General features: G+C 38.4%; 3 protein-coding genes and 1 long non-coding RNA gene across 5 annotated transcripts; 2 read left to right on the top strand and 2 right to left on the bottom strand.

The window, feature by feature from the left end:
• Positions 1–16,258: 16,258 nt before the first annotated feature.
• On the bottom strand, positions 16,259–20,943 carry LOC113323039 (YTH domain-containing family protein 2-like). Of its 2 annotated transcripts, none has more exons than XM_026571276.1 (9): positions 20,683–20,943; positions 20,155–20,243; positions 19,905–20,046; positions 19,509–19,591; positions 18,762–19,343; positions 18,069–18,653; positions 17,769–17,981; positions 17,544–17,687; positions 16,259–17,317 (listed from the first exon to the last, which is right to left on the bottom strand). In XM_026571276.1, the coding sequence occupies exons 1-9, from the start codon at positions 20,708–20,710 to the stop codon at positions 17,030–17,032; spliced, it is 2,154 nt and encodes a 717-aa protein (XP_026427061.1). In that variant the 5' UTR covers positions 20,711–20,943; the 3' UTR covers positions 16,259–17,029. The 2 variants fall into 2 exon arrangements, with proteins under 2 accessions (XP_026427061.1, XP_026427062.1); XM_026571277.1 differs by having other exon boundaries at positions 20,155–20,234.
• A 19,967-nt stretch (positions 20,944–40,910) lies between these two features.
• On the top strand, positions 40,911–42,411 carry LOC113324300. The gene is made up of 3 exons (XM_026572618.1): positions 40,911–41,478; positions 41,561–41,914; positions 42,023–42,411. The coding sequence occupies exons 1-3, from the start codon at positions 40,911–40,913 to the stop codon at positions 42,409–42,411; spliced, it is 1,311 nt and encodes a 436-aa protein (XP_026428403.1).
• A 267-nt stretch (positions 42,412–42,678) lies between these two features.
• On the top strand, positions 42,679–43,290 carry LOC113324298. The gene has a single exon (XM_026572617.1). The coding sequence runs from the start codon at positions 42,679–42,681 to the stop codon at positions 43,288–43,290; it is 612 nt and encodes a 203-aa protein (XP_026428402.1).
• Positions 43,291–48,048: 4,758 nt separating this feature from the next.
• LOC113321514 lies at positions 48,049–50,509 on the bottom strand. Its single transcript, XR_003346716.1, has 5 exons — positions 50,275–50,509; positions 50,026–50,153; positions 48,841–48,928; positions 48,667–48,752; positions 48,049–48,271 (listed from the first exon to the last, which is right to left on the bottom strand). It is a non-coding gene; the product is annotated as an uncharacterized LOC113321514 (long non-coding RNA).
• Between the last annotated feature and the right edge of the window lie 21,580 nt (positions 50,510–72,089).

Genomic DNA, 72,089 nt, shown 5'->3' with positions numbered 1-72,089 from the left:
AGCTGATTCACGAACGACTCAAGTATTTGTACTTTGTGCATTTACAACTTATGTCGATTGTGTTCAAATGCAATTGAATTATTTCTTCGAGATGATTTGCATTTGATCAATTCTCCAATTAACACTAGACTTATTTGATCACATGATTGTGACTCAAGATCAATGTCTTTGTGTTCATGGAAATGAGTGTTAAGCTTTTTAAGTTCAAACATGTTGAACATAGTCTTTGTACATGGTTCGGTTATGTTTTACCTAACCAGAGTGTATATCTTTTTTATGTGAATAAGATTCAAAATTTTCATATAACGGTGAATATTTTTTGCTTGGTTCCAAATCTATCTTAGCTTAAACCTAAAGAAACCTATGCTTTGAAGTCTATATAAGGGGAACTCTTGGCAGCTGGGATCTTTGAATCCTGACACTACTTTTTGGTGTGTCCTGGTTGTATCTAGAGTCGTCCTCTTCAGAAACCCTTTTAGGGTTTAGTGACTATCAAAGACTTCATTAGGATTCGTGAAGCCATGTCTAGTTATCTTTGGAAGCTTTTATCTTTATCTAAGTTCATTGTATACTTGACGAGTTTAGTTGGAAATTGTTGGAAACTAAATATTAAGTCAAACATGATCATGTAAAAATTATCTTGAACATCTTATATGATTTGTATGAGACAATCATTCGATGTCAACTAGGGAAGTTTCATATTGATCGATTAATCAGTTGAAACTTATTTGAAGCTAGTGGTATGTGTAAGATTAACATTGTTGTCTTCCAAGGATGTTTCAACGATTAAATGGGAGCTTTAGAACGACTACCATGTCTAGATATAATACGGGTTGTATGCTTTGTATGCTAACTATATAAGTCCAGTTGAGGTCCGTAACTATTTTTTGACAACTATGCTTGTGAACTAGTTTACCTGTGAAAAGGCCCGGAACTATTGTTCGCGTACCATGTTTGCAAATGGATAGACAAAGCCAGGTATGGAGCTGTTTTTCGTGTACCCTGTTTGTGAACGGCTGGACAAAGCCAAAATCCGGAACTGTTGTTCGCGTATTCAGTTTGTTAACACAGTGGTCAAGTTCTAAAATTGGAAAGTATGGTTTTTCATACTCATGAACTCAGGTTCGTTTGCGAACTAAAGTCCCTGGAAATTTAATGTAATAAGGTATGTGACCTAGTTTTAAAAACTGTGGCATTATGCTCATGGATTGGTTCTTGTATAAGTACTTTGTACAATTACAAACCAAACCGATTTTGTTTCAAATGGTTCATAAATATATTTCTATGAGATGATGAATATTTGAACAACTTAGATTCATTTGATTATCTATCATGATTGATTGATCATCACATTTGATGTAGAAGTGTTAGATGAATATGGCTAAGTTACTATGGCCAACTTCGGTTAACCAACAAGGTATACACGTTTGGGTACGGTTCATCCATATATAAATATAGGTATTTTCATTTGTGTGTATCAAGCTAATACCATCCTACAGTGGAGATTGGTTGCTTAGTTTCTAAGCAGACTTGGCTTGAATCTTAAATCAGGAGTTCATCTAACGGTGAATATCAATTGCTTTGTTACTAAGCTATCTTAGATTTGATTGTAAGCAACCCTGATTTGAAAGACTATATAAGTAAGAACTCTAGCATCTAGGAAACCTAATTCCGACACTTCTGTGTGTCCTAGTTGCAAACTAGAGTTCATTATCCTTTAACCTAGATTTTTCCAAAATCATTATTAGGTTAACGACTTGGAGACTTCATTTGGGATGCGTGAAGCCAGATCCAACTTTTTTTTTTGTAGTTGTCTATTCTGATCTTACTTGTTCTATCCTATTGAGTTTTATCTTCTCTAAGATTTACTCGAGAGTTATTAATGATAGGTAAGATATAAAAAGTAATCACAACAGTTCTTCGTCTCAGACTCTTGTGATTCCGCAATAACTTTTTCTTTTAATCAGTTGGGTTATTGTGAGGTGACTGATATTTCTAGGTTGTTCTTCCGGAGTATAAGACCGGATTATTAGTTGGTTTCTGTTTACCTTGATCTTTGTATCAAAAGACGGAATAAAAAGAATAAAGGATAGACTTATGTGTGGGAGACAGATTTGTTTATAAGGCTCCGACTTTGGGTCATAGCAACTTTTAGTTTTGCGAGAAATTTTTTGATGGGGGCAATTTTGGATGGGGGTAATTTTGGATGGGGGTACGGGCGGGGGGGGGGGGGGCAATAGAAAACTGCTATTTATCATTGTTAATTAACTGATTTTAGCTAAGTGATTTTCTAAACAAGGATATTTTAGGAATTTATCACTAATTAATCTTCATCCTACAGTTGAAATTCCGGAAGTTGTTATCAGGAAAAATAGGATCAGAAAAGTATGAAGGTGAGGAGAGTTTTTCAATTGATTACATGTGTAGCAGGCTTTCAATTGAATTTCTATTACAAATCCAAATATTTTCAATAGTATTAATCATTGAGATCTTAGTAGCATTATAATCCAAATTCCATAAAGATTTTGAATATTCATTGGAATTTGATAATTAACGAACATTATAATTAACCAAACAAAAATGTCTTTTTCTTCTTGGATGAAGTAAGTTGTCATCATAAGAACATTCCCAACAATTAAAATTTTGTAGGCACTCTTTGGCAGCCCTCTTTAATAATTCGTATTTCGATCCAAAATTTGGCAGACACTAGGAGGAATTTCTTCAGGATTTATTCGCAAACTGCATAAGGACAATGAAGATGAAGTTGTAAAAGTTATGATTAAAAAAATTGACCTCTTTGAACTTCTTAGCCAGTTGTATGTTAGAAAAATTAATGACAAATAACAACTTTTTACTGGTCCCCCATGCCCCTTTTCAAAATCGCCCCCATCAAAAAAATTCTTTAGTTTTGGGTGAGATCATCTAAGGGAATCAAGTGCGCAGAGTCCTGCTGGGATTTAAAAGACATAAGGAACGCGATTGTACCTTAATCGATGTGAGACTTGGTTAGGGATCAACTACATTTCAATCCGAAGTTAACTTGTAGTAGGATAGAGTCTTTAGCGGCTTAATACAGTGTGGTGTTCAAATCTGGACTAGGTACCTGGGTTTTTCTGCATTTTCGGTTTGCTCTTTAATAAAACTTCTGGTGTCAATGTGTTTGTGGGTGAAAACCGTTTCTGATGATTTTGGTAATTTTGGGTGTGTGAATGAGAAACGAGTCTAGACTCTAAATAATGCACTGCACGGGAGTACTTTTGATTCGAGAGATCAATCTGTACAATCCTGGCCTAAACCAAGAAATGGACGTTCCAGACTTGCTTCGGTCACAAAGTGAAGGAGAAAGGTTGGTCTTAGGGAGGGAAGCGAAGAAAGTGTTGAGACCAGAATCGTTGATTCTGAAGGTGCGGTTATTTATGACTGGTATCTGAAAATAGAGTTGGCTAGCAAAAAAGCTACCAGGTGATTTCTAGATATTGTATTGTTGCCGACCAAAACTTGTTCTTTAGTGAAAATAGGTGAAGCTTATTTATACAAGTCATATTGAAACGTACCCTGGTCTCGTAGGAAGTGGAAACGATTGAGTGGCGGAAGAAAAGAGTAACGTGTAACCGTCAGACTTTATGCTTCCATAATGAAGGAAGTGAATTTGTGTCCACCGTTACTTTTCACCGCCACTAATTGTACCACTTCATGACACTTTCGTGTAACGGGCGCATTGCACGCCGCACGCTGTAAACTGCCAAACCAATACCCTGATGAGCATCCCCCAGTTTGTGACATGTTTGATGTCTCGAGTGTTTTCGTGGAAAACATGTAGCAATTCGCTACGTGTGGCAAGTCAAAGTCAAGGGACTTATCACTGGAAAATAGCATGTAATGCTATTAGGCTCGTTTTGGCTGGTCGCCTAAAACTTGCCACAGGTTTGTCAGTTCGGTGGCGAACTTCGATGGCTGAGATCGCATCTCATGAAGGAGGGTAGCCGTTGATTATGGCTACCTTTTTTTGGCGCCTGATAATGGCGCGGGGACGTTTTGGTATACGCTAGTGGAAATGTGGCATGGCTCGTGCATGCCAGTGGCACGATGGTGCAAGTGGCGCCTGACGTAGCCTTGGCCACTAGATTTAGGCAGCTGGTCGGCTGAAACTTTCCACAAGTCTGTCAGTTCAGTGGCGAACTTGGATGGTTGAGAATGCATCTCGTGAGGAAGGATGGCCATTGATTATGTCTGCATCTGGTTGTATAGCGAAGTGGCGCCATTGGCATAGTGGCGCCTGGTGGAGCCATGGCATAGCGGCATGCCAGTGGCGTAGCCGTGGCATAGCGGCATACCAATGGTTTAGCCGTGGCATAGAAGCATGCTAGTATCCGTGGCATAGCAGCATGTTAGTAGTCGTGGCATAGCGGCATGCCAATGGTGTATCCGTGGCATAGTAGCATGCTAGTAGCCGTGGCATAGCGGCATGCCAATGGTGTAGCCGTGGCATAACAGCATGGTAGTAGCCGTGGCATAGCAGCATGCTAGTAGTCGTGGCATAACGGAATTCCAGTGGCGTTGTAGCATGTCCAAAGCCAAGATTTGGCTATGTGGCCAAAGTTAGGGATTGGAGGCATGGCCAAGGTTTGGCGCCGTGGTGTTAGACCCACATGTGGCGTGGCAACATTGCCAAATTAGGGTTTGGCATGTCGAAACCCTAATTAGTGCGTGTCGCATGCGTCCGCGGCAATATTTTCGTGCAAATGGCGTCATAGCTATGCCAAAGGGGTTATGGCAAGGTCATAGTGTGGAAACGGCCACAGGAGTAGGGATTGTCGTGGGTGGATATGATATGGCCGCCAACCCTGGGGCTTCTTGGGTCCCACACGGCTCGTGGCATGTTGTGGGGTCGAAATGGCATAATTTGTGCCACGACTGGAAATTAGGGCTTTGGTTAATGCATAGGCGTGATTTTGACCACAAAACCCTAATCTTAAGCTTTTCATGGTGTTGGCCATGAACAGGAGGTATGTTAGCACATAGGGCGTTATTTATTTCATGTTATCATGAAGTGGCATGTTTGGCATGTTACTGCGGCAGAGTGGCATGTTGGCATGCCGATCAATATGTTGTTGTGGCATGGCGCGTTTGAATTTCCAGTTAGTATGGTGGCGTGGCAGGGTGCGTTTGGCCTTTAATGTATGGCGACAAGTTTAGAACGACTTGATTGGTCAAGAAAAGGGGTCGGCCAAACATAAGGCGCGGCCACACCTCTGGTGCTTGTGGTGCATTTAAAGTGGCATGATTGGTCGGTAGGAAGGAGAGGGGCCGGAAAAGCATGGGCGTGGGTACACTTCTGCTGTGAGTGTGGCGGCTTTAGAGCAACCTGATTGGTTGATGGGAAATGGGGACAGCTTGTATGGGCCCAGTCACAACTTATGTGCATGTGGCGGGTTTAAGGCGACCTGATTGGTCGAGAAAAATAGGGTCGGTTTAGGATGGGGTGTGGCCAATGGAAAGTGGCGCCAGTTGGCCTAAGGCACGGCCGCGCCTCCCTTTGCTGCCGCGACTCCCTGTTTTCCGATCCTGGGCAAGGTTTTGCACCTACTGATCCATGGCAGATTAATTACCTAGTTTTCCTAGGCTTACTTTCGACAAGAAAGGTCTGGTATACTGCGCAAGGCGCAAAAGTAATTGGTTGAATTCTATGTGTTGACACAGAGTTCTTTAAGTTCATTTCCAGAGAGCATCATGCTTTCTGATTGAATACCTTATGCAAAGACCTTATCCTTGATATTTGGAAATTCGTGCTACTCTGCTGCGAGTGAACACAAATTGTCATGCCATATCAACATTAAGGGTTCGGCCGGGGAACATAGCATACAAAGTATTCAAAGAAACTTATATTAAGTGAACATAGGGAAGGCGCCGAAATTTACAGAACATATGGGATGGTTGCTACATGCGCCAGTCTGGATAAATTTCATGTAAATATATTGAATGGATCAATAAGTATGTCAGAGGAGAGGTTAACACTCATGGCTTCGTTTTCTTACAGAGTGACGTCACATCAGATGCAAGGTTTTACGATTTTAACCCTAAGCAACATTAAGTCCCCTGCTTAGCACGTAACAGTGGCATTGTTACGGGGTAAGCACGAGATGGTGATAGACAAGGATAAAATCGAAACGAAAAGTCATGAAGAGATTGTTAGGAGGATTTGGCTAACCTTTTTCAGGAGGCATGAAGAATCTGTAATCCTTTCATTAATGGCTTTGCATAAATTTGGCTCGGCCATGGAGGGTTGTCATCAGCGCTGCAAATTTGGCTACTGATCGGCAGAGGTGACTGCAACTTGGTCCGTGTAAAGGTGAATGGCGCCGGCTAGCTAAGTTACGGAAGTGCGAATATGGCGCTACTTTGAACGGCCGGGATGGCGCTACCTTGGTTGGTGAAGATGGCGCTACTTTGCACGGCTAAGATGGCGCTGCTTTGGCTGGTGAAGATGGTGTTGCCTTGCACGGCTAAGATGGCACTGCTTTGGATGTGGAGCGAGTGAGGTTGGTTCCATGGAGTGTTGGCGTTGGCTTGCTTGGTACGCGGACTTTGGCACGGGTATGGTGTTGCTGGCTCGGCTTGGTCCGGCTTGGATCTGTTTGGCTTGGGCGTGGCGCTGGCTTGCCTTGGCTTGGTCGTGGCGCTGTTGGGGTTCGCTTGGACATGGACTGTTGGTGCCATGGAGCATTGTCAGCGCGGGCCCGGTTGCCTTTTTCCGTGTGTAACCTACACGAGAAACCTTCCTCTATTCGAACTTCAAAAGAGTTGTGCCTATAAAAGGCGCTACCTATCTTCTTCATCTCGTATTACTGGTTTTGTTTCCACGCCTTGGTGTTAGCGGCAAAGCAGTAGCAACAAAGCAGGCGAGCATATTCCAGGTATGTATTCCAGCGTTTTTTGTTTTGCTTGCTCTTCAGTATTGGTGTAAACTCTAGCCATAGGTACATCTTCCATAAATTTGTAGAAATACTTCAGTATGAATGATTCTTCTTTTCCAGTAGCACCGCAATAATGTTAGCCACCGCATTAGTAACAACGAAAACAATCATTATACAAAGTATGCATGCATGGACGGGTGGCTTCTTTTAACTCCTCTTCCATGAAAACCTAGCTTTAGGGTTTTCCATTTCCTTTGTGATCATGAGCACAATTTCCGTGATGGGATGCACTCTTCCTTTTGGCCAATAGCATGCTTCCTGCTGCAAGACGCGGTTTCGGATAGGGGCATGTTTTCCGCGGTAAAATATGGCTTGTTGAAGCGAGCATCAGTCCTCACTCCTTTGTTTATGCTGCTCCCCTTGGCCACGCGTGTTTATGACTTGTGGTTAAACAAAGTTTCTGTAGGAAAACTTGTCGTGAATTTTTTTGTACTCTATTCTGACAAAGCTTTCATGCACGGCTTTCTCAAAGTAGTGACTTTTCTCCATTTTTTTTCTCCATTGTAGTTAAGCAGCACAAAAGGATTTTGTTAGGATGTCACCTGAAAGCGGTCTCACCGTTGCGTCGAAAAATGCTAGCGTATCCAAACCAAATATGGATGATAAGTTCTTCATGATATCTTCCACGATTAGGAGGACACATCCCAAATATGTCACGATCCTTTTGACCGGTTCCGAAAACGAGGGAGACGTCCAATTGGTTCGGCCAGGGCGCGTAATGCGGTTTTGTCTTCAGAGAAAAGAGTATCTCGCTTCTCCTATCGATTTCAAGATCTGTCAAAGTCCATTGCAGTTTTTTGATAAATGGATGCAATTTATGATAATTCAAGACTGCGTCAAGGCCAATTTGTCCAAGGCGCAAATCATCAATGCTGTCATGGCTTCTGCAACACTTCGAATCAGGAAAGATATTGCAGGCTTGATCATTTTCATCTCCAGATGGTGTCTGGGTACTCAAACGGCCATATGTAGGTGGGGTGAAATGGCCATTTCTTTGGAGAGCGTAGCCATCTTGTTGAATCTTCCAATAACATCATATTGTCTGATGAAGAAGAAAAAATGCGTATCATCCTCGTCAAGAAGTCTGCATGGTTTCTTCAGAAGGAAAATGAGACGAAATTCTTCTATAATTGGTGGGTGTCTGAATGGTTCCCAGGTGAATCGGAGTCAAATCAGGAGCTGAGTAGTACGCTTCATGTTGCAGCATTTTTGGCTCTCTGGCTATCCAGAGACATTTTTGGTGATTGCTCTGGCAAGAAGTATATAAGACAGGAACTCATCAAATTTGTCATCAAATTGGCGAAAGGTGTCATTCTACCCATTGGTGGATTGTTTCTTGGATCTTTGTACACCCATCTGGATCATCTGGCCGCAGACATGCACGCTTCCAATGGTTATATGAAAGTAGAATCGTACGTCGACGTTGTTTTCCTCCAAGCGTGGATGTGGGAGCACTTCAAAAGTTATGCTCCTAACCCGCTGGCTTCATTTCCCGAATCCTATGGCGGCTCTAGGATACTTCGTTGGTTGAATAGGCGTCCAAAAGCTGAATCAAATCTCATTGACTTCCTCGACAACGCGTACGCAGTTAACTTTCATCCCTGGGCTCCGGTCCACGCATCCATAGTTCAGGCGAACACTTTTGCCTCTGCCCCAAACACGACTTTCCTTTCTACTGAAAAGAATATGAGTGTTTGGAGAAATCATATTCTGAGGATCTTATGAGGTCGTTCCTTATAACATTGACAGGGCTGCTCGGCATATGGGCTGTGACCAAGGAGTCTTATTTATTCGTCAGTTGGCGGCTCCAGAAGAATTGATGTCAGTTGCTCTTGATGCCAGTGTCCTTGCGTCGGGTAAAAATCTCCCTTTCCTGCTTTCAGAACGAAATCCAGCGACTACCTCCAGATATAACATATTTTATCGGGATGAGTTTCTTGCCATCCACGGGTTCGTGAACGAAGTGGTGGAAGATCCTTGTGGAAAGCCTTCCCCTGCGATCTTGGCGAAACACCTATTATTTAGGGAGCTTCCCACAGTTAAGCGGAAATCTTTTAGCCCAGACATGAACAGTCCCTAGAAAAAGGAGCTCAGGTCGAAAATTGTACATGCGGCTTCCAATCGGTTTCAACAGCTCTTGTGACTTTTAGTTCTTTCAACATGCAAGTACGTATGATCCTCTTACTGGTTTGTTTGAATTGCATAAATTCTCCCTTTTGCTGCTGAACATATGCTCTTCTTTTAACTCAGGGTCTCGATAACTCGAACGTCTTCGCCAAACTTGCGCAGGATCAGAAAATGGCTCCTCTTGAGGAAGGGGCCGGCGACACTGAGTCTCTTGAAGATGGGGAAGAAGATGGAGAGGAGGAAATCTCAAGATCCGGCGGAAATGAGAAGAGCACCTCTGAATGTAGCGATGAGTCTTCTTCCAGTGATCCCTCAGACGAGTCGGTGAGTTTTCCACGTGTTTTTTTATTTCTTGAGCTGTTTATTTGGAATAAATGCTCAATCGATAACATTGCAGGAAGGAAACATTCTTGGAGATAAACATGAGAGAGAGAATCATCACAGTAAAGATATAGCTTTATCTCCAATCATGGAAGTTGTACCCGCTGGTAATCTGGAGATGGAGGTTGATCATCCTGGAGAGGTTGCTATGCTTCAAACGGCGAATAACGCTTCTGTAGATGCTGGTGCAATTTTTACCAAAGAACCCTTGTTGGTTGCGGGTTCGGCTGCAGACGTCGCTTTCGTCCCTCCATTCTTGACTCCTTATGAAGATCACGTGTTGATTGAAGGTTTCAGTATACCAGTTAAGTATGAGGCGTTGTATACCAAGATATGGAAAAGGCATGGACATATTGGCACATCCAAAAAGATCACTAGTCGATTTGCGTTGGTCAAGCGCGTGGAAGAATCTTTATCTTCGATTCATGACATGTGCAATGTGTCTGGCCATACTATTTCTGGAGACGTGGTCTCAAGATGGGAGTTTCACCGGGATATGTGCGTAGACTTTGAGTTCAATGTCTCTTGGCTATGTGAAGGTCTTTTCGAGATCCAAAAGTTGTAGGCTGAAGCGATCGAAGGTCCCTCTGTGGATGTGATCAACCAACAGGAAGCAGAAGTCGAAAGGTTGTCTCAGCAGTTGAAGCTGAAACAGGCGGCTCTTCAAAGCGCGAAGGATATTTTCTCCAAGAAGAACGAACCATTGTTGAATGATTTCCCTTGAATATCTTCTGTCTTCTGAACTTCCTTTCTTAGGTTTTTTTTTTTTGAAAGGAAAACAAAATGCCTAGTTTATGGTTTGATTTTCTGGTTTTTTGGATCGATAGATAATTGTTATATATGAGGGTTTTGGACTATTCTTTGGAATGAATTATTTTAGAATAAAGTTTTTTTATTATGCTGCGAGTAGCGCAAATATCCCAGGAGAGTCATGAAACCATGAATGTTGTATGACAGAGGAAAGTATGGGATAAAATTTGGGAATAACACGGTTATCGGTTTCCATTGTAACTGTGAAAACCCAAACAATAAATCGTGTAAATATTGTCTGACAAAACTTACTTTCTTTAGGGTCTTCCACCAAAACTGAATCTTCAGGGAGTAAATCCGAGTCTTTATGTGATGCCCTCGTTTCCGCGAGAAGTCCCCAGTCATTCTTTATTGTCTGTGGAACGTATTTATGTCGATCCGCGGTAAGGCGGAGATTCTCTAGTACCCAGACGTAATTCTCCTGAATCCTTCTTTCCTTAGACGATGCGCTTCAAAGCATTGCATTCACTGGCAGGATGATGGAACCGGAGTTGAATTTGTAACCGAAAGATTAATCTCCCACTGTGATCGCCAATTGTTTGTGGGTGAAAACCGTTTCTGCTGATTTTGGTAATTTTGGGTGTGTGAATGAGAAACGAGTCTAGACCCTAAACAATGCACTGCACGGGAGTACTTTTGATTCGAGGGATCAATCTGCACAATCCTGGACTAAACCAAGAAATGGATGTTCCAGGCTTGCTTCGGTCACAAAGTGAAGGAGAAGGGTTGGTCTTAGGGAGGGAAGCGAAGAAAGTATTGAGACCAGAATCGTTGATTCTGAAGGTGTGGTTGTTTATGACTGGTATCTGAAAGTAGAGTTGGCTAGCAAAAAAGCTACCAGGTGATTTCTAGATATTGTATTGTTGCCGACCAAAACTTGTTCTTTAGTGAAAATAGGTGAAGCTTATTTATACAAGTCATATTGAAACGTACCCTGGTCTCGTAGGAAGTGGAAACGATTGAGTGGCGGAAGAAAAGAGTAACGTGTAACCGTCAGACTTTATGCTTCCATAATGAAGGAAGTGAATTTGTGTCCACCGTTACTTTTCACCGCCACTAATTGTACCACTTCATGACACTTTCGTGTAACGGGCGCATTGCACGCCGCACGCTGTAAACTGCCAAACCAATACCCTGATGAGCATCCCCCAGTTTGTGACATGTTTGATGTCTCGAGTGTTTTCGTGGAAAACATGTAGCAATTCGCTACATGTGGCAAGTCAAAGTCAAGGGACTTATCACTGGAAAATAGCATGTAATGCTATTAGGCTCGTTTTGGCTGGTCGCCTAAAACGTATGGTGGCAAGTTTAGAGCGACTTGATTGGCCAAGAAAAGAGGCCGGCCAAACATAAAGCGCGGCCACACCTTTAGTTCTTGTGGCGCATTTAAAGTGACCTGATTGGTCGGTAGGAAGGAAAGGGGTCGGCCAAGCATGGGCGTGGCTACACTTCTGGTGTGAGTGTGACGGCTTTAGAGCAACCTAATTGGTCGATGGGAGATGGGGCCGTCAAGCATGGGCACAGCCACAATTTATGTGCGTGTGGCGGGTTTAAAGCGACCTGATTGGTCGAGGGAAATAAGGCCGGTTTTAGGATGGGGCGTTTCCAATGGCAAGTGGCGCCATGGCCACGCCTTCCTTTTGCGGCTCCCTGTTTTCTGACTCTGGGCAAGTTTTGCACCTACTGATCCATGGCGGATTAATTACCTAGTTTGCCTAGGTTTACTTTCGACAAGCAAGGTCTGGTATACTGCGCAAGGCGCAAAAGTAATTGATTGAATTCTATGTGTTGACACATAGTTCTTTAAGTTCATAGCCAAAGAGCAGCATGCTTTCTGATTGAATACCTTATGCAAAGACCTTATCCTTGATATTTGGAAATTTGTGCTACTCTGCTGCGAGTGAATACAAATTGTCATGCCATATCAACATTAAGGGTTCAGACTGGGAACATATCATAGAAAGCATTCAAAGAAACTTATATTAAGTGAACATGGGCAAGGCGCCGAAATTTACAGAACATCTGGGATGGTTGCTACATGCGCCAATCTGGATAAATTTCATGTAAATATATTGAATGGCTTAATAAGTATGTCAGCGGAGAGGTTAACACTCATGGCTCCGTTTACTTACAGAGTGACGTCACATCAGATGCAAGGTTTTACGATTTTAACCCTAAGCTAAAATCCACCATCAACACTATGTTATTTCTTTTCCGCATTATATTCGTTATATAATTGAAACATCACAGATTGTGTGTAGTTCAATAACAGTTGATAAATCCGACCTTGTCTGTTGGATAGAACTTGATTGGCACTTGGGCATTGGTTTTTGGTACCGTCCAAGTTATTTTCATATCAATTAGTCTCACGAATTTCTATCTAGTTGATTTACTGATTGTATTGAGAAAGAGATAAAGCTCTTTGATATCTTTCATGATTGAGTCTCACTTTTAAGTTGGTTCTCTCAGAATTATATTGGAGTTTAGTCCATACATATTTTCGAACGAAATATTGGGTGTGGTTGTTATATCCCCTTTTTTCAGTTAGAAAATTAGTGGATGGACAATCAACCAATTCCCCTACGCACATGGAACTGGTTTAACCACGATTTCCCACTTTCTCACTCTTCGCTCCAGCAACCATCACACTTACTAGGGATCAATGTGTCTAATATTCTCGCAGTATAAATAAGTTCATGAATCCACGATTAAACAACAAAGAATTCTCATCTGAACAAGAACTCTCAACATAGCAGAATTCAATCAAACAAAACTTATCTTATCTGAACTCAACAGTTCACAAAACTTGCAGAAGTCTACAACACATTCATAATCCTTGATCATCATTGAACTCACATACTTCTCAGCTTCCCTCCTACAGATCGTCCCTCATCCCTCTTTGTGACCGAATTGACTCTGGAACGGCCATTGTCTTGGTTTAGTTGGGAGTCTTACAAATTGATCTCTCAAACACAAAGCACTCCCGTGCAGTCCAGCTGTTTGTAAAAGGTTTAGGCAATTTGCTCGTTCGAGGAATCGTTCGTCTTTTGAATTTTCCACAAAAACCAACGAATCATTTTCATACATCAATAGACACCAAGGAATTTATATAACCGAAAATATTCTCAAGACATCCAATAAGGCACATGAATTCAGTTTTTTTTATTCCAACCAATATCCAACTGTATAACCGAAATTCCTCTTGGAAAACTTAATATTAGATAGCACTTAACTAATATATCTTTCCAAGATATGTTTTGATTGCTGGTAAAAAAAAACATTCGAAAATATCAAAAAGATTCTCAAACATTTCGGTTTGGGATATCACCTTGAGTATCAAAGAATATCTTTGAACAATAAAATTTAAGATTTGTACTCATGTTCAAATAATTCATTATGTCGACATCTTGAACTTTCCTATGTTGCCTAATTTTAAAAATCACACAAACCATAAAGTGTATGTGACAAAAGAAATCGGTTTTGCATATTGGGACCGGTTCTACCATGACTTCCAATGTAGGTAGGGATTGGTTCTACCTTGACTCCTAATATAGGTAGGGTTGGTTCAACCTTTATTCCCTATATAGGTCAGGATTGGTCCAACCTTTGATCTTCATTGAAAATCAGACCTTCAATCTTATTGATTTCTTTCAATTACGAAACAAGTTCGTAAGTCTTCTTCCTTAAACTTATGTAATTAAACACAGTTTTCTAGGCATGAAATCAACTATATGTTCACTACACAACTATCTATTTATCTTTACAAATAGAATCTCAAGCCTTTGGGTAATAGCCTGAAGGATTTTCATGGTGTTTTCCCTAGAATAAATCATGTTTAAATTTTATTGAGGTCCTAATAAGTTTGTTTTGGGATTTTGAAGCAATTTATTTGGTAGATGCTGGAGGTAAAGGTGACAGTAGCAATCAGAGCCACTCTTCCAGCTGGAGTAAGGTTTTATTTTTACATTCAAAGTTTTGCCTTGGCCTTCCTACACAAGGTTCGAAAGATTCAATATTGCTTCTGTTAGTGAAGAGAGGGGATTCCGGGTATTTTATTTATATATATTTTTTGAACTCTCGTATGATTGTTGATATTAATTCCAATATCTTCACAAGAATTTTTGTTGAAGAGAATTTCAGACTCATTGAGGTTAATTAGTTGGCCATAGGTTATGTTGCCAATGACTTGAAAATGTCCACCAGGTTGTTCATGTTAATTTATGCAAAAAATAAAATAAAAAAGATAGTCATCGGCAAACAAGAGATGGCTTATGCAGGGAGCTTCCTTGCAAATTTTTGTCCCTAACAAGATATTTATAGTTTCAGCATGTAACAGAGCTCTAGATAGATCTTCCATGCATAATAGGAAGGGATAGGGGGTCCCCTTGTCATAACCCTCTGGAGGGTTTGAAGAAGTTTCCTCGGACACGCCATTTTATCAAGACAGTTGAATTCGTTGTAAAGATTTTATTTATTTTTTGCAGCATCAAAACGTATTTTCTTCGTAATAAATAGCAAAACATTCTAGTCAACTATGTCAAAGGTTTTTGCCATATCCAAATTTGAAAGGAATTTTTCCGTATAAACATGTTATTGATTGGGTAAATAAAGTGGCACGAAGAAGTGTGAACTTATAGCATAATTGTGTTGAAGTGATACATTACAGCAATAAAATAATAAGGAACGCCTTCTTTCAGTGATATTTTTTTTGAAGCATGAAATTGCAATAGAACTTATAGACTGCGAAATTGCATATTCTCATGTTATGGTTGTGAGCCTCCCTATGGAGCAACCATCCGCTGCTCGATTTGCTAAATCATCTGCTGCTTGATTTCCTTCTCTGTAGACGTGTCTAATGGTGTATTGCTGGATTTGGGTGAGTCTTTGTTTGATCTCTGCAACCACAACCAGATTAGATATGTACCATGGGGCGTCGGTGTGCGTGGTTAGAAATGTCATTAAACTTTTTGAATCTGTTTCAAATTGAACCTTTGGCCATCCTCGTTCCGTCGTTATTTTAGAAGCGATGTGCATGGCCCAAGTTTCCGCTGCAAGTGCTGTGGTGATGCCTAGCGGTTGTGTTATTGCTAGCATTATGTTGGTTTCCTCGTTTCGACATATAATACATGCTCCTGCGATTCTGGGGTAACTCATGTTGATTTTGATCCAATCTGAGTGGGGCTTGAGCCATTCCACAAAAGTGGTTGAAGTTGTGATTGTTCTTTATGCAGTGTTTGCATATCGCTGCATTCCAGAGAGCACCGGTTGGAGGTGGCTCTGGGCCCATGAATATTCCTGATGGAGTTTGATGGCCATTTGGATTACACTTGTCGGATTTGGTTGTTGTTGACGATACAACGCGCCCTTCTGATTATCTATAAAGACCAAAATAGGAAGCAGAGGGTTGTGGTGATAGGTGCGGGCACTTCTGTTTTGAGGAGTTGGGATATAGTCTGATGGGCCCAGCGCTTAAAGCCACCTCCCAATAGTGTTTTGACATCACATCTTTCACTAAAAGACAGACTCAATATAAGGAAATTAGAGCTTTTTCAATTGTGGTTGTGTGTGTTTCTTAGATGTCAACACAAACAAGACATCTTTATTCCAATTTTTCCTTAAATTCAGGGGGAATAGTTCATCTCTAATGGCATTATTTTTAGTAACTTTTAGATCCATTAGAGCCAAAAATAGTGAATCATGCAGAAGCTTACTAGGATGACATTGTCAAGATGAGTGTTTTACAATGTCTAACAATTTACAATGATTTAAAAAGTTATGTTATGATTTAAGAAATTATGTTATAGAAAATTTTAGAAAAAATGAATGTCTATCCTAAATTGACTTTTCAATCGAAGAACTTATAGCATAACTATACCATGCTGAAGTGATACATTACAACAAAAAACTGTTAAGGAATTTGTCATCGCATCTTTAACCAAAAGGCAGACTCAAAAGTGCATTAAATAATGGATAATACCAGTGCTGCAAAGGAATTTTGCCATTCTCAGTTAATTCCAAAATCACTTGAAATGAGAGAATTAACTATCCAAATTTCCGACACTTCCCCACCCCCAAAATCTGATAAAATCTATCCATCAGTCCAGCCCTTTCACCTCTACTATTGGACATAGAAACACAGTAATGAAGTAGATTTACATCAAGATGGAGATTGATAACAAAAGTAAAAATTAAAACAAGAAAGCCACAAAGCTGAAGAAAAGAAAATAAGGGGAACAAAAACTGATAAAGGAGATTTCATAAGTAAACCTAAAAACCCCACCCAAAAGAAAACTAAAACCTGTCAGGAGCTGTCTCTCCAGTCATTACCTATAAAAAAACAAGGAATAGCAAAGAAAGAAAAAACCACCACCACAAAAATCTAATCCTAATATGCCAAGGGACAAGTTAGCCAAAGAAAGAGACTTGACTACTCCCATATATCTTAAGAAAGAAGAAATGATGAAGAGCTTGAACCTGCCATTAATAACATTTTCTCAGAAAAATCTGAGGGCAATCTTAAACCCTCCTGCACATTTTATTGCCTCTTTGATGTTGTAGTAGTGCACAGATGCAAAAACTCCACATGTATCCTGGACAAGCCGGACAGCGTTTACCACTGTTGTATACTAAAAATAGACTATTAACTGGCGATCATCCACAGAGAGCATTCCCTCCTCTTCCTCAAAAGAGACTATTAACTGGCGTTAAGGAAGAAAAGGGACCAAGAGCTGAATTATCTAGCATCCATTTGCTACAACCCCATTCCCATTTGAAAGCACCCTTTTCTCTGTTGTTGCCACAACTGGTTTGGCACCCTTGGGGGCATCTGCAGACACTTTTACTGACCCATTCTCTTCCGGTTGCTTTGTCGCCTCTCCATCAATTACAGATGATTCATTAACCAACACTGACGAAGCTTCTAATGGAGTTGGCGAACTCACCTTCCCATTCGCACCTGCACCTTCTTTGTCCTTTTCATTGGTGTCTACAACAGCAGATTCAGTGGTGGGTTTTGAATCCCAAACCTGCAAACATAGGACCCCAATAAGACTTCTCCATAATCAAAAGCAAGTCGACTCTCATAACACAAATGTGATGTAACACCACTCATTTGGTGCCTAGTTTCAAGCAATTACCCTCTAAAGTGTTACCCAATTATACTCATGAAGTGGCAGAATAAAAAAGGAGAAACCCATATCTGCCTTGGTATTGTCAAGACTTCTGAAAGAAATTTATAGCAAGGTGTATTACCTGCTTGTGGATCTGTTGTTTGGCACGCTTCTCTTGAATTGTTTTTTGGCGGCCTTCATAAAATCCAAAATCATCAAGGATGCATGTCTTGCTCGTATGATCTTTGAAGATCTTGATCAATTGAAGTCCCTGTTCGAATTTGACCTGCAAAAGAAAAGCCCGACTAAGGTACCATTAACATTAATAGAGCTATCTACATAATTACGAGTTGGAAATGATTCCCACCTCTTGAGTGTCCCTGCTGTTTGTCACAGGTTTGTTATCATTGTTCTCAAGCGTGATGTGTTTCAACAAACTGTTGGGTACATCTTTGACTATGTGCCACTTCAGAGGGAAACAACCATTCCACTTGTCTTGCTGCCAGTACTCGACACTCTTATTGAAATCAACAGGACCAGTCATCTCAGCAAGCCCAACAAACTGACCACTTGTGTTAACCTAAATATCAACGAAGGAACCCTTAGTTAAGTCATCGAAAAAACAATCATACAAAACAAACAGCCAAAAATGAAAGAATATACTCACAGAGAAGAGCAAGAATACAGGGCAACCACCAGGCTTCTCTTGGGCCTCCTTGTATCCAGAATCCAACTTTTTGTTTCCGTTTGGAGTGCTAGCCCAAACGCTGTATTTAATGCTCTTGTGCACATCATCTTCACTGTATGATTTAATAATGAAGAATTTTGCGTCAGTATACTTCTCTGGGAAGTCTTCCTTGTTGTACTCTTCTTTGTTTGGAGCCACAGTTGAAGCATCTTTTTCTTCGTTCACAACACTGGTTGGGAGAACCTGACCTTTAACTGCTAAGGTGACTGGTGTGAATCCCTTCTGGTTCTTAAATCCTCTTGCCCTTGGACCTCTGTTAAGCTCGTTCAGTCCATCCATGTTTTCATTACCGTAACTATAATACCCGTTGCCCCGACCCCTTGGCTTGTACTTGTTATCAACTGGATAATAGACACGTCCATTTGTCCTTGAATCATAACCATTTGATCCAAAACCAGTTCTAACACCGTTCCCACATTGGCCGTACAATCTGTTGCTAGGATAGAATTTATTCATATAACCAGAGGTTGTCATGCCAGTTGCTGGCCTTTGGGAATGCAAACCCTGTCAATCAGATGAAAGAAACTATTAGATTACCAGCCAGATATTTTGTATAATAATTAAATGCTAAGAAAAAATCACACTTGAGAAACTGAGACAACCCTGACATACCATTAGATTGGGAGGAAGAGATCGGAGATTCGGAGTTCTTCCTGATTGAAGGCCATTGATATGTGAAACAGTTGAAGAGAGAGAGCTACTTGTGGCAGGCCTGGCCTGGCCATCTGGAAAAACTGAGCCATCTATCCAAGGTCTCATCCCATCATAACTAGATCTTGGGTCAGGGTAAGTAGGAACGCTTCCTCTTCCATAAGAGAAGTTTGAATTCAGAGTAGAATTGGAATTGGCAGATTTTACTGATGCAGCCCCATTATTATTGTTTCCACCAACACTTCCTTTCGAGACACCATTAGCATTTCCATTGACGGCTTCTACTGATACTGGGGGCTGGTCTGCAGCAACTAAAGTGGGAACATCTGTTGGCGCAGCAGAAGTTTGGTTAGATGAATACGGTCCACTGGGAGGAGGTGTTGGTGATTGATAGTAAGGAGTAGGATACTGGTAGTGCTGAGGCCCGTACAGTCCATCATGTCCCATGGTAGGAACAGGAGAACCTGCTGGACTATAGGCGCCATAGGGAGCATATCCATATCCATGGTGGTAAAGCAATGACCCATTATCCCCATAAACTCCCTGTATAAAAATCACAGTAATACCACATAATAAACTAGTTAAGAACAATTTAAACTAAAATAAACAGCTAAGGAAAGGAAGAAAGAATACACATCAGGTGAAATCAAATCGAGACAGAAAAACTAATCCTTAATAAATACTAAGGAGCAAAAACATCAACCATACATGTGTCATATCCACTCCATCTTGAGACATATATCTAGAGTAATCGTCTGCCCAATCTCCAGTCATACCATTCTCATAACCACCTGGAAAAACACATAAGAAAAGAGTAAGACCCCAAACAATAAACTATCTGCAAGTGCTATACAAGCAGATAAGACAATAATTCTTCAAAAAGTGGAAATCATTTCACACACAGAGAGGTGAATGGAGTGATCAAAGCTGTCATCAACTAGCTCGGAAGTAAAACTCCATGGAACACTGCTGGCGAGAGGTTTACTTTGCCAGCTCAGCTCAACAAGTTTCCCTCCTTAACAAAGGTATCAATATTCACTGATACAACTGATGTCATTTTATTTTCTTATCCTTACAAATAGGAATAGAAGAAACAAAGTTTACCTGAATAATAATAAGCTGTGGATGGATATGCACCAGGAACATAGCACATAGAAGTATCCATGAAGTCCTGAATAATAGGAGGTGTGGCCCTTTCCTGTGACTGAATCTGTCCATTTGCATCCCCAGCATCTACAGAGCCATGCTGAAAAATAACACAAGTGAAAACAAATATTAACAGCAAATTCCTTCACAAAGAGAATAGCAACTTTGATTTAACAGACAATAGGAATTCATTAAAATTGCAAATTACCTTCTTAGTAGCCTCTGGAGCAGCATCTACAGTCTTGGTCTGAGAATCTAACGTCAAATTCTTTAGTATTTCTGTAGCTTCTGTAGTAACTGGAGTTAATAAATAACATAATTCGAAGATTCACCCATTAACTCATATGAACATGTAAATCACTATGAACGAATACAACCTAACACCGAAATTTGTACACGACTCCTGAATCAGATCCATCTACAATTATCAACAAATCAGACCTTCAAAAACACATATCCTTCATAGATCCAAACATACTATAATTATACCACGAATCAATCAATCATAATCTAACAAACCATCAAACAAACAGATATGATGCATCACAGAGAAAAACGAATCGCCGACATGAACAAACACATAATTATCATACAAAACTCTATCAGTCAAGCACAACCCCACGTTTGTTTACCCGATCTAGACATAAACCCTACCAAAACCCACAGAAGGTCAATTCAATAATTCAACAACAAAAACAGATAAAGATTTATCAAAACCCTAACAGTGAAAGGATACGATCTGCAGGTGAAGCAACAGTCGCCATGGATCACAGATCTCTTAGAATAATAGAAAGATATTGAACAACAACAGCAGCAGCAGAAGTACAGGTAGATGAGTGACGGTATGAATATGAGTAAACCCTAAAAAAATACTGATAGTAAGGGTTTTGGAGGAGAGAGAAGGAAACCCTAGAAGAAGGAGCGTATTTCAGCCGCCAAGAGGAGAAGAAAAATATTATGGGTTTAGGGGGAGAAGAAAAGGGTTTCTTCTTTGGAGAAGCGGTGATTCAAATAGCACCACGGCTTTCTCTTTCTCTCTCTACCTACTAAGATATTTTTTTTTTATTTGTTATTTTTTTTATTTCGTTGCCTACTTAACTTTTTTTGCTGTTTCGGTCTATTTATGAAACCCTAATCCTATTTTAGTCTTGTTAAAACCTTCAAATTGGGACTGATTTAAATTAAATTTAAAAAATAAAAGAAAATAAAAGTCTATTTTTATGGGATGTATGAGATCACTCTTCTTTTATTGTCACTGAGTTGATTCGGTCGAGTTTTATTTTACTTATGTCGGCTCATGGGCTGTGTTGAGTTGTTGAGTCGTGTACGTGTCTACTGGTGACATGGACCAATTTGGCATCAAGCTCTTGATTTTTGAGGGGAATTTTGATGGCTGAAGGGCTTTGTTTAATTGATGATGATTTTGTGAGTAGATCCAGATTCATTCCGGCGAGTTTGTCTCTTGCCCGGATGGTTATTCTATGGACGTTTATACCTTGACAAGTTGGTACCAGTTTTGTTTTAAAATGGCTGCTATGATTACGATGTACAAGTGGCAATGATGGTGTCCATAAGTACGAGACCTACACCAAAAAGTACGATTAACGGAACCTACTAACAATTTTTCTACTCCACCACGGCCTAGTTACAGCAAGTCCAGTGGGACTATGCAAATAAGCTTGTTTGTGGTGCTAGGTGGATAGACAAATTGAATTTTGTGCGGCGGGAAAATTATTTATTGAGTCAGAAAAAGTCGAGCGTACCATATTAGGTCGATCGGCTCAACCTGGTCTGAGGCTCGGCTCAAGTGGAGCCGACACTCGTCCCAGTATAAATCGACCGATCTTTTATGGATCGGCAACGACTATGTTTAGTACGCCCCAAACGGTTATATTTAGTTTTACATTTGTATAAACACACTCAATCCACCAATGATAAACACACTGGAATACATTTCATTGTCTGTTGTACAAAAAAATCTTCCAATTTTTTATATCTCTCTTGTTTTCATTAATTTCATTCATCATGGATCCTGAAATGGATAATGCATAAATTCAATTATTAGCGGAAACATTTTTCCATCAACAAGAAGCATTTACGCAGCAGCTGGATAAAATGGAGGCAGATTTAGATGATGAGAGATCCATAACTAACGCAATGCTACAATTATACATCGGGTAAATTCCACGAGATCCAAAACACTTAACTTAGGAAATGGTACGTGAGGAAGATGATGAGAGATCCAGAACTAACGCAATGCTACAATTATACACCGGGTAAATTCCACGAGATCCAAAACACTTAACTTTGGTAGCTTATTGAGGAGAAGATATACGTGGAGATATCGAGAGGAAGGTCACCAACAAATGGTACGTGATTATTTTATTAATTGAAGTGTCTACTCCGATGAGGATTTTCAACGTTGTTACCGAATGCCGCATCACTTGGTCAGGCGGGTTATTGGAGAGCTTTGTCAGGTAAACCCCAAATTTAACTATCAATTTGATGCATGAAATATACGAGGGCATAGTCTTGAACAAAAGGTCACCGCAATCCTTAGGATTCTTGGTTATGGTCTTCCTGCGGATGCTTGTGATGAGTACGTTCGAATGGCCAAAACAACTGCGTATGATAATCTCAAAATGTTTTGCGAAATTGTAGTCAACCATTTTGGTCCACATTTTTTATGATATCCCACGCAAGATGATGTCATTCGTCTATTAGATGACAATCGGGCCAGAGGCTTTCTTGAAATGTAGCCTTGATTGCATGCATTGATTGTGGCATGGATGTTTGTATGTTTGGCAAATTCAATATAAGAGCCACTACACAAAACCAACCCTGGTTTTGGAAGCGGTAGCTACTTATGATTGTTGGATATGACATTCTTTTTTTGGACTTCCGGGTTGCAACAACGACATCAATATCTTGCACAAATCACCGTTGTTCGAATAATTGAAGTATGGAAGCGCTCCAGCTACCTATTTCACCATCAACGACAATCACTATAACATGCGGTATTTTCTGGCGGACGAAATTTATTTGCAGTGGTCAACTTTAGTTCAAGCTTACGATGAGATATCTACAGATGGGGAATATGTTCGTGCTAAACGGTTGTTTAACAAAAAACAGATGGCGTGTAGGAAGGATGTGGAACGAACACTTGGAATTTTGAAAAGAAAGTTCTATATTTGTGGACATATCGTTCGTATAAACCAATAGAAATGAACATGATTATGCTCACCTGCATAATTTTGCACAATATGGTAATCGAGGAAACTCGACGGGATAAAACATGGGTTCATTACCCAAATAAAGATTTGAGAAAAGAAGTTCAACCCGCATGGGGTGTCCCTGCAAGAGATTACAGAATGGTGGAAGAGATAATTCAAAATAGAGGTTTACATTTAAGACTAAGGGAGGATCTCACTGCACACTTGTGGGATGATTTTGGAATAATAAACCCTCATAGGATTTAGTGTTTTTTTAGGGTAATTTGATTTATGTACTTTGATTTCGGTAGTTTGATTTGTGTACTCTGATAATTTAATTTGCAAATTAGGATTAAATTGAAACTAAAAATAAAAGGATTACATGGAATAACTTAAACAGTCATGAGTTTTAAAAATTATACCAATGTTATGGCATTATCGATATCCTCCTCATGGTTGTCTTATTCGTTGTCTTCTTATGAGGAAGAAGACCCGTTAGTTGCTGGTGCTCGTTGCTTGGATTTATGTGCTTGGAATGCATCAAATTCATCTTGCCAAAGACGAAGTTGTGTCCAATTCATCTTAGAAGTTTCCATTTCCATAATTCCTCGCATGTGTGCATTAAAAATATTATTTTCAACTGCATTACGACCTTTCTTCATTTATGAAACCATTTTATTTCGTATAACTAGTTTATCAATATCATTCTTATCTTGTTTTGCAAAATAACCTTGAAGTTTCAACTCTGATGAACCTGAGTTTGATGATTGTGCAGCATATTAAGCTTCATATCTGGGCTTTTTGGCTTTTTTCACACCGAGTCCCTCTCATACATTAGCCGTTCCATTAACATTCAAATTATAATTGTTATGTACTGATGCACTAGTGTTGAAGTGAGGGTGTGAGTTTGTTTATGGTGAAGAATAAGGAGAACTTGGAGAACCATGTTGGGATCCACCATGCTGGGATTGACTACCATGATGGGATCCACCGGTCTCGTAAGGTGATTCCTTTGGCACATCATATCCATCCAAAAAATCAGGGTTGTATCGGTTGAGCTTTCCGAGGATGTGGAAGCATGCTTCGTGCTTAAAACTAGAAGTTCTAGCTATTTGTCATTCCTCTCTTTTTTTTTGGTTGCTGCAGTTTGAACAATATATAAATTAGCATTTTGCATCAAATTGATAAAGGATCTGTAAATCAATTAAACAGTATGTTAATGCAACTTACCAGATCGACATCGGTATCACCACTTCCCCTTTTTCGTCTCATCTACAACATCAAAGCAACACAACTGTTCATATATTTATTAATTTTACCATAACGATGTGACAACTCGGTCGCATCGCGGTTTTTTGGATTCCCGGTTTCCTGACAGAATTGTGTAAAAATCTTTCCCCAAAGCGTTGCATGTGGTTGTTGAACCCCATTGATTGGATCAAGCGTAAATGCTACATAAGCTCTACAGATAGATTTATCTACATCCAGACTGAACTTCGGGCCACGAACTCTTTTTGATACAGTATTTTGTGTATCTTCTTGACTTGCCATTTTTTACAAAAAACTATTTTAAAGATAATGCAGTGAAATTATAAGGTGGGTGTGGAAGGTTTGACTGAAGTGAAATTATAAATTTTTGTGGGTGTTGAAAGGGAGATTGAAGATGAATTATAAGACTTTTTCATGTGTAGAAGGTGGAGAAGGTGTGAGTTTAGAGTCAACTCGATTTATAGGAAGATGATTCATAGCTGTTGGATGTAACTAGTCGTTGTCGTCTCAGTATGAACCGACCGGCTCAAGGTCAAACGACAGTCGGCTCTATTTGAGACGATTCTCAGCTCACTAAGCACTTCGTCTCTTATGAACCCGGTCGTCTCAGGTTGAGCCGATCGACTCTGTATGAGACGCGATGTGTAAAACCTTTTATTTTATGTTTTGCTCATCCGTTTTAATGGTTTTCCAGTCCCACTGTAGGTGTATAATCACCAAACCAAACTGTTTGATGTGCCCATTGGAGTTGCTCTTAGTAAGTTCGCGGATCCTACTCATATAATTTGCGCATCCATCTGTATCGACCGAACTGTACGTATTATCTGTACATCTGGAACCCCGACCTATTTTTGTGAATTATCGAATCATACAGCTCGTATAATAATTTCTCACATCATCACAAAATTATCATTGATAGACACATTTTTGTGTCTGAATTGTCCTCAGTGTCTCTATTGTTAGTGCTCGATTTTTGTACTAATCATGGTGTTTTATGTGTGTGTAGGTATTTTTGGCCAAAACATTTTTGGAAAAATTGGCTCGAAAAAATATGCGGAACACCACCCGGAGGATATTTGCTATGCGGACTCTCAGATTGGATAAGGGGCACCCAGTTACTAAGGGGCATCCTGGGGCGCCACCTGTTATTCGCACCCTTGTCGTGGATAAGGGGCAGGCCATCTTCTTCATTCAAATTCCAAGTTTTGGCGGGAAAGTTTTGCAGCGGAAGAACAAAATTAGGGTTAGTGGTTTGGGCGTGATTTCTTGAGATTCAATGGCTGAAACTGCTAGGGAATGTTCTTTTGGTCGAGACAGGATTGGTATTGGCTTTGGAATCGGCTAAATTTGGCTAGATAACTCGCGATAAGAAAACATGGGAGTTTATTCTCGGAAGAGGATATCACGGGATTTGCGCGAGCAGCAGAGGAGTTTGCACGTGTTTGGAAGACCCTAACAACTATTTGGAGTATGAAGGAGTTAAATATGGCAATTTGGAAGCTTCAGAACGTGTGTAGAGATCAACAATTAGAATTATTTCCTAAACTGGCCGTGAAGAATAATGGAGAATTATTTGAAGTTATTACGTGAGATTTTGCTGTTATTGGGTTATAAATAGGTGCTGGGATATCATTGAAGGTTTATGGAGAGTTTGGGAGTGTTTTGGAGAAGACAGAGGCGATAATCAGAACCACCAGGAATACTTTTCTGTTGCTGATCATCTGAAGAACGCGAAGAACAGACCATCCAAGACAGTCGTTTTTCAACAGTGGAAACGACACACAGGCGTGGGTCGAGAGCTACAGAATCAGCGACAATATTATTCTATTGTTCTTTTCAGTTTGTAACACATATAACTGTTACAAACCCGGTTTTATCATTGTTTCTCCCATTTCATCATTTGTACACCACCTTTGAGCAATAAAAAAATGAATTTTGAGCGTGTTTTCCTAATGATGAGCTAAACCCAATCCTTGGGGCAACAGAGGAAGCCATTCTTTCAAGAATTATGTGGTAATATTTATTTTATAAATTTATGCAATATTTTTATATGATTAATTGCATTGATAAAAAATAAATTAAATGATTCTTATTAATCAATATGTGTTTTCTCTTGACGATGCATGCTTAGTTTTAGACTCTTGATGCGTTATACTTGCGACTAACATTTGATATTTTGGGAATCTGATTTTGGCAATACTTTAGAATCGAATCAATTGTTTAAATTGCATGATATAAATTAATTTAGAACCACATAAGTATTGATAAATGGTGAAATCCTAGCTCCAGCCTCTCCATAATTTTCAAATTAACATTTATTTGCTTTATTTTCTTTGCTTTAAAATTAAGTCTAAAATCTATTGCTTTCACAAGTCTCAACGAACCTACTACTACAAAATAACTTGAAATCACATCAATTTTTGGCGCCGCCGACGCGGACTTGTCTTTAGGTTAGAGTTTTTAGATATTTTTTTTTTAGGTTTTTATTTGTTTTTCATTTTTATTTTATTTGTTCTTCTTTACGTTTTTGGGTTTTTGTCTTTTCCTTACAGATTTTGGAATTTGGAGCGACAGAAAAATTTGCCAAAACTTTTGGTGAATACTTAAAGATTTGGAGTAAAAGCAAAGCGAAAGGAGCGAAAGAAAAGGAGAATAAAAATTAATTAAAAAAAGAGATATAGAGAGACAAAAAAAATTATATTTTATTTTTTAGAATTTCTTTTAGATTATCTTTTTCTTTTGCACTTTATTTTTGGACTTTGGACTGTGGACTTTGGGACTTTATTTTTAAAAAAAATCCTACGGAAGGGTGGTTTAAATATAAACTGTTTGCAGAGAAGGACGGCGATTACGATATCGCCTCGGCCCCTCGGGTTCGTACATGACATATGAGTCGTGGCCCGAGTCGACTTTAGCGGTTTATCCTCCGTCAGGTACGGGAAGTAAGTTTGTCGAAACACTCGCGAATCCCCTGTCAGCGAGTTATTGTATTCCTTCGTTTGCATATATGCTGAGGATTTGAAAACGGCTGCTTTAATTTCCTAGTAAAGGGCAAGGACTTTCCATACAAGATAAGGGTTCGGATTTCATCACCGTTCCCTTCTTGCCCGTCTTAGGAAAACGAACCCAAACGCGAACCTAAGACTAAAATTTGACTAGAACGAGACCTATAGGGTAATGAGCTTAATAGGAAAGTCATTCGAAAAATATTGGTTACTCTTTTAAGCATGCTTCAAAGTTCATGATGGTTTATGTGAGTTGAATACGCCGCCTTGTAACGCCGGTGAGGCCTTGGGTATCAAAGATCCATTGAGCTTCCCTCGTCTCGATTCAACTTACTTAAAATCGGATTGATTACATAGGGGTTTTCTTAAATTGTAACGAATTCCCTTTCGAAGGATTAGAAGCTGGTCTAGAAATAATCTAAGTGGAGCCATCATGCTTTTTGTTTGCTAGAAATCAGTAGGTTTGTTGTGGTGGAGTCAGCCTTGTTTGTGTTTGCATAGAACTTCCCTTCCTTTTAGGATTTCTTTCTTTTTCTTTTGTTTTTCTAGTATATGCCCGAGGTCATTAGAAAACGGGCTCGGAAAAGAGATAATCTAGGTCAGTGAAAAACCTAGTAGTTTCTCTTGTGAAAGAGGGGAGCTCGAAGACTCTTCTTTTGAGAGCCCTGTTTTTGGAAACTTCAGTTTTGAGAATCTGTCTCTTCGTCAGGAAAATACCCATAGTACTTCAGTTGTGCCAGCAATGACAACTTTGAAAGATTACATGTTCCCAACTAGGCCCACCCGAGCTTCGTGCATTAAATTGCCATCCACTATGGCTAATTTCGAGATAAAACCTAGTATTCTTCAGATGATCCCTATATTCCTAATGAAACATGATGAGAACCCTTATTTTCATATTAGGGACTTTGAGGAAATATTTGGGACAATTAGAATAAAAGACCTTACTGATGAAGTCTTGAAACTTAAAATTTTCCCTTTTCCTTGAGAGATAAATCCAAGACCTGGCTGAACAACCTACCATCTGAACCCATTGAAACATGGCAGGAACTTATTGCTGCTTTCTATATGAAATTCTACCCCAAGCATAAAACTGCGTCTGTTAGGCAGAAAATTAGTGCTAGTGTGCAACAAGAGGGAGAGTCTCGTTATAGGTTTTTAGAGAGATTCAATGATCTCCTATCCCAGTGTCCTCACCATGGATTTTATAAGATGAAACTCGTAGATATTATTTATGATGGTTTAGACTATTCAACCAAATCCATGGTTGAGTCTAAATGCGCTGGTGAGTTCGCTAGTAAAGTGTTGATGATGCTTTTACCTTCCTAGGAGTTGTCGCTGAAAAATCCCAACAGTGGGAGTCTTGTGTTGACCCCCCAAAAGACTCTTGGTCAATAGAAGTAGCACCAATTTGGTAGATACAAGCTTCGGGTCTGATGCTAAGTTTGCTACTTTGTCTAGAAGGTTAGAAGCTTTGGAATTGAATCATCCTAAACATAGGTCTCTTGTTGAACCTGATGATAGGTTTAGAGCCTCTCAAGTGTCTAGTTGTGGAGTAGAACCCAATAACTCATTTTGGGAAGGTTAGGTTAGTGAAGAGCAAGCCCATGTTGTCTATAACAATGCTAGGTTTGAGAACCGTCAAAAGTTTGACCCATACTCAGAGACTTACAACCCTGGTTGGAGAAACCATTCTAATTTTTCTTTGTCTAAGGGTCAGAATCAAGGACAGTCTAGTAATTCTCAGCCTCCCCCAGGTTTTGGTTATGCTAAGAACTCTTCAGGTCAACCCAGTTTCAGAATGAGAAAAAGATCTTCACCTTAGAAGAAACCCTTACTATGTTAGCAAAGAACCATGAGATGTTATCAAAGAACCACTATGGTTTTCAAGAAGAAACCAGGAAGAATTTTAAGAATAATTCCCAGTCTCTTGCTAACTTAGAACTTCAAGTCGGCCAAATAGCTAAGTTTCTTAGTGAAAGAGAAGATGGAAGGTTCCCTAGTCAAACTGATCCTAACCCTAAATGAGAGAAATCGTACAATCATGTGAATTCTATAACAACCCTTAGGAGTGGAAAGAAAGTTGACAATAAGGTTGCTATGCCTGATAGTGAACATGCTGTAGTTCACCCTTCTGAGCCAGAAAATGAGGAGACTGATAGAGTCTCCAAAGAGACCAATGAGGGTCCTGCTGATCCCGGATTTGTTCCCAGAGCCCCGTTCCCCCAGCTGCTAGTTCCAACTAAGATGGAGTCCAACTTTAATGATATATTGGAGGTTTTTAAGCAGGTTACTATCAACCTCCCGTTGTTAGATGCGATTAAGAAGATTCCCGCTTATACCAAGTTTCTTAAGGATATGTGTGCGCGAAAGTGAAAACTTAGTGTCCAGAAGAAATCCTTCCTAGCTAGTCATGTGAGTTTTATTATCCAGAATACCACTACTCCTAAGTATAAAGACCTAGGGTCCCCTACTATTTCTTGCACAATAGGTAAATACCGTGTCGAGAAAGCTTTGCTTGACTTAGGAGCCAGTGTGAACTTACTGCCATACCATGTGTACCTTAAGCTAGGACTTGGTGAGATGAAACCTACCCAGATGACAATTCAATTAGCTGATAGGTCCGTTAAAATTCCTCGTGGTGTAATCGAGGACGTTCTTATTGAGGTCGACAAGTTTATTTATCCAGTGGATTTTGTTATCCTAGATACCCAACCTGTCCCTGACCCAGAGAACCAAATACCATTGATTTTAGGTCGCCTGTTTTTAGCTACATCCAATGCAATCATTAACTGTCGAAATGGTGTTATGAATTTGTATTTTTATAATATGACTATTGAGCTGAACATTTTTAATATTAGTAAGCTACCCTCTGAACTAGATAACTCGAGCATAGAAGAGGTGAACATGATAGGAACATTAGTCGAGGAGTCATTACCAAACACTTTGTTAGAAGATCCATTAGAGAAATGCCTAGCCCACTTTGGGATTGATTTTGATGATGACGATGTGATTAATAAAGTGAATGCTTTGTTAGATTCAACCCCTTTGATAGACACTAGTAATGGCTGTAAACTTATGTTCGAACCTCTACCCGTTTCTAATTCTACCCTAGTTCCTTCGTTAGAAAAACCTCCTAAGTTGAACCTTAAACCATTACCAGATTCCCTGAAGTATGTGTTTTTAGGCCCATCTGAAACTTCACCTGTGATTATAGCATCCGACTTGGATAGTGATCAGGAAAGTAGGCTAGTGATCGTCCTTCAGAATAACAAGGAAGTTGTAGGGTGGACCATAGCAGATATTAAGGGTATAAGTCATACTGATTGTATGCATCATATCTATTTAGAGAGTGACACCAAACCTTCTAGGGAGATGCAACGTCGACTGAACCCTAATATGAAAGAAGTAGTTCGAACCGAGGTTCTTAAGCTGTTAGATGCAGGCATTATCTACCTCATTTCAGAAAGTAAGTGGGTCAGCCCAGTTCAGGTTGTTCCCAAGAAATCCGGTATTACTGTAGTCCAGAATGATAACAATGAGTTAATCCCAACCCGGGTGACCACGGGTTGGCGTGTCTGTATTGACTATAGGAAATTGAACAAGGTCACTAGGAAGGACCACTTTCCCCTTCCCTTCATCGACCAAATGCTAGAGAGATTAGTTGGACGTAGCCATTATTGCTTTTTAGATGGATACTGCGGTTATAATCAGATTGTCATAGCCCCAGAAGACCAAGAGAAAACCACTTTTACGTGTCCCTTTGGTACCTTTGCGTATAGACGCATGCCTTTCGGGATATGTAATTCCCCTGCGACCTTTCAGCGTTGTATGTTGAGCATATTTTCTGACATGGTAGAACGGTTCTTAGAGGTCTTTATGGATGATTTGTCAGTGTTTGGTTCGTCTTTCGATGAGTGCTTGCATCATTTGTCATTAGTTTTGACTAGGTGTAAGGAAAAGAATTTAGTGCTTAATTGGGAGAAATGTCACTTCATGGTTCGTTCAGGAATTGTTCTAGGGCATATCGTATCTTAGAAGGATATAGAGGTACATAGAGCCAAAGTTGACCTTATTAAAACTTTACAATTCCCAAAAACCGTAAGAGATATTAGGTCATTCTTAGGGCATGTAGGTTTTTATCGTCGATTCATTAAGGATTTTAGCTTGATTTCTAGACCTCTTTGCAATTTGCTTGCAAAAGACGTTAAGTTTGTCTTTAATGATGCTTGTTTAGAGGCTTTTGAGAATCTTATGAATTTACTCACTACCGTCCCCATAGTCCAGGCACCCAACTGGAACCTACCCTTTGAGATCATGTGTGATGCTTCAGATTATGCTATTGGTGTTGTCCTAGGTCAGCGAGAAAATAAGTTACTTCATGTGATTACTATGCTAGCAAAATTCTGAATGATTCCCAGTTGAACTATACCACTACGGAGAAGGAACTATTAGCTATTGTGTTTGCCTTAGACAAGTTTAGATCCTACCTCTTAGGTTCTAAGGTCATAATCTTTACTGATCATGCTGCTTTGAAGTATCTTCTTTCCACGAAGGATACTAAACCTAGATTGATTAGATGGATCCTATTGTTGCAGGAATTTTCCTTAGACATTAGAGATAAAAAAAGGTGCAGAAAATATAGTAGCAGACCACTTGTCTAGGCTTGTTGTGGATACCCTTAATGATTTTCCTCCTGTTAGGGATAGTTTTCCTGATGAACAACTGTTCTTTGTTACCCAAGCACCTTGGTATGCGAATATAGTGAATTATCTTGTTACTGGTCGAATGCCCCAACATTGGGGTAAACAAGATCGTTCTAGGTTTTTAGCCGAGGTGAAGCATTTCTTTCGGGATGATCCTTATTTGTTTAAGTATTGTCCAAACCAGATTATTAGGAGATGTATACCTGAGAGTGACCAGTCCAGTATTATTTCCTTTTGTCATGATCATGCTTGTGGGGGTCACTTTAGTGCTAAGAAGACTGCTGCTAAGATATTGCAGTGTGGATTCTATTGGCCTTTGTTGTTTCAAGACTCCCATAGTCACTGTATTACTTGTGAGCGTTGCCAGAAGTTATAAACCATTTTCCGTAGGAACATGATGCCCTTGAACCCTGTTTTAGTTGTTGAGGTCTTTGATGTGTGGGGTATTGACTTTATGGGTCCGTTTCCTAATTCTTTTGGTAACCTTTACATCCTTGTCGCTGTAGACTATGTATCTAAGTGGACTGAGGCGGTTGCGTGTAAAACCAATGACCATAGGGTTGTGATTCAGTTCTTGAAAAATAATATACTTACACGCTTTGGTACACCGCGAGATATAATTAGTGATGGAGGGTCGTACTTTTGTAATGGACCTTTTAGGATTTTGATGAAAAAATATGGTATTACACATAAGGTAGCTACCCCGTATCATCCACAGACTAGTGGTCAAGTAGAGGTTTACAATAGGGAGATAAAACGTATATTAGAGAAAACAGTTAATCCTAATCGGAAAGACTGGTCGTCTAGGCTTACTGATGCCTTATGGGCTTACCGTACTGCGTTTAAGACCCCCATTGGAATGTCACCTTATATACTTGTGTACGGCAAGGCATGTCACTTACCTGTTGAGTTAGAACATAGAGCATATTGGGTTGTTAAGCAGCTAAATTTTTCACTAGACAGGAAGGAGCCCATAAGAAACTCCAGCTCAATGAGTTGGAAGAGATTCGTAAAGATGCAAACGATAGTGCTAAGGAGTATAAGAACATAATAAAACTTGTGCATGATAAGAATATTTCAAGAAAGTCATTTTCTCCAGGTCAAAAAGTTCTTCTGTATGATACCCGCTTGCATCTTTTCCCTGGGAAGTTACGCTCTCGGTGGACGAGTCCTTTTATTGTTCTCACTGTCTTTCCTCATGGAGCTGTTGAGATCGAGACACCGGATGGTAGTAGTTCTTCGAAGGTTAACGGTCAGAGATTGAAACCCTTTTTAGAGCCCTTTCCTGCAGGTGATGTTGAGGAGGTCCCTCTGGAGGACCCTGTTTACCCTTGATTGACCATCGAGGCGATTATATGTTGTATATTAGTTTTTGATTTCTTTCTTCACCCAGGTACTATCTTTCCGACTTCTCTCTTTACCGATTCCTCATGTTACCTTACTTTTTGGTATTGCTCTTTCATTAGAAACATTGAGGAAAATGTTATATTTAAGTTTGGGGGTGGGGGAGAAAGTTTTTGTTAGCTTTTAGTTGTAATAAATAAACTCTAGAGCCTAGAAATGTATGCTTATTAAGGTTGGCACTAACCAATCTAAGTGGATGGGAACATCTTGGTTGTAGGAGTTGAGGAACCAATCTGATTAGATGGAAACATCTAAATAGTCTATTCATAAAAGCACAGAGCTCAGATGTTAGAATTAAAAAAAAACATGGTAGTTTCGCCATATCTCGTTGAATCCTAATCCTTCTGTTTTTATTTTTTAAGTGATTTGGTGGGGCACACGATTCAAGTTGTTACCTTTTCTAGGGTGAATTAGGGTGATTGAGATATTACCAAAAAAAAAAAAATTGAGACCAAACCATCAGACCAACCGGAATAAATTCAATAAAGTCGACCACTGGTGCCCTTGTATATGCCAGTTGTGTTGACCTAGAGTTAGGTTTATCGACCACTGGTGCCCTTGTATATGCTAGTTGTGTTGATATTAGTCAGACCGGTATCTCAATCCATTAGGATAGGTTCATCTTGGCAGAGGCCTTCAGACAGATATGGGAATCACCGTTCACTTTAAACCATCATTTTTCTCTACATCCATCTTCTTAATCTTTCCATGTGATTGGTTGACTCCGGTTATGATGTACAGAAACTATCTGAGTAGAGCTCTGTCACTTATATATGAATTTTAGTATGCTTGAGTGCAAACTCGTGTACATCAATTGGAATTTCGCATCAGGGTACTTCCTCCTATAGTCAATGTTTGTATGCCAACCAAGAAGATTCTTTAGTGCCTTCCAAGGTTCTGCGTAGATAGCTAGGGTCTGGAGTAAATGTTTTTTGGGTACACCTCTGGTAAACCCTCCAGAGACAACACTCCGTCGCTAGGGCCACCTAGCGGTTTAACGGCTTGCTGCACGTGCTAAGTGTAGTCATTTTTATTTTTCTAAATTAGTTTTGCTCGAGGACTAGCAAATAATAAGTTTGGGGGTATTTGATAGACACATTTTTGTGTCTGAATTGTCCTCAGTGTCTCTATTGTTAGTGCTCGATTTTTGTACTAATTATGGTGTTTTATGTGTGTGTAGGTATTTTTGGCCAATAAACATTTTTGGAAAAATCGGCTCAAAAAATTATGCGGAACACCTCCCGGAGGATGTTTGTTATGCGGACTCTCAGATTGGATAAGGGGCACCCAGTTACTAAGGGGCATCCTGGGGCGCCACCTGCTATTCGCACGCTTGTCGTGGATAAGGGGAAGGTCGTCTTCTTCATTCAAATTCCAAGTTTTGGCCGGAAAGTTTTGCAGCGGAAGAACAGAATTAGGGTTAGTGGTTTGGGCGTGATTTCTTGAGATTCAATGGCTGAAACTGTTAGGGAATGTTCTTTTGGTCGAGACATGATTGGTATGGGCTTTGGAATCGGCTAAATTTGGCTAGATAACTCGCGAGAAGAAAACATGGGAGTTTATTCTCGGAAGAGGATATCACGGGATTTGCGCGAGCAGCAGAGGAGTTTGCACGTGTTTGGAAGACCCTAACAACTATTTGGAGTGTGAAGGAGTTAAATATGGCAATTTGGAAGCTTCAGAACGCGTGTAGAGATCAAAAATCTGAATTATTTCCTAAACTGGCCGTGAAGAATAATGGAGAATTATTTGAAGTTATTACGTGAGATTTTGTTGTTGGTGGGTTATAAATAGGTGTTGGGATATCATTGAAGGTTTACGGAGAGTTTGGGAGCATTTTGGAGAAGACAGGGGCGATAATCAGAACCACCAAGAATACTTTTCTGTTGTTGATCATCTGAAGAACGCGAAGAACAGACCATCCAAGACAGTCGTTTTTCAACAGTGGAAATGACACACAGGCGTGGGTCGAGAGCTACAGAATCAGCGACAGTACTGTTTTATCGTTCTTTTCAGTTTGTAACACATATAACTGTTACAAACCCGGTTTTATCATTGTTTCTCCCATTTCATCATTTGTACACCACCTTTGAGCAATAAAAAAATGAATTTTGAGCGTGTTTTCCTAATGATGAGCTAAACCCAATCCTTGAGGCGACGGAGGAAGCCATTCTTTCAAGAATTATGTGGTAATATTTATTTTATAAATTTATGCAATATTTTTATATGATTAATTGCATTGATAAAAAAATTTTTAAATGATTCTTATTAATCAATATGTGTTTTCTCTTGATGATGCATGCTTAGTTTTAGACTCTTGATGCGTTATACTTGCAACTAACATTTGATATTTTGGGAATCTGATTTTGGCAATACTTTAGAATCGAATCAATTGTTTAAATTGCATGATATAAATTAATTTAGAACCACATAATCATTGATGAATGGTGAAATCCTAGCTCCAGCCTCTCCATAATTTTCACAACATATCAACATTTATTTGCTTTATTTTCTTTGCTTTAAAATTAAGTCTAAAATATATTGCTTTCACAAGTCTCAACGAACCTACTACGACAAAACAACTTGAAATCACATCAATTATTCTTTATTATATTTTTGAATTTAAAATTTTACATACACCAATCTGTTTCAATACCAACAACGAACATGTTATTTGCAGATTGTAATGCACATATCATATGTATAATGCATGTAAACTATTAAATCATAATATCTAAAGGAGAGATTATGTTAAAATTGATATTTTTACAGGTTATCATATGTCGAATTCATATCTTTAAAACTAATTATACACGTACGTATGTTGTTCTGTATTACTGCTGAATCACGAACTGTTAACCGGATTTTTGACCGAATTTGACTTTCACGAATCTGTATAATACTCATATGTGTCGTGTTCCGAACGTTTACCTATCCCAAATTTCTAACTAGGCACCACTGTATGGTGGTTCAGTTCTTCATCCAGCTAACCGGCTCAAGCATTATAACACCAAAAATAGCATAGTAAGTCTATATATACTGATATTAGAGTGTTAAGGCGATTCCACTTGGATAACTGTACAATCAAACTCACTAACAATAGTTCGATTATTAAGGATGACATATAGCCATTCAGTTTGATTATAAAGGACAACACATAGCCGGTCGGTTAGGTTATGGTTGAGAGGTCAAGTTTGTGATGATGACGACCTTAGTTTGGTCTGTCGCTCTAGTTCATCCAGTGGTGATATTTAGATCCCCTATATTTATCTTATTATACAGTAATTTCATTTCAACTTGCATTCATTTAACATTTTTTTTTCAAATAATCTCACACAAATTTCTTATAATCATTTGCATGATTTTTCTCTTCACAACCTTACTTTATTCCAAATATGTTGCTACATCTACTCCCTAACTTCCGCAAAAATTTGTGGTCTCTAGTGTATATTAGGTAAATGTTTATGTTTTGTGTATCCCAATATATTATAAAAGCATAATCATATCAGTGGTGCCCAAAGTCTTACACTTCGGCAAAAAATTCATGAAAAATTCGGCATGAATTTTGAATTCGGGAAATGAATCAATGTATTAACTTATTGTGATCTTCTGAAATTTATTTTGCAGATTGTAGCAAAAATGAACCCAGGAGGAGTGGCTAAGAGTCCATGGCAGAATTTTCGCTTACTAAGGTTATTTCTACAACATCGTTAAAAAGTTGAGCAGATATAATCCAAATTATTTGGATGATTTTCCTCACAAGAAATATAATCATCTGGTGCATATTTTTCTCATACTAAACAAACCTATCACCCAAACATCCCCTGGTAAACCTACAAATGAAACATAATCCTCACAAAAATATCCGTATGCAAGTCAAAAAGAAAAAGCAAAAACAATGATAAATGAAACTTTTTGTGCAAATTCAACTTCAATTAGTGATATTAACACGAAAGAATTCATGGAGAACCAGAAAAGAAACATTAGTTCTAGCTTATTCCATCGTGATAATGTAATCTCGATCAAAATTAAAAAAAAAGAAGAGGGTAACGATTTTAACAAAAAACCGCACACTGCAATGATAAATTAATTGATACTTTGATAATGGTCTTAATCAGAGTACACATATCCAGGAACAAAACGATCATTCATCATATTTTGTGGCATCCATTTTGAAATTGATTTGTTCCTTGTGAATACTTCTCTTAGTTATGGATCTTTATGTATTTTCTGAGCATATGATTACATCATAGTGGTACTTATATGCTTTTTTATTCTGACTCTTTGTCAAGAATTAAAAATCTTTAAACATCCTATCCTCTAACACAATTAAAGCAGTATTGATATTAATTTCAACACTCATATATATATATATTACACTAGATATCAAATTGAACGAAAAAACGAAATAAGAAGAAGAAAAAAAGGCTTATTTGGTGTTTGATACTTATATTTTGACCAACATTAGTGTTTGGTCTAAATTTTGTCCAAGTTAGTGCTTGGTACTTGGAAAAGACGTTGACCAGTGTTGACTAAATTATATCTTGACTTCTGTCTAGTAATATTTTTAAAATAAATAAATAATAACTACTTAACATTGCTGGATGACCGTTACAAATTAAATTGAAGAAGAACCTTAATCACATGTTCTTCCCCAAATTAAAAATCACTCTACCTTTCTTTCATTTCAATTATTCTTCTTCAACCTCGCTCGCATACCACAAGTTCAATAATTTCATAAACAAAAATCATGCACCCAAAATAATAACAGAAAAACAGCTCGTCTGCATAAATCTTCTGCCAAAATCATGAAAAAAGAACTAACTACATTTGAATCAGATTGAAAAAAAAAAAGAGAATCAAATACCCATACATGAAGATCATCTAAACATTAATTGCAGGTGCTTATTTCAACTTGAAAGCCTGCAACAAAAACAACAAAAGCCTTATAAACATAACTTCACTACTTCCACCATTCACCACCAGAAGAAGATGAATTTGTAGACGAACAACCACCCAGTTACAAACCCCCCCCCCCCCCCAAAAAAAAAAACCATCTTTCGAATTGTCCCATATAGCTCCTTCAACTGGTAACACATTACAAATCCAAAAAAACCCAATTTTCAATCTTAGGGCACTGTAAAAGTTCAACCACATTACCCTGATTTCATCTCCAACCTCAAAATTTACACCTCCCCAAGCCAAAATTGAATACAGAAAAAACCTTAAAATTCCTTCAATCCGATGAATCAAATACCAAAAATCAGAGATCAAAATCAAAATGAAATCAAAACTTTAGGGAAAGAGATTAATGAGATCAACGGTTATGATTTAGAGTTTGAAAATCATATCGAAGAAAATTAATTTCGATATGGGATTTAATTAATTAAATCTGACATTTGATTTCAATCTGAAATTTTTCGGGCAGACGATTTGATTTGGTCTGAAATTTTTAGGGCAAGGGATTATCAATCATATATGAAAAAGAGCAAAACAGATGGGAAATGATTTCATGATGGTATTGATATGGGATTTAAAGAATAAAACAAAGACGAACATGGTTTTGAAATTTGTAGTTTAAGTCTGTATATGGATTTTAAGATGAAGAAGGAGATGCAAATGGTTTCTGTTTCACCCGTAACAGATGAACAAAATGAAAACTAGTTGCGATTAGAGTCGATTCTCCTTTAACCTAGGTTTTTCCTAAAACCATTATAGGTTAATGAATTAAAGACTTCATTGGGATTCTGAAGCCAGACCCAACTATTTTCTGTAATTGCGTGTTCTGATCTTACTTATTATATCGTATTGAGTACTACCTTCTCTAAGATTTGCTCGAGATTTATCTCCGATATGTAAGATATAAAAGGTAATCACAAAGCTCTTCGTCTAATTCTTTGTGATTCCACAATAACTTGTTCTACTACCATATAGTTAAGTTATTGTGAGGTGATTGATATTTCTAGGTTGTTCTTCGGGAATATAAGACCGGATTATCAAATGGTTCTTGTTCACCTTGATTTATCAAAATACAACAATGGACTCTCAAAGGTAACTGTCAATTCATACCTATTAGTAAGGGATTCTTTATTATTAAACTTGATAAATGATGATATGAAATATATATATATATATGAGGGTTACAGGGAGATTGAATCCCAAGCTTTAAGATTGAGATTTTGGGAAAGAGATTTCAAACCAGAACTTCAAAAAATTTCTACTTCTTTTGTATGGATAGTATTCCCAGGTCTAAGCATTGAATATTGGAAAGAAGCTATTTTAATGGCAATGGGAAATGCTATTGGAAGACCAATCAGAATAGATGAAACAACATTAAAGAAAGAAATTGGGTATTATGCAAGCATCCTAGTTGAAGTAGATTTAACAAATGTAATTCCAAACAAGGTATGGGTGGAATCTAAATATGGCAAGTTTGAGCAGGAGGAGAGAGATTCTAAAATAATAAAATTCCTAAATTTTGCATTCACTGCAAAACTATTGGACACCGTGTAGCAGAATGTAGAACTTCTAGAAAGGGAAAATACAAGATGTTGCTCCTAAGCAACAAAAATGGAGATACACTCCTAAAAAGTTTCAACAACACTCTGTGATTGGTTTTCATATTTGCAACACTCCAGCTAATGAAGGCACTTCAAAGTCTCATGAAATAGAAGAAGGTGAAATTATCATTCCTAGTGATAATCAAAATAAAATTCAAGAGGAAGTGGTGGATCTCACATTGAAGAATTTTTCTCGGAATGATATTGGTTTTACTGGTATTCTAAATTCTCCTAAAGACTTTCCAGCTTTATCAGTAGAGAAAATCATAGAAATTGGAACCAGTATTCCACCATTAACTCAAGTGGCTGAGAAAGTTATTTCAGAAGAAGAAGCATTATCAACAAAAGTTTTATATAATATAAACTCTGGTGATGAAGACAACTTAAGCTGGAAGGAAGTAGGTGGCAAAGCTGTCAAAAATAGAAGACTTAATTCAGCAGAAGACAGTGCAAATAGAAGTCAAATAATATCTCTAAGCAAATTTAATACACTAATTGAAGTTGTGGAAAATTAAACTTTCACTAAACATGCTAGCAATTTAGTTAAAACTGGAGTGGGAAGTCTCAATATTTCTCAATCTTCTCAATCTCAATGAAAGTTTTATACTGGAATAGCAGGGGTGTGAGGAGAACTCAGGCCCAGGATAAACTCAGAAATTTAGTATCTAATTTCAGTCCATCTTTGCTTTAGATCTCTGAGCCTAAAGTAAAGGCTTCTAGTAGTATTATTAAAACCTTGAAACTCCCAGGAATGTGTCAAAAATTGATACATAATTCTACACAAGGAAGGAAGGGAAATATTTGGTTAATGTGCCATGATTCTTTATCTACTCCTCATGTGATTTCATCAACAAGACAAGCTATCACAGTACAAGTTGGTGATGTAATGGTTACTGGAATACATGCAGAATGTTTAACTATTGACAGAAGATCTTTATGGGATGAGTTAGTTCAAATCAACACTTGGAATGCCCCTTGGCTGGTGATAGGTGATTTTAATGTTGTATTATCTAATGATGAAAAAAAGGGAGGAAGAAATCCTCTTAGAATATCAATGCAAGAGTTCAGAGGCTGTTTAGAATCCTGTAATCTAATTCAAGCTACAAGAACTGGAATCAAGTATTCTTGGTGCAATAACAGAGTGGGAAGAAGAAGGATATTATGTGATCTGGAAAAAGCTTTCTTCAACATTAAGTGGCTAGAAAAATATGAAGGATGGTGCTATAAAGTGGGAGTTAGGGGGACTTCTGATCACGGTGCTTTGATCAGAGGTGTTTATTTCATTCCAAAACCAATAAACACTCCTTTTAGGTATCAAATCAGTATGGACAACTCATCCAGGATTCCTAAAAGTGATAAAAGACTCATGGGAAGAAGTATGTGATGGAAATCCTACATTCCAATTTATCAGCAAAATTAAAAGACTGAAGAACATTTTAAAAAAATGGAATTGTGAAGTTTTTGGTGACCTCAAAATAAAGCTAAAATCTACTGAAGATGAAGTTTTGGTTGCAGCTTTAGATTCTGATGCAGCACCAGAGAATATTGAGTTGCTTGATAAACTAATAATTGCAAGAGGAAAGCATGAGTTAGTGGCTCAACAATATAATGAAATGATGAGAAACAAATCTAGAATTAAATGGGTGAAAGAAGGTGGAGCTAATACTACTTTCTTCCATACAATCATGAGAATTAGGAGAGCATGGAACAACATTGTTGAGATAGAAAATGATGAAGTAAATTTAATAACTGATAAAAAACAGATAGCAGATGTATTAGTCAATCATTATCAAAAGAAGTTTGAAGAAAGAAGTGTTGAATTTCATGAAGAACTCTTTGCAACAATACCAAAAATATTAACCGAGGAAGACAATTTACTTCTAGAGGATATTCCTTCTCCAGTTGAAATTAAAAATGCAGTTTTTGAAATGAATGCTAACAGTGCACCGGGACATGATGGATTTCCAGGATGCTTCTACAAGTTTGCATGGGAAGTAATTGGGACAAAACTGGTAGAAGCCATACAATTCTGTTGTAGAAATAACTACATTCCTAAAGGTTTCAACTCCAACTTCCTATTTCTACTTCCAAAAATACAAGGTGCAAAAAGAGATGAGCATTTCAGGCCCATTGGCCTAGCAAACTTCAACTTCAAAATCATAACAAGAATCATTACAACAAGAATCGGTACAATGATTGATAAAATGGTTTCTATTCAACAAAGTGCATTCATCAAAGGAAGAAACATTCAGGAAAAAATTGTTTTAGCATATGAACTTATGAATGAAATGGATATCAAAAGGATATGAGGAAATATAGGCCTCAAATTTGATATAACTCAAGCCTTTGATTCCATCAGTTGGAAATTCTTGTTTGAAGTTCTACAAAGGTTTGGTTTCTCATTAAAGAGCATACAATGGTTAAAAAATATATTTGAATCTGCAAGAACATCTGTGCTAGTTAATGGAGGGCCTTGTGGATTTTTTGAAGTTGGAAGGGGTCTTAGATAGGGTGATCCACTATCACCCATACTATTTGTGCTTGCTGAAGAAGTCCTAAGTAGGAATATCACAAAAATGGTACAAACTGGTAAAATTCAAGCCATGGTAAATAAAGGTGGATGTCAACCAAGTCACTTGATGTTTGCAGATGACATTTTCATGTTTTCTAATGGGCATAAGAAGACTCTGCAAAATTTGATGGAACTACTAGATAAATACCAAAAAGCATCATGTCAAGTGGTGAATAAAGAAAAAAGCAAGTGTTTTGTTGGTGGAGTTTCAGACTTAAGAAGAAATGAAATAGAAAATGCTCTGCAAATGGAAGTATCTATTTTTCCTGACAAATACTTACGAGTGATACTTAATCCAGGCAGAGTAAAAACACATCAAGTGTGGGGGATGGTGGAAATGATGCAGAACATGTTAGCTGGATGGATGGGGAAACTGCTAGCCTTTTCTGCCAGATTAACATTGGTTAAGTATGTGCTTTGTAGTATGCCAATATACATAATGTCAGTTTATAAATGGCCCAAATCAGTAATTCTTACTTGTGAGAGAATAATCAGAAACTTCTTGTGGTCTGGTGATCCTAATGTAAAGAAGCTAGTCACGGTCAAATGGGACCAAGTAAATGCATCTATAGAAGAAGGAGGATTGGGATTGAGAAGATTAGAAGTGATGAATTAAGCACTGTTAATGAAGCTGCTATGGAAAATTGAAACAAATGAGGTAGAATGGCATTGTTCATGAAATCCAAATATAAAAACAAGAAAGGTGAATGGATAAATTACTACAAGCGATCTTCCATATGGCCAGGACTTAAATGGATAATGACATAAGTACAAGAAGGTACAAGATGGTTAGTAGGTGATGAAGTACACATATTTGTTTGGAAAGATAAATGGGTGAAGGAGTTTGCTTTAGCTGAAAGACATGAAGATGATGCATATATTCAACAACACTCAGAAATGAAAGTGCGAGACTTAATCCAAAATGGTAAGTGGCATATACCAAACTCAATGTTGAAATTTATTAGTATAAATGAACTACCAATCATCGGAGGAGGTAAAGCTAAAAGAATATGGGCACATGAAAAAACTGGAAAGTTCACAGTATCAAATGTTGCACATGTTATCAGACAAAAACACCCAGTAGTAGCTTGGGCTCATCAGGTTTGGCAACCTTGTGTTCATCCTTATACATCTGCCAACCTATGGAAAATATTAAGAGGAGCTTGTGCAACTGAAGAATCTGTAAGAAAAAAAGGTTTTTCTACCGTGTCTAAATGTTATTTCAGTGGTAAACACCAAGATACAATGAATCATATACTATGGTCATGTGATTTTAGTGAATCCATATGGCACTGGATAAGCACCATATTCCAGTGCTCAAAACCTAAATTTTTTGAAGAAGTGCTCCAAATAGCAAAACAGAAAAGTTTTGTAGTCAAAGAAGTTTGGTACAACTGCTCTTTCAATATAATGGTGCAGCTATGGCATACAAGAAATAGAATTATTTATGAAGGTGAAACTCCATGCTTAACACCGTTCAAGCAACATATTGCAAGATTTGCAAAAGAATGCAGAATCAGAATGAAAGAAAAAATGGATGGTAGTATGTATGATCTACAGATTCTCCTTACTTTTAATATTACAAGAATCAAGACTAAGAGCATCATTCCTAAACAATGTTTTTTCAAACTTCCCAGTCAAAACCAGATTCTTATATTGTGATGGTGCTTCAAAGGGGAATGCAGGAATGGCAGGGTTGGGTTTCATTGCCAGAAATAGTATTGGTAGCTGTATTGGTGCTGCATCAGGTGGTCTGAGTGTAGCAACAAATTACCTGGCTGAAGTAATGGCACTTATTATAGCAGGAGAATGGGCAATTACCAAAGGTTTACAAGAGGTATGCTTCAGTTTATATTCAAAAGCAACATTGATGGCTTTTAACAACAACAAAATATCATGGATAGTATATCACAGATGGATGAAGATAAAACAAGGTATTCCTCTTATTACTTTCAGACACTCATCCAGAGAAATAAATTTCTCTGCTGATCATATGGCTAAAGAAGGTGTTGCACTAGCAAGAGGAGTGATACAATTCTATGATGAAAAACCATTAAGTCTTGGAAGACTAGAAAATGAAACAGATGTGCACTCCAGGTTTTAAGTCTTTTGCTTATCTGTTTTTTTTTTTTTGTAAAAGCTCTACTGAGCTACTTTCATTACTTTTTTAGTTATGGGGCCCAACATGTTGGGTTCAAAGTTTTGATTTTTTGTTTAAAGCCTTGGAAACATCTGGGTTTTTTTGTAAGTTGTAAATTGATAATTTTGGTAATAAAATTTAATGATTTAGCAAAAAAACAAGGTAACTATTTTAAGGGTCAATGGGTAGATTAGAGTTCAAACGTAAATTAGAACTCGAGTATATATACAAGGACAACCATTACTTATATTCCATTTGGACAACCACTGACCTTGGCTCCAGAATATATATATATACAATTCCATATCTCCGACGTTTCCTACCCCGTCCCTCCACCTTCAACGGGTACCGAAATGGTCATCCAACAATAATTATTACTTATATTCGATTCGGCAAACCTCATATGAATATATGGATATTCCAATACCACCACCTTAAATTCAAGATGTTCTTATCTACATGCCCATATCTCCAACATTCCATGTCCAGTACGTCCACCAGAATTGTCTCATCCGAGCACGCTTAACTGCAAAATTAATGAAATTCTGTAATACCCCGATATGCGGCAGTGATTGGCCGAATGGAATATAGGTAATCATTTGTCTTTTCCTAACATCGAGGCATAATAGGTTCACTTGACCGAGTTGTGGGAAAAAACTTCTCAGTAAAGCGTGCTCGGCCGGGAGTAGTCACATGATGGGTGACCTCTCTGGAAGCTGCTGCTGGATAACCGCGGTGGGAAAGTGGGAACAATATCGATGTTGTTGGGATACAACTAGGGGTCGTTCGCTTGTTCTCGGATGGGGGAGTATGCTAGATACTGCTCTCACAGCAGACAAGGAGTGTCTACGTTATACTGAGGCCTTTTCAGCACAATTGGCTCCAGAGTTGGCAGAAAACTCTGCAGTTAAGCGTGCTCTGGCGGGAGAAATCCAGGTATGGGTGACCATCCGGGAAGTTTCTGCTGGATTACCGTGGCGATGCCCGTTGAAAACCCCACACTGCTGGATGACCGCAGTGGCTAACTGGGAACATTATCGGTGGAGGGACGGGTCATTACAATATCGACCTTTATAAAAAATTTATTCATATTTCTAATAAAGACAAAGACACGGTTCAGTATATCTAAAGCTATAATAATTTAATGTAGAGTCACTACGACAATATTATTAAAAATTTAAAGATTATATAAGGATCTAACATGACCACCATAGGTCCAACATCATATTTTTACTATCATTGGAAGAGTAGGAGAGCAAAAGATTACGATTAGTCAAAAGGATGTAAGAATTTATGGTTACATTTAGAGTTGGGCCGTAAATTCTAACTTGAGATCCAAATGTGAGAATACCATGAGATCGAATGAGTCAATCAAATATCAACCTACACACAAAGATTGTTATATTCCACGAGTCCGATAAGATCAACAAAATATCGTCTTATACAATTTATGATATTCATAAAAAAGAAGAAAAAAAAGGGATCGGTATTTTTAAGGCTATAAGAAAGATTTCTTAAAACACCGTAATGTAATTTAAATCCTCAGTGAGGATTCTAACATGACGCATATAGGTCAAGCGTTATATTTTATTTCTATGATCATTAGAAAAGTGAGAGAGCAAGCAATGATTACGGTTAGATTCATAGTTCGGACACCTGGGATCAAAAAGTGAGAATCCTCAGGAGTCCGAGAGAATCACTTAAATATCATCCTACACAATTTCTGATATTCATTATAAAAAAAGAAGACAAGGATATGTATACTATAAGTTTAGCATTGAGTTTTGGTCGCGAAAGCACGTTCATGGCATAACACAACACGTTAATATTCGAACATTGCATGTGATTTTTGAAAAAATATGATAATTGGATTAAGATAGTATTTAAGCAAGCATTTCTCGGATGCCGTCAATCCCTGGATTGCTACGGCCCGAGCACGTTCTGCCAACTCTGGAGCCATTTGTGCTGAAAAAGCCTCGGTGTTAGGAAAGGACGAACCAATACTTAAAATTCGACCACAGCACGGAAACACACGTGACGGGCGGGAATAACACGTTCGTTTAATGTGATGTGCAGTGCCAGACAAATAGGCACATTGGCACGGAATAACACGGGGCACAACACAAGATATCACATTTGACACAATATACTATACAATATATCATGCTTAAAATACACATATTTCAGAAAATAATCATTTATTTAACTAATTTATTTCCATAATATTACATATACTAACTAAAATATCTAAAAAACAAATACTTTAGAAATATAAAATAAGTGTCCCAGCACGGCACAACATGTTTATTTTTCTGGAAAAAGCACGACATGCCATTTAGTATGGCATGACACAACATAGCACGCATCACACTAACCTCGTGACTTCGTGGGTCCGTGCCGGCCCGTTTTAATCACGTAACACTAGTACAAATCTTCACGTAGACCACACTTAATCACCGTATCCATAGGCTTTTGGCCATGAATTTTTTTCACTCCAAAAATGTGGCATCAGGTTCCATGACAAAAGGGTACCTTTATGGCTACATAAACTTTGAGTGACTATTGCACATAATTTACCATGGCCATATCCATGTAACCGTGTCTATATGGTACCCTGATTTTTTGAAGTAGTAAAGCATTTTTCTACAACCATGGCCATAAGTTCCTTATAGCCACACAATTTATGTTTGATGTGGCTACTACTTACTTTAACGCTAGATGGATTTATTTGAACCATGGCCTTTGCTGACCATCAGATATGCAAAAGTCATTTTATCATGGCTAATTCGTGACCTACAGTCACATTCAAATTGTAACACCATGGCAATAGACTTTCTTAAGATATGATATATGATTTCGATGTGACCATTGTTTATCCTAAAGCCACATGGATTTATGTAACCATGGCTACATCTATTATTTAGACATGCAAAAAGAGTTTCAGCATGGCTAATTCATGACTTATAGCTACACTAAATCTATAGAACCATGGTCATCCCTATCATTCAGACACCCAGAAAAATAATTTAACATGGCTAATTCATAAGCTATAGTCACACGGAATCAAAAGCGACATGACCAAAAGCTTCATAAAGACGCATCAAATGTTTTACATGTAGCTGTAGGTTACATTTTGGACATATGAAAACTAGCAGACTGTGACTGTTATTGGTGTCTTTAGGCCGTATGACAAGACTTTAAGAACCCATTGGTCGCAAATTGGTATCAAGTGTAGCAAAGTAGAATCTATGGTAATCACTGATACCAATGAATCTGTTTACTCAAAAATTCTCAGATACTCTTTATTTATTAATGAAAAATTATTGTTATTACATTTCCAGAGGTGTTATTATATTCAACACCACTGTTGGATCTCCGAAGACGATTAACCCTTTCCAAGTCTTCCCCATCTGAGCACAATTTTCTCTGCGTCTCTGTGTAGCTTCTAAATAAGCACCTGCAAGAGAAAGAGGGAAAGGGAAGAAATTCAATCATCTGGATGGAATGTTGCAAAGAGAACTGTTACGATCTTTTATAAGAATAATATATGTCTTAAATTAGAGATTTTACCACGAGAACATTCATTAAGAAAAATAAGAGATTGTTACAGGAAATTCTAATTTTGCAGTGACTAGAAAGGGGAGCCTGGAGATGTGAATACTGCAATTTGGATACAAAGGAAACATGCAACATAAATGGAAAAAAAAGGTACTTATCATATCCTTTTTAAGCAAAAAAAAAAATGACACAAGTAGGAGACAAAAATTGAAACACCTTATCTTCAATCTCCATATTTTTTAGCTTTTTTCTTCTGAAACAAAACAAGTCAAAGTTAGTTGCAAAAAGCAATACCTGGGAGAAGGAGACACACTAGGTGCAAGAGTCCATTCCCATTGGTCTATCATATGCATGAGCATCCTTTACCCATCTGACAGTCCCTGTATATACATTCACATATTTAAAGATCTTCCACAAGTGCATTACGTCTTCAAACTAAACAAGCGGTTGATAATAGATGAAACAAACCTGCGGATATTCCTGTGCCATCGAGACATTATCCTACACCACACGGGAAGTAACGCCAAACATAATTATAGCACAATCATCATAGGTACTACATAAAAACAAAGAGCTCAAGTTAAGCGTGGGATAACAAGATATCCGGCAGAAATTCAAGACAAGAATCAGACCCTAACTCTAACTGCAGTAATATTGTATATTGGCTTAAACATACAAAGCAGCGAATGTGTAAGCTGGGTCATATGTGAACACATGAGAAATTTGGAAAACAATGGTAATAAACAACAAGGGATCAAATTAACCCACAATTAATGCCTGATGTTGTACTAGGCAAACTAAGAACTTGCCCGGAATGTTGAACTATTGTGTGACTGGAGTGCAATCAGTATTTGCAAAAAATGTTGTATCTTAACACTTGCAAGCACATGTTGTATCAGTGTTTCATGCTCAAACTTGGACCAAAATAACATGTACACAGTAGCCTTCTACACCTTTGTTCATTCATCTTAAGCCCGCACACAAGAATGAACAACCGATACAAACGTAATTTCATAACACGAACAAAACTATCTCAAAGTAGAACATGAATGGTCATTAAAATCAGAAAAGCTAAATCTTAAGCTTGCACACAAACATCAAAGGATGAAACTACAGTTTGAATACGACTAACTCAAAGTAGAGCATGAAAAGAGATAAGATGGAGGCGTATGTATGTCTATCTGATCACTCCTAGCTACTTGCAAGAGCAGAAAGGCCAAAGGGATTTATGACACAAGTAGAACCCAAACTAACCCTAGATTGTTAAAGAGGCTTTTGCTCCAACAAAAAGTGATTTTAGAGGTATGGACATTATCACATATTTCTTTTTTCATAATTCATATTGGTTTTCTCTTTAGGTGTTTTTGTCTCAATTTTGCTCTTAACATTATTCAAGTATGGCAATGTCAATACATAATTAAACATATCTTTGATCACAGCCACATTGATATGAGGAAAGACTCGTGTTTAACATCTATTAATCATGGCAATATGCCAACAAAATGGAAATTAAGCCCCATTACCAAATTTCCTTTGTTAAATTGGTTGAAAAAAAATAAAATAATACAGAATAATCATAATAATAACAACAACAAAAAACACTAAAAAGTGAAAACAGAGAAACGGGTAACAAACAAGAAAGAAAATACATACTTCAGTCCGTATACTAAAGAGGGTATAGTTCATGTTTATCTTTTTCCGGTGTAATATCATCGGCCCGCATTTTCTACTCTTCCAAGTTAACTGGAAACACAAAAGGGAATGATGTGCTTCAGGTACACCTACACAATATAGAAAAAAAGGTCTAGATTAAAAAACAAAACAAAAAATCTCTCATAGCAAATCAAATCGTACATGAAAAATCAAGTTTCATTGACAAATAAATCAAATATTGATACTTACTCATCATTTTCATCACTTCGATTAGGGATTGTGTATGATTGATTGGAGTTTCTGTGGTTTTGGATTCATGGTGGAAAAGATGGGGGTTCTTGGATTTGAAAAATGAAATGGTTTTGCATTTTAGGGTTTTCACGAGGTTCTGCATCTTCAATATTAACAAGAGGCGGGGGTGTTCTCATCTCTTTGTGAAAGACGGAGGCAGATCTACGGACGAAGGGAAGTGGAGGCGGAGAGAAAGAGCGAGAGAGAAAGAGAAAGGAATACATAGGGTTGTATAAGGTTTTGAAGTTTCGATGCAACTTAAAGCATCAACTTTTTGATGTTTGAGAAATAAAAATCTGCCACTTGAGGTCACGGTGATTTGACTTTTTCATCCATAATCTAAACCGTTCATCTCAGGTTATTCCGACGGCCAAGCAAGTACGAAGTAAATAGCTGCTAAGTGAATTTTTTTTTTTTGAATGTAAATTATTATTTAATTGATGATAAGGAGAGATTCTTGCAAAGCCATTGTTGGGAGCCTAGTAACAAGCTGCGCTCCGACATCCTTTTGAATAGCAAGACTTATTCAATGAAATAAAAAACTGTCAATTTTAACATTTGCATTATGATGGGCTAGTCGGTTCTTTAATTTTTTTCAAGAAAATAATTGTATCTTCACTGAATAATTGTTACACTTTTTTTTATTATTATTTTTTTAAGAAAGAGCTAATTCTCTCGGTTTCATTGATATTAAAACATTACATATACATCATTAAAATACATAATAGAACACGTATGTGGAAATAAAAGACAGATAAAAGAAATATGGGAGTCTCTGATGCTAACTTGATATCATGTGTCCGTCTACTGTATATTTTTAGTTTGTATTAATTTTAATTTAACTTTTAGTAGTATTGTAAAATGATGATTTATATATCTATTTTGCAATTTCAGTTGGTGGTTTACAAGAAAAAGCTGTACCAAAGATTTTTCCACAAAGAATATCACTTTAAACTAAAACTTCCAAATCCACTCCAATAATGGTATCAAAATATTATCTGTCAAATTTAATGAAAAATCCTTTTTGTCCAAGCTTACTTAGATAAGACCCTACGAGCTATTCGAAAGATTCAACTTTATCCAGTTTCACATGTTACCATTAAATCCGCTGAATAACGCTTGATATCAATCATTTTTACCTATTATCCTTCAATTTCACAATATATCCCTAAATCTCACCTGATTGATTTCACCATTCATCAATCGATTGTACCAGATGCATTTTTTTCTTGGAATTATCTACCACAAATATTTAAGTAAATCCAATGAGATGGTACAAATTCTTGAAATGTATAAATATATGTGATTTTGATTGAACTAGCTGGTATTAGGTGGATGATCATTTATAGTGAACATGATCTAGTGATATCGAGTATGATCTGGTGATTTTGATAGATGGAGTGAAATTAAGTGAATTTGGGTTCAACTAGTGGATAATTAGTGAGTTTCGGTATTATCTAGTGAAAGTAATAGCATAATTACGTTCAGACACATCGACGCATTCACCTTCCACCGCGGTTCACCGTACATCTACGAATCCTGGGGTAGAAAGCAATTTATAAGGCACAACTTTAAATTATGGGTCCGACGGGATATTCATCGTCCGATTTCAGTCTCTCACGATGATGTCACCCGATCTCATTTGTTGCTTAGAGTTCTATCCGTGTTCATTTAATTCATGATGTCAGACTTTGCTCTATCTCATCAAAATTGATTTGACGCTTAATGTTCAAATGAAGTAAGTTATTTTGTAATCAGGGATTTCGAATTTCTTTCTATATCTCAAACGGGCCATCTTTAATGCTCGAAGTTTTTCACAAACTATCACCTGATTAATGATTTGTATTTCCTTTTATCTTAATCAATTTTATTGAATGCTTAGAGGTTCACATTACTTTATCTAACATCAAATTGTGTACGGTTTTACTTAATCCCCGAAAGTGCTCAAGATATAATGAATTCGTCCCACTCAGGAGATCTCACTCGATATTAATTGTTGTGCAATAAAGTTACTAACTCTAATTCATTTGTATGGAAAACAAATCGATCTACTATAATAATTTACCGAGCTATTTATATATCGATATGTAAAAATTATAAATTTAAGCCATTTAGCAAATTGAAATTTCATGTTCAAAAGAGAAAAAAAATAGTTAAACACAAAAGAACAATTGTGATCCATATGGTGTTTATCCAGCCAATAGAAAATCAGAGTCTCAAATCCAACGAATATAAATGCAAACAGAAAAAGTGACATGGATCACTACTTATAAAGGAGGGAAAAATTGCTTGATGCGCGGGAACAACTAAATTTTGGCGCATTGTTTCTCCCAAAATTTCATTAAAATTTCTTTCCCAATGAAAACCTAACCGAATTTTGCCATTCTTTGCTCCCTTTTTTTCTTTTCTTTCCAAACTTGAAACCCTTGAACAAAACCCATGAACAGAACTTTACCACTTCCATTGTTCACCACCATAATATCAATAACCAAGTCGATTATTTTCTCCAATCAAATCAGAAAAACGACACCTCTCTGAGTGGTTAATAAACCTTAAATTTTCTTTTTGATCGACCCTAAACCAAAACCCAACTGTTTTTTCAATTTTTTCTCATGAAGTTCTACCCTTTTCAGAGATTCTGAAGATGGAGAAAACGAAGATAAATCAATTCATCTCATTCCCTGTTATCTTACATTGGTTTTGGGTAAGAAGATCTATGTTAATTCGATAACATTTCTTGTTATCTGGGGATTTTCTAAATCTTGAATTAAGTACAAATAAGTTTATGTACTTTTATGTTGTAGGTTTTCTTATTGGTTCATGTCCCTTAGTTTACTGTTATTTCTGAACTTCCTTCACTGGGTTTCGCAATTTCTCATCTGCGAAGAAGAAGAAAAAATTGGCTTGACCATAATGAACATGCTTATGTTTTGGTATGCTGATAAATTGATGTCCTTTATGTCTTTGTTCAAATGATTAACTAATATTTGCTTGGGTTTTATAAATAGGTACAGATCTCCTGAACAAGTACCAGGGTCCATTAGAGACAATATTCAGCATAGTTTCATTGATGCGTTTAATTATGTTATTGCAATCAAGATGGATGTGCTGCATTTTAATATAAGATTACTTAGACCTTCCTCTTGTTGCAAAACAATCCAAGGCTTTCGTTCTTCCCCCGGAGGTAACCCTTTTGTAATTGATTTTATCAAGTTATTAAAATGTGTGATCATTTAACGTTTTGTTCATACTAGAGATATTAAACTGTTGATTTGAGGCAACTCTTGTGAAGGTGAACTTGAGCTTCTCTTTAGCATTGGAAATTTGGCACTCGTTTAGTATTACTTCTCTGGAGTAGTCAGAGCTTCATTATTGTTCTTTTACAATTTGAATAGTTTTTGTTCTAATTTTAGTTCAATGGGAATATGGGATGGGTGACCATGCTACACGGTTAATCAGTTACAATCTATGGAAGGATGATCACGGTGAACTGGATCTCGATTAATTTTCACTCTGATTTATGATTTTGATATCCTTTACTCTCAATAGATATCAGATTACCAGGCGCTTGTGTAAAATTGAAATTTTTTGATATGAGCTTTCTGCATATGGTTCAGATTAATAAAGATGTTTGAAATGTGACAGGACATTCATATTAGAGTGCTCAACCAAGACCACAAGACAAAAGAAATGTCAAAAAAATATTTGAAATGGAACCATGTTTAAGATGAAACCTTGGGTTAGTTATATAGTTTTGAAAGTGGTAGTAAAGTTCGTTCAACTCGGACTTGATAAGATTGGGTTCTAGACTTAAAATAAAAATAGAAAATATATATACAAAAGGTTTGTCACAATGTCGAGAGAGACTGAGACTCAGGATTTTATCAAATTCCATTCATGCGACTCAAATAATAATTCCAATCAATTATAGTTCAAATAATAAAATATGGACTCTTGTTCTTTGCCAAAAATAGATTTTTGAAAAGCAATGACTGTAAATCAAAAGCATGATGTATCAAAAATACATAGACCAAGCATACACCATCAAACGAAATCACACCCATTCAATAAAAATCATAAATCAATTAAATATCAATGCAAATAGTCATAAAAGAATTATTAGAATTACCACATGCGTGAAATAGGGCTTCCTCCGTCATCCCAGTGTTTGGGTTTAGCTCCTCATATTAATCACTTGCTCAAAATACATGTTTATAGCCCAAAAGTTGATTAAAAGAATGAAAAAATAATAAGCAGACAGTTTGCAACGTTTATAAGCGTTACAGACTGACTGTTTCTGTTACAAGCGGAACTATTACAGAACGATAGAAGCTTAGTGTTGTAGAAAGACGACAGTTTTCTGCGACAGTTAGGTGAGGGTCGAGGTTCCTCGTGTTCTTCCTTCTACACCAGCAGAAACGAATGTCTGTAACTCTGATTTTTGTCTCATGTGGTTCTCTAAATTACCTCAAACTATTCAAACCCCTTCCTTGAACTCCCAGCAACTTATATATAGCCAACAGAGCGATTTAATCTCCCCAAAACTTCTCGAAATCTCTTATTTTCTTTTCTTGGCAGTTACGACAATAATCTCTTCCCAAAATTGTTTCACGCGTTTCTGAGCTTTCCAACTTATCTCAAACTCTTCTTTAGATAGAATATGTACCTTTGGAACGAATTTCTTGCCTTTAATCTCTTTGAATATCCAGAAACAAACCCAACAGGACCGTGTTTCCTTATTTGCTATGTTTCCTTTTTCCGGCCATTCCAGCCCAATTAGATCGATAAAAACGCATGTATTAAACCTGTTTTGCTCTATCAAGTCCAGCCCAATCGATTTCCAGTGTTGAATCTCCCTTAAACAGCTCCAAAAATCGAGTCCAAAATTGCCAGGCGTGAACTCATTTTTTCCCGCCAATTTTCTAATTTGAAACGTGAAGAAGCAATTCCCCCTATCCAGTTCAGGTGTCCCTTTAGCACATGCCCGAAATGGGTTACCCCTTATCCAAAGTGAGAGTCCGTATAGTAATTTTCTCCCAGGTGCCTTTAACTACTTTTCGAGCCAATTTCGCCGCAAAAGCTTATTTCTTCAAAAACACCTACAAAGAGATAACATACCGAAATAAGTACAAAAATGGGTACTAACAATATACACAATAGAGATGAAAATAAACACATAAATGCGTCTATCAAATACCCCCAAACTTATTATTTGCTAGTCACGAGCAAATCAAAACTACAAAATAAAATCCTAACTCACTTTCGCAGGCATCGTCGATTGCATTTAGCGTATGCAATAAGCCTTTAAACTCCTAGGTGGCCCTAGTGGCGGAGTGTTGTCTCCGGAGGGATTACAAGAGATATGCCCACAAAACCTTTACTCCAGACCCTAACTATCTACGCAGAACCTTGGAAGGCACTAAAGAATCTCCTTGGTTGGCATACTTATTGACTACAGGAGGAAGTACCCTGATGCGAAATTCCAATTGTTGTACACGAGTTTGCACTCAAGCATACTAAAATTCATAATAAGTGACAGATCCCTACTCAGATAGTTGCACTATGGACATCATATTCGGAGTCAAAACTAATCACATGGATAGATCAAGAAGATGGATATAAAGAAACATAGATGGTTTTGATGTTTACTAAGTGAACGGCGTTTCCCATATCTGTCTGAAGGCCTCCACCAAAATGAACCTATCATAATGGACTGAGATACCGGTCTGACTAATATCAACACACTGGCATATACAAGGGAACCAGTGGTCGATAACCTAACTCTAGGTCAACACAACTGGCATATACAAGGGTACCAGTGGTCGACTTTATTGAATTTGTTCCTTTTGGTCAAATGGTCTGGTCTCAATTTTTTTTTTTTTTTTTTGGTATCTCAATCACTCTAATTCACCCTAGCATTGGTAACAACTTGAATCGTGAGCCCCACCTAATCACTTAGAGAAACATAGTTTAAAAACAAAATAAAATAAAAATAGAAGTGAAAAGGACTCAACGAGATATGGTGAAACTATCATGTTATTTCTAACACCTGAGCTCTGTGATTTTATGAATAGACTCTTCTAGATGTTTCCATCTAATCAGATTGGTTCCTCAACTCCTACAATCAAAATGCTTCCATCCACTTAGATTAGTTAGTGCAATCCTCAATAGGCATAAATTTCTAGGTTCTGGAGTTTATTTATTCATACTGCAACTAAAAAGTTTCTCCCATACCCCCAAACTTAAATCTAACATTGTCCTCAATGTTCTAAAGATAAATTAAAATCACGAACAAGGAGAAACTGTTACCATTTGAAGCAAAAGAGATAAGGAAAGATATTACCGTGTCGCATGAATGTTGGGTTACCTCCCAAGAAGTGCTAAGTTTAAAGTCTTCATCCAGACTAAGAAAGGATTAGTCACCTCATAGAATAAAGTAATAGCCGAAATTTTTGTGGGTCATCAAAACCAAATAGAGCTATCACAAATAAAAGGAATCCGCAACCTGCCAAGAAAATTAACAAATAAAGCGCACCCTTGTCTAGTTTCCTGTTTAAGACAACTACATCTAGCTGTGGTTCAGGTTCAGGTTCTATAACTGGGTCAAAATAAAATATTTTCATGGGTTGGAATTCCTCAAAGCTAAGATCCGGTTCAGGTATTAGAGTCTGAAGAAACTCAAGTAAAAATTTAAAAGAACATAATAATAACCTGAATAATTGAGGATCCTTAAAGTCAATCAGTTTTGACTCACACAATCGACCACGATGAAACTGGTGGTCAATCTTAAGCAAATGTATCGACCCTAATCTCTTAAAGTAATTAGGTTTAGTCACAAAACTAAATAATTGACACATCTGAAATTTATACGTTCCCACAATTGGTTGAAAAATATTTGGTGGGAAAACAAAGTCGATCTTAGTATCATAGCCTGGTCTAACCTCATCAACCAGAGGATGGGTTTCTAACAACTGAACTTCCTTATGGACATTACTAGGTTCAGGAAAACGTGTATGAAGATAATCTTGTAAAATGGTTGAGGCACATATGTCAAGTCCCAAGTGAGATACCTTTCTAATAGTTAAAGCACATGGAGAATGATAATCACCCCCAAACTTAGAGTTTTCAGTGTCTCTAGAAAGACTAGTCACAACTTCCCTAATTTCAAGGTCATTAGATTCCTGAAAATGGTCAATTGATTCTTCTAAGTATGGTTCATCCTCACTCATCTCTACGAGTTCACTTTCTTTGTCTAAGACTAATGTTTCTAAATCGCTAGACTCTAAAACAATATTCTCAGAAAAAACTCGTTCCTCTAAACCATCGTTGGCTTCGTAATCATAAGGAAATACTACATCGTCTAAAACGGGAGTATCTCTAATCAAATCCTCGTCCTTTTGAATAGGTGAATAATTATTAAAATTATTTGGATTTGAACTAGAAATAATATTATTATTAAGCTCAACTGGAGTAACAAATTCCTGATCGCTATGCCTACTTATTTCAAATTCTTCATCAACACTATCCTCATCATAATCATCATAATAACATGAAAATGGTTGAACCTCATCTAAAAAAGTAGTGTTACCAATTCTAACCTCGGCATCTTGATTATGCAAATAACTATCCTCATTTTCAAGGGTACTATTGGAAACACTATATTGGAAATTAAGAATATCTTGAGCAGTTCTGTTCTGGGCCTCTAACAACATTTTCTGAGTCGACTCACAAGATTTCCTTATGGTATCGTGTATAGAAGGTTCACTCATGGGTGCATTTTGTTTATTCATTTCTAACACAAACCTATTTGTATTCTCAGTTAATTGTTTGAGAGACTCTTCTAGAGGAAGAACACGTTCAGAAGGATCATAATAGGGACTAGTTTTCAACATTTTCATTATATTGTCCAAAGACGAGGAACTAGTACTATAATAATCCTTATTTTCTTGCTCGTATGACCGGTGTGTGTGTATAGTAATTGGGCTCACCATGGTATGAGCCGTAACCTTGAAAAGGTTGATGTTCCCAATCACTATTCACACTATGGTTAAAATTGTAACGTCCATTTTGAAACTCAGTCGGATATTCGTTGTATTGGCTATTGTGATACCAGTTCGACATTCTATTGTAGGGGTGTGAGTTGTCACACAAAATAAAACCCACTGACAGGGGATTCCTGGGTGGATAGAGTCTTACCTCCCGTACCAGACGGGCGATGAACCGTTGAAGTCGACTCAGGCCACCGACTCCGATGTCAGTATACGAACCCGAGGGGACGAGACAGTATCGTAACTGTCGTCATTCCCTGCAAACAGTTTATATTTAATCTTAACCCTTCCGTAGGGTTTTAAAAAATAATGTCCAAGGATGTCCAAAAAGTCCAAAAATAAAAATGTCCCAAAAAGGAAAAGAAAAATTACAAAAATTAAAACCCTATTTACAGTTTCTAAAAATAAAACAAAATAACTATATACAAAATCTTCTTCTTCACTCCTTTCGGATTCCTCTTTTCTTTCCTTCTTTGACGATGCTTTCCTTTTATAACACTTTTTCTTTCCTTGTAGCTTCGCTCGAAATCTGAAAAGAATAAAAAAATACCAAAGTCGTAAAAGATAACAAAAATTCTAAAAGAAATAAAATAAATCTAAAACCTAAAACCTAATACAAATCCGCGTCGGCGGCGCCAAAAATTTATTTAGTTTTGAAAGTGGTAGTAAAGTTCGTTCAACTCGGACTTGATAAGATTGGGTTCTAGACTTAAAATAAAAATAGAAAATATATATACAAAAGGTTTGCCACAATGTCGAGAGAGACTGAGACTCGGGATTTTATCAAATTCCATTCATGCGACTCAAATAATAATTACAATCAATTATAGTTCAAATAATAAAAATATGGACTCTTGTTCTTTTCCAAAAATAGATTTTTGAAAAGCAATGACTGTAAATCAAAAGCATGATGTATCAAAAATACATAGACCAAGCATACACCATCAAACGAAATCACACCCATTCAATAAAAATCATAAATCAATTAAATATCAATGCAAATAGTCATAAAAGAATTATTAGAATTACCACATGCGTGAAATAGGGCTTCCTCCGTCATCCCAGTGTTTGGGTTTAGCTCCTCATATTAATCACTTGCTCAAAATACATGTTTATAGCCCAAAAGTTGATTAAAAGAATGAAAAAGTAATAAGCAGACAGTTTGCAACGTTTATAAGCGTTACAGACTGACTGTTTCTGTTACAAGCGGAACTGTTACAGAACGATAGAAGCTTAGTGTTGTAGAAAGACGACAGTTTTCTGCGACAGTTAGGTGAGGGTCGAGGTTCCTCGTGTTCTTCCTTCTACACCAGCAGAAACGAATGTCTGTAACTCTGATTTTTGTCTCATGTGGTTCTCTAAATTACCCCAAACTGTTCAAACCCCTTCCTTGAACTCCCAGCAATTTATATATAGCCAACAGAGCGATTTAATCTCCCCAAAACTTCTCGAAATCTCTTATTTTCTTTTCTTGGCAGTTACGGCAATAATCTCTTCCCAAAATTGTTTCACGCGTTTCTGAGCTTTCCAACTTATCTCAAACTCTTCCTTAGATAGAATATGTACCTTTGGAACGAATTTCTTGCCTTTAATCTCTTTAAATATCCAGAAACAAACCCAACAGGACCGTGTTTCCTTTTTCCGGCCATTCCAGCCCAATTAGATCGATAAAAACACATGTATTAAACCTGTTTTTCTCTATCAAGTCCAGCCCAATCGATTTCCAGTGTTGAATCTCCCTGAAACAGCTCCAAAAATCGAGTCCAAATTTTCCAGGCGTGAACTGATTTTTTCCCGCCAATTTTCTAATTTGAAACGTGAAGAAGGAATTCCCCCTATCCAGTTCTGGTGTCCCTTTAGCACATGCCCGAAATGGGTTAACCCTTATCCAAAGTGAGAGTTTGTATAGTAATTTTCTCCCAGGTGCCTTTAACAACTTTTCGAGCCAATTTCGCCGCAAAAGCTTATTTCTCCAAAAACACCTACAAAGAGATAAAATACTGAAATAAATACAAAAATGGATAATAACAATATACACAATAGAGATGAAAATAGACACATAAATGTGTCTATCAGTTAGCAACATTATCTTAACGTTCTTTAATTTACTTATATCACATACTTTCAAAGACTGGTGTTAGTTGGAACTTTATGAGAAGTTAGTTCTAGAGCATGGAGATCTAACTAACTACTTGGATATAGTTTTCGTGTAGTAAAATCACATGCTCTTCATAAGAGGATTGAACAGCTTCTCCATAGCATGCTAGCTGTATGTATGCCTGCTTTATTATTTCGAAAATGAATAGCTTGATGTTGCCTGGGTCTCATATGAAAATCAGTGCTGTGCCAATAACCCTTTCATTGCAAAGTTAACTTAACTCTATAAAATGAACAAGACAGGAATAAGATGCCGATCTTAAATTATATGACCTGCCTTAGTAGCATATTGATGTCTTATTTGTTCTTATCATTTAAGTAGTATAAAATTTAGGCAAATATGAATCCTTGTCCTTTATTTATGGATTAAAATTGTGTACTCGGGCCTTTTTCTGAGGGGTACTAAAAGGTAAAGGTCAGTATCAAGCTCTACATTTGACCTGGGGCAATTTTGCAGCTTCCATGTGTTATATGTTGTGAACCATCCTAATGGAAAATTTGTTTTTCCCTGAGAATGAAGTAGATGGCACTGGCTTTTTTGACATGAGCACAACTAGCGTGGTTGTTCTTAATCAAAGTGTAACTGATGGATTTGTGGGAAACTGCTCCTTTCCTTGCAAGGATACTGCCATTTTGTATTCATAAAACATTTCAGATTTAGTGAGTAATTCCAATCATAAAATTATGTATTTATCTGCATAAGGACAGAGTGACACACCCATAAGTTGTAATTTCGATGAACCTGGTTTAGGTTATGCTAGTTAACCATTCGGTTCATGTATCTGACCCTTTAATTCTTCACCTAAGAAATTTTTTATGTCATTGTGGAAACAGAGGAATGGATGGCAGTATGAGTGTTTGCATTTTAAATCTTCTATGTTTTTCCTTGTTTTGGTTGTACTAAGATCTCTGTTTTCTTGTTGCAGGTTCTCAAATTATAGGATTGGTGGTTGGCACATTTGCAACTACCAAAAGACTAGATGGAGGCTTGTACAATGTTGGAAGATCTGCACTGGAATACCAGTTCGAGTACATTTTAGCTCACACCTATCTGATGTACTATGGTTCTTTCCCGTGGATACATGTTTATTGTTCTATGGCCTTTTTCTACCTTGGTTTGCTTTGTTGCACTATGTTAAGCGCAGGGATTTTATAGCAGATGCAATACCATCCGTTGTTGGACAATTTTTCAGCGCAATGAGCCATGGTTAATGTTGCTTGGATTATAGTCTGGTTTCTGTAATCTTACTGGTTGCTTCTTAAAATAAGGTGTTGCGTTGTGACAACTTAGAAAATAAAACGAGCACCCAATCATTATACTCATACTTGTTAATTGTGGCAAACTCAGTAGCATCACTTGAGAAATTTTTGTCGACCCCTCGATCTTTATCAAACATGCCTCCAATGTTTACTTTGGACAGTATGATGATTTGCGCATTTTACAAACGTATCTGCTACGCGAGTACCCTTCTAAAACATCTAAGAGCTTGGAAAGTATGATAATTGAAGCATTGAAAAATTTGCAATTTCTCTGCTGGAAGAAGCCATATACCAAGGTTTAAGTGCGTACAATTGGAGTTGTACCATTACTTTCTCAGTCAATAACTTACAAGGACACGAAAGTGAAGTGCGAGGTTCAGGTTTACTTATATATTCTTCTTATTCTTATAGCTCTTCACTCTTTAAAACATAAATATATATAACTTGGTAATATACCAGTTACTTCTTTAGTAATGGGAACTTAGGCATTAGTTTACATATCAATATTTCTCCAGTTATGGTCTATGATGAATTGCGTAGCCATATATCTCTCTTTCGCCATGTAGAAAACCGGTGTCAATTCCCCGGTGGAAATGCATACGTTTTCTGCCTCTTAGAATCAAAGTGTCTAATTACCATATAATATGGACACGTAAACAAACTAAAGTGGATAGATAAATTTCCTTTCCGTCACGGGTTAATAGGTGTGTCTATTGCCATCCTGCAAATTGGACACATACCTAGATGCTTAATGTGGCCATACCAGCATCTATGGATACAATTGTTGAGTTTAGGCTTAAACCCATGACCAAATGGTGCATTATGGCTACAAGGTAACATAAAACGTGGCTCTAGTTCCACCTATGACCAGCAACCACGCAAATAACCCAAAACGTGGCTAAGCTGTAAACCAAAAAATGTGGCCTATGTGAAGGTTTGTACTAGTGTAACCACGTGATTTATTTATTTTTTAATCTGTGATTCAAAAGCTGGGTTGCACGGGCGCTCCGTCTTATGAGTCGTGTCCGGGTATTCGCGTCGGACATAGGACGCGCGTTGGACGTTGACACGATGCGTGTCCGACACATTAATATGCGCGTCCTGTGCGCGTCTTGTTTGGACGCACCGATGACTAGGGTTTAAAGATTTTTTTTTTTCGTTTTCATTTAAACTTCTTCCTTTATTTTTACTATTGTTAACTAAATGAAGAAAGACAAACATTTAAATCAATCATTTAAGTCTTTATTAGGGTTTTGTAATTGGAAATGACATCACATATACCCTTGGTTGGACATGTGTTGTTCTATGAATGCATTTTGATCGTGCCATGTGTTTACTAGTGATTGATTGCTTGACCTTCGACGTGTATAAACAAACAACCTCTCTTTTTCTTCTGAAATTTATACATATGTAGCATTATTTTCTAATTTTTAAGATCAAAATACTTGACTTTGTTTTATATATACATAATTATGTATATATAAATAATATATAAATAAAATATGTATATACGTGACCGCGTCCTATTTTTTGAGAATTTATAGTGTCCGCGTCGTGTCGTGTCCGCGTATACGCGTCCGTGTCTATGCAACCCAGTTCAAAAGCAAAACTATTTGTTTACCGATTTTAGGGTTATACAAGTTTGGAAACAACCATCGAGGAAAATTCCTAACCCCAATTTGTAACTAAGTGTTATATGTTGACCATCTTGAGTTCTTTACAAATGTCAATGCAGTTCAGCTTAGTATGGGAATCCTCTTATTTATGTTGGTTGGCATTAGTAACAAGATTATGTACAATTCACTAATTTAGTTTCACCGTCATCATCGTGTATCTTTACAGATGCTGAATAACTGTGTATCATTCTTCCATTAACAAAAAACAACAACATCTGAAGAGGAAAACAACAAGTTATTTGTACTGAAGTGCTGAATATTGATCATCCTGGGACTGATGATGACAGCATTCACTTACCTAAAGTTGAGAAATCATTGAAACATTTTGAACTGTCCAAATAACTAACGACCAAGTCGATTTCCAATGGCGGATTTTTTGAAGCAACGAAAACAATATTCAAGGGATATAACCTATAACACTAAAATTTGGTAGAAACCGTGACGTGACAAAAATCAAATGTTTTTGAAGTCACCATAGAGAAGGTCCGACGGTAGCTTTATCAGTCTTGGTTACAGGGGCAAATCTTGTCCCATCATTTTCTTCTTTTTTTGTATTGATGTCTTCAAAGAATACAACTCACCAGAGTCTAACCATATTTCCCTAGGTTACTATTGATGATAAGGAAGAGAGAAGAAAGGGTGCATTCCAAGGTTTACTGTTAACGATAAGGTTTAAGATAAGACAGAGATAAGAAGGTGTGTCTACGATGCAGATAGTTACGTGTAGAGTCTATACTCTATGTATATGATATGTGAGTAAGGTATTGGTATCCTCAGTCCGTTTTTTGGATTTCCTATACACACCGAAGCTTTCCAACGATAAAGTCGGCAGGTTTTTAATGATTCGAGCATCAGGATGGGTGCCTGTAAAGTGGGGCCAGGGGTTTTGTTTCTGTCGGTGCTCACTTCGGTTGATTTCCGAAGTGAGTCTAGAGTTATTGATGTTTTTTGGATATTTCTGCAGAGTATTTGGATTGAAACGGTCTGCGTAATGGATTGCAAATGGTTTTCGTAATGGATTGAAACAGTTTGCGGAAGCTTCACCGTAGAACCTTCACCGTGCGGTGTACGCACCGTGTGAGAGGAGAGTGGGTTCCACTCGTGTCCCACTCCATATCCCAATGTTAAGAGGTAATACAGGACTGTCCGATCCCTCTCGGTGTACACTCGGTGTATAAATTATGGTGTATCTAGCAAAGTCGACAAAAAATAAAAGGAAATTAATGGCAAGCCAATAATAGTGGGACCCCCTATTTATCAATTGGATCAAAATTGATCAAGTCAAGAAAAAGGTGTAAATTGGCCCGGTCCAGCACGTTTACGACACTGTGCTTACCCCTTAACATTCGAGCATAGCACTGCACATCACCCGACCTGTAACAGAACGGGCTTAACAAACAAATTATTTGTCTGATCTGGAATGTGCCTGTTGTAGCACTCGAGCTTGAGCTTGTCTTACTTACCTATGGTAGGCAACTTCATATATTGTTACTCTTTGCAGATCATTTTTTTTAAATGGATTTGATCTTATCAACCCTTTAGCTGAGGTAGAACATCTTGGATTCTAGTTATTTCCTTTTTGTAGTTTCAGTTATCTTTTTATATGCTAGATTGCAGTTCTTTGAAGGACACATTATTATTATCAATCAAAGTATCTACCTCTTATTCTTCATGTTCTTAAGAAATTCTTCTCTGTTCTCATCCTATTTCTCATCACCTGCAATCTTTGAATGACACTCATCCAATTTGTTCCACATTGTTAGCTAAAGCAAATCAAACGGACACCGACCGAGTAGTTGGGGCTTTCGATTTTTAATGCCGATGACTATATTCCTGGTTCTTAGTTGTTGGGTCGTAAGATCAGAACTGAAATGTATGGTTAAATTTCGTGAATTAAGTTTAATGGTAATTATTTACGCTATATTTGCATGTTAAAATATGTTTAATTACGTTTCTACTTATGATCTACTAGCTTACAAAAATCAGATGTATCTTTAAATCTAAATCAGGTTCTTTCTACACTTTACTCAGATCTACACCGTTGATCCATAAATAGGTATTATTAGAACTTACAATTAACCCGTATTTGTATCAGCGTTATTAGATCTTATCTTACCGGCATGTCAAATGCAAAAAAGCGAAAAGGAAGCGGTAAACTTAAAAAGGTTGCAGGTATCTAGACGAATCCGAAAACTTCAAAGGTAATTTGCAAAGATAAACAAGTTAACCGATCATAAAAAAATAAAGAAGTTCAGGTTATATTACTATGGGATGATCATCCTTTATAAGTTTGCATCCACATTTTTTTTATGGTTAGGAATTTGTCTTTGTATTCCTTAATAATTTACGTGAACTCGATGATGCTGGTAAGTTTATTTACGGGATGGAACCCATTGTTGTTGGTCAGCTTCAAGTTTATATGAATACTGGAATTGGTGAACCGGTCCATACTCAAGGTTATAAAACCGGTAAATCTCAAAAATAAATTGACGCCATTACATTTCTCAGCAAACCTTTGCATTTTTGTCTGATTTGCATTGCAATAACAGGAGTAAAAGATAGGGGGAAATGTTCTTCGTTCGAAGACGGTCCCGCAGTATCCAACAGGAAGAAGTAAGGTTCCTTCTGAGAAGTTTTATATCTTACACGGAAGCCCTGCACAAACTGGGATTTGAAATGATTACTTCTTTTTTCAGGTACATTCACCCCTACAGTGTTCGGAGAGAGAACCTACTCGGTAGCCAGTTACTTGAGTTTAAAAACAATAGGTTTTGTCAGGACAGTGCTCGATAAACCCGGGCTTATAATATTTAGGAAAATTGTGCTTGGACATCTACTGGATATGCCGGCGCACACCCACTTCTGCGAAACTATCGTTTATTATGTACTTTCTAGGGAGATTCAAGTCGATAATGACCATGAACCCGATTGCATGTACTTTGATATAGGAGAAGCAAGGATAAGATTTGGCAAGAGAGAATTTGCCATACAATCTGGGCTCAGTTTTCTGTTTGTGGGTGAAAACGGTTTCTGTTGGTTTTGGTAAATTCGTGTGTGTGGATAAGAAACGAGTCTAAACCCAAAATAACATACTGCACGGGAGTACTTTTGATTCGAGAGATCAATCTGTACAATCCTGGCCTAAACCAAGAAATGGCCGTTCCAGGCTTGCTTCGGTCACAAAGTGAAGGAGAAGGGTTGATCTTAGGGAGGGAAGCGAAGAAAGTGTTGAGATCGGAATTGTTGATCCTGAAGGTGTGATTTTTTATGACTTGTATCAGAACTGGCTAGCAGAACAGAAATCTACCAGGTGATTTCTGGATACTATGTTGTTCTCCGACCGAAAACTTGTTGTTTGGTGGAAATAGGTGAAACCTATTTATACAAGTCGTAATAAAACGTACCCTGGTCTTGTAGGAAGTGGAAACGATTGAGTGGTGGAAGAGTGGAGTAACGTGTAACCTCAGAATTTATGCTTTCGTGATGAAGGAAGTGGATCCATTTACACCATTATTTCTTGCCATTACTAACCGCCCTGCTTCATGACACTTTCTTATAACGGGCGTATTGCACGCCGCACGATGTAAACCGCTAGACCAATACCCTGATGAGTATCACCCAGTTTGTGACATGTTTGATGTCTCGAGTGTTTTCGTGGAAAACATGTAGCACTTTGCTACGTGTGGCAAGTTAAAATCAAGAGGCTTGCCGTAGGAAAATAGCATGTGATGCCATTAGGCTTGTCTTGGCTGGTCGCCTAAAACTTGCCACAAGTCTGTCAGTTCGGTGGCAAACTTCGATGGTTGAGATCACATCTCATGAGGAAGGGGTATCCATTGATTATGACTACCTTGTGTTGACGCCTGATAATGGCACAGTGGCGTTTTGGTGTACGCCAGTGGCAGTGCGGCATGGCTGGCATGGCTCGTGCATGCCAGTGGCACGGTGGTGCAAGTGGCGCCTGGCATAGCCATGTCTACTAGATTTAGGCGGTTGGTCGCCCGAAACTTGCCACAAGCCTGCCAGTGGTGGCGAACTTAGATGGCTTAGATTGCATCTCATGAGGAAGGGTAGTCGTTGATTATGGCTACCTTCTATTGGCGCTTGATAGTGGAACAATGGCGCCTTTAGTGCATGCCAGTGGTACTGCGGCATGGCTGGCATAGTTCGTGCATGCCAGTGGCGCCTGGCGCAGCCATGGCCACTGGATTTAGGCAGCTGGTCGCCTAAAACTTGCCGCAAGTCTGTCAGTTCGGTGGTGAACTTGGATGGTTGAGATTGAATCTCATGAGGAAGGGTAGTCGTTGATTATGGCTACCTTCTGTTGGCGCCTGATAATGGCATAGTGGCGCCTTTGGCGCATGCCAGTGGAACTGCGGCATGAATGGCATAGTTTGTGCATGCCAGCGGCATGATGGTGTAAGTGGCGCCTGGCGTAGCCGTGGCTACTAAATTTTTGGCACGTTGGTGTTAGACTTGAATGTGGTGTGGCAACATCGGTTTCAGTGGCCACATCGATCCCAATGTTATGTGGAACATTGTTTGGCTCGGTTGGCGTAGCAACTTTGCCTAAATTAGGGTTTGGCATGCCGAAAACCTAATTAGCGCATATGGCATGCGGCTTGTGGCCGTGGCACAACGGATTTTCATGTAAATGGTGCCAGAGCCATGCCAAAAGAACCACAGTCAGGCCGTTATGTGAAAATGGCCATATGAGTCAATATTTCCACGAGTGGCATGTTGTGATGCCTTTATTAGGGTTTCCACGGCTCGTGGAATGTTGTGAGCCCGAAGTGGCGTAGTTTGTGCCACGACTAGAAATTAGGGTTTCATCCACCGCCACTAGAGCATGGTCGTGCTTCTGGTTAGGAGAGCCAAATTGAAGTCTGCTGCGGCGTTGGTCACGAACAAAAAGTAGGTTGGCACGTAGGTGCGCTATTTATGGCGCGTTGGCACGTTTGGCGTTTTTGGCATGCCGCTTTGGCATGTGCGCTCGACATGCTTGTTTGGCATGTTGGTGCTGTTTTGGGAAGCCAATATGACATGGCGACCACTTGACGCAATTTCCACCTCTTTTAATGTTGTGGCAGGTTTAGGGAAACCTGATTGGTCAATAAAAGTAGTGGGCCGGCCAAGCATGGGCGTGGCTACCCTTTTGGCGTGCGTGGCGGGTTTAATGCGACCTGATTGGTCGATGGGGAATAAGGCCGGCAAGTATGGGCCCAACCACAACTCATGGGAGTGTGGTAGGTTTAATGCGACCTGATTGGTCGATAAAGGAATAAGGGCCGGTTGGGTAGCATGGGGTGTGGCCAAGTGGCGCCGTCTAGCCTATGGCATGGCCATGCTTTCCTCGTTGTTGCTCCTACTCCGCGGCTATGTTTATTCTTTGCTTTCTGACTGAGTATTTTGTGCAAGGGCCTTAACCTTGGTACTTGGGGGTCCGTGCTACTCTGCTGCGAGTGAACACAAATCCGTCATGCCATACCAATATTAAGGGTTCTGCCAGGGAACATAAGCACAAGAAAAGTACTCAGCAGGCTCCGGCATTTGTGAGTAATGCATCTAGGAGCTTATACACTCATTATGCTCTATACTAGTGGACAATTCATCTAGGAGCTTGAGTTTCAATATAATATGAAGAGAGACATGGGTAGTCATCATATTTTGATATATTCTCCAAATTCCCTGCGGAATATAGACATATCAATGTCGACTACATCTGATGCCGGGTCAGGTAGATAGATTTTTACAAATTTAGCCCTGAACTAAAAACCACCATCAACATTAAGTCCCCTGCTTAGCTCGTAACAGTGGCATTGTTGCGGGGTAAGCATAAGATGGTGACAGACAAGGATAAAAATCAAAAGGCCAAGTCATGAGGAGATTGCCGGGAAGAATTTGGCCAACCTTTGGAAGGAGGCGGGAGGAATCCTTGATCCTTGCATTGGCGTCTTGGCATACTTCCGACTTTTCCATAGGGTGCTGGCGTTGGTTATGCAGGTCCGGCTGAAACGCTAATGCTGGCGCTGCAACCTTAGCTACAGAATGATGATGATGACTGGCTTGACCACGGGACAAGCGGAGATGGCGCTTGGCTCCAGTCCGTGGAGTGGTGGAAATGGCTTCAGTTCGTGGAATTGTGGAAACGGCTTCAGTCCATGGAATGGTGGAAACGGCTTCGTTTTCTTGACCACGGGACGGGTAGAGATGGCATTGAAACTTTGGCTCGACCGTGGAGCTGGAGGATGGAGATGGTGTTGATGGCTCCTGGTTTGTGGAACGGTGGAAATGGCACTTGGCTTCAGCCTGTGGGATGGTGAAAACGGCAAATGGCTTCATTCTGTGGAACGGTGGATGGCGCTGCTACTTCAGCCACAGAGCGGTGATGATGGTGATGCAACTTCGACCACGGAGCGCTGATGGTGCTGCAACTTCGACCACGAACTGTTGATGTTGGCGTTCGGAGCGTTGGCGCTGGCTTGACTACAGAGTGTTGGTGGCATGGAGCGTTGGTGCTGGCCTGACCACGGAGCGCTGCAGGTTGAGCGGCTGGTGTTCCTCGTGCTGGCGCGCTGCTGGTTCGTCCATGGAGCGCAGATATTGACATACGACTTGTTCGGCTATGGATCATGAGTGTGATATGCCCAGTCATCTATTCCCGTTCATGGAGCAAGGAGGAATCCTGCTTCTGTTCAAACTATAGAAACTCTGTTCGTATGAAAAGGGGTATCGACCCTCTTTTGTTTTTGTTACTCGTCCGGCTTCGTGCTTTTGTCTGCAGCGTCCGGATCCACTTCGTCATTTTTTTAGTGGTGGTAGAGCCAGCATTAACAGCAACAAAGCAATCTCCGGCAGTTGTAATCAGCAGTAAGGCGAGCCAGGAGAACTCAAGGTAGGTGCTATTTTCCATTTTGCGCATGTAGCCACTCAATAGTACCATCGATTTTCTCCAGAATTTGTAATAAGGTTCTGACTCCAGAAGAATGAGTATCTGACCTCTCCAGTAGATTTAATAAATTTACCAAACTCCATTACACTCCTGGGATGGATGGATGAAATGTATTCTCGACAATGATCTTGTCAGGGCTAATTTTGGAGATTATGGTTGCGTTGTTGGTCCATCCTTGACTTTAGGTTATCTGGTGCCTGGACTTTCTGATTGCGATGATGATATGTTGTGGATGCTTGCATGGTTGAAATCTTCTGGAGCCATTGGGTGAAGTAGACGAGCTGAGAGCGTTCCGTTGCCGATGTGCTGCTATCAAGTCTTCAAGGTCTTCGTCCAAAGCGACATCCTTCGAACCATATTCTGAATCTTGAACTGTTGTATGGAATGGGATGCGGTGAGCAGTCCCCAGTTATACTTTTGTTAGATCCAATAGTGTGGCCGGATATGTGAATATATCTATGTGGCGTGCTTTTGGAGTCTTTGATGCACGTGTACGACTTCATGTTGAGGAATTCCTACGGCTCGTAAAACTTCGATAATGATGATGTTGAAATCAGAAATAACCTGGTTGAGAGAGTGAATGCATCCCATGTTAGTAGTCCCCATGTGTAATTATCCTGAGCCTATTTTCTCGTGGAAGATGTACTTCTACTGCATTCACTAGTAAGGTGGTGATTGCGTTCAAACCTCTAAACCTGAAGGAGGCTTCAGTCCCCAACTGTAGCCTATTTTAATTGCATCGCCTTGAATCCACGCTTATGGGGTTTGATACAAGCTTATTGTACTCTTCTGGATGTGATGCTGGGATTCTTGGAATCATCTCATGGATAAAAAATTCTGGATAACGAAGAGGTAGCAGTGAGAGAGTTATGTCGTTAATCTTGGCTCCTTATGTCCCTTCAAGAAAAATGTTTCAGCTCTGGATTTATATCATGAATGCTTGATTGTTGTCGGGGATGGACCGCGATGAGCAGTCCCCAGTCGCACTTCTCTTTGGTTACTGAAGTTGTTTCCTCTGAGTAGGCTTGGGATCCGTCGTGGGCCTCGTAAAGTGTTGCACACGCCTTCTGGGCAGAGAGGTGTTGATATCCTTACGTTACATCTTTGAATAGTATATGACCTCGTCGTGACTATGAATTTTGGGTTGACCGTGTCTCCTGAGCTTTGTAGTGGTTGTTGTCATGGTAAACTTCTGGCTGGTATCAACAAACGAGCAACAACAGTTCTTGGCAGTAGATGTGATCCGAAGAGACTACATTGTCGTGGAAACAAAATAGGTTGGCAGGAATTGCATGGGCGTCCATGGAAACAAAGGGATTGGCTGTACGTGTAAGCGAGTAAACTGTCCACGACCACGAGCATTGGAGAGATGGATCAAAAAGTGGACACAACTATGAACCTTGGCTGGTTGTGATCACGATCCTTGACAGGGAGGAGTGGCGACTTCTGGAGAGAACGTTGAAGCGGCTTTTGGAGCGAAACCTTGAAGCGAAGCGGCTTCTAGAGAGAATGTTGAGGCGGCTACTTCTGAGTTGTGGTCATGTCCGTCTGAGTCTTGGCAAGAACTTCCTGTCTCTCCCTCAAATCGATAATGGTAATGGGACAGATTGATTTACTCTGGCTCCTCCAGCCTCGCGTCCTTACGAAGAAGTGGTGGCAGCCCTGGTAATGATTGGAGGC

This window comes from Papaver somniferum, chromosome 11 (genome assembly GCF_003573695.1).
Source record: "Papaver somniferum cultivar HN1 chromosome 11, ASM357369v1, whole genome shotgun sequence".
Taxonomy (NCBI): Eukaryota; Viridiplantae; Streptophyta; class Magnoliopsida; order Ranunculales; family Papaveraceae; genus Papaver; species Papaver somniferum.
This window is presented reverse-complemented; position numbering and strand designations above follow the sequence as displayed.

Excerpts from the sequence above, each read along its gene's own strand:
- LOC113324300 (XM_026572618.1), top strand. The coding sequence starts at position 40,911 with ATGTGCCATGATTCTTTATCTACTCCTCATGTGATTTCATCAACAAGA. Across the intron at positions 41,479-41,560 it reads TAAAAGACTCATGGGAAGAA|TTTTTGGTGACCTCAAAATA; the intron begins GTATGTGATGGA and ends GGAATTGTGAAG. Across the intron at positions 41,915-42,022 it reads AAAGAAGTTTGAAGAAAGAA|TTTTTGAAATGAATGCTAAC; the intron begins GTGTTGAATTTC and ends TTAAAAATGCAG.
- LOC113324298 (XM_026572617.1), top strand. The coding sequence starts at position 42,679 with ATGGTACAAACTGGTAAAATTCAAGCCATGGTAAATAAAGGTGGATGT.
- LOC113323039 (XM_026571276.1), bottom strand. The coding sequence starts at position 20,710 with ATGGCGACTGTTGCTTCACCTGCAGATC. Across the intron at positions 20,047-20,154 it reads CTCCAGAGGCTACTAAGAAG|CATGGCTCTGTAGATGCTGG; the intron begins GTAATTTGCAAT and ends GTTATTTTTCAG. Across the intron at positions 18,654-18,761 it reads CTCTTCCTCCCAATCTAATG|GGTTTGCATTCCCAAAGGCC; the intron begins GTATGTCAGGGT and ends TCTGATTGACAG.